This window comes from Cervus canadensis, chromosome 14 (genome assembly GCF_019320065.1).
Source record: "Cervus canadensis isolate Bull #8, Minnesota chromosome 14, ASM1932006v1, whole genome shotgun sequence".
NCBI classification, from domain to species: domain Eukaryota; kingdom Metazoa; phylum Chordata; class Mammalia; order Artiodactyla; family Cervidae; genus Cervus; species Cervus canadensis.
Window position 1 is genome coordinate 5623033 of NC_057399.1, and position 72089 is coordinate 5695121.

At 40.1% G+C, this 72089-nt stretch overlaps 2 protein-coding genes and 1 long non-coding RNA gene across 7 annotated transcripts in view; 1 reads left to right on the forward strand and 2 right to left on the reverse strand.

Moving 5' to 3' along the window:
• Window positions 1-20166: 20166 nt before the first annotated feature.
• LOC122453016 lies at window positions 20167-42444 on the reverse strand. Of its 4 annotated transcripts, none has more exons than XR_006272914.1 (4): window positions 42334-42444; window positions 40383-40487; window positions 34851-34921; window positions 20167-20395 (listed from the first exon to the last, which is right to left on the reverse strand). It is a non-coding gene; the product is annotated as an uncharacterized LOC122453016 (long non-coding RNA). The 4 variants fall into 4 exon arrangements; XR_006272912.1 differs by lacking the exon at window positions 20167-20395 and adding an exon at window positions 30853-32337; XR_006272915.1 differs by lacking the exon at window positions 34851-34921.
• SCRG1 (stimulator of chondrogenesis 1) lies at window positions 42062-53605 on the forward strand. 2 transcript variants are annotated; one of them, XM_043486815.1, is made up of 3 exons: window positions 42062-42580; window positions 50713-50968; window positions 53377-53605. In XM_043486815.1, exons 2-3 carry the CDS (start codon window positions 50727-50729, stop codon window positions 53429-53431), a joined length of 297 nt encoding a protein of 98 aa, XP_043342750.1. In that variant the 5' UTR covers window positions 42062-42580; window positions 50713-50726; the 3' UTR covers window positions 53432-53605. The 2 variants fall into 2 exon arrangements, with proteins under 2 accessions (XP_043342750.1, XP_043342751.1); XM_043486816.1 differs by lacking the exon at window positions 42062-42580 and adding an exon at window positions 44520-44654.
• A 17361-nt stretch (window positions 53606-70966) lies between these two features.
• Window positions 70967-72089, reverse strand: part of SAP30 (Sin3A associated protein 30) — a 4956-nt gene continuing 3833 nt past the window's right edge. Inside the window, exon 4 of the mRNA XM_043487108.1 lies at window positions 70967-71290. Within this exon, the coding sequence (XP_043343043.1) occupies window positions 71168-71290 (123 nt within the window). The 3' untranslated portion in view covers window positions 70967-71167. The remainder of the gene's footprint in view (window positions 71291-72089) is intronic.

A 72089-nucleotide genomic window follows, 5' to 3' on the forward strand; every position in this document is an offset into this window, starting at 1 on the left:
CATGGAGTTCTAGCCGAGGAGACATAAGTGGAAGTGGAAGAGAGTGTTCCTTCATTCTTGCTCCCTTTTTATTTTTGCTCCCTGGACTGCAGATATAATTGTTGGCACTCCAGCAGCCATATTGGGCCATGAGGTGAATTTGAAAACAGATTTCATGCATAGTGAGTAACAAGATAAGAGCAGAAGTCCTTGACACCAGGAAGCCACCAAACCATCCATGAACAGACTCCTGACCTCTTTTCATGAGAGAAAAATAAAGTATTTTCTTAAAGCCACTGCTGTTTTGGATCTTCTAGCAATCTAATCCTAACTAATACACAAACTCAATTTTCACTAAGTGTAGAGTATATTATAAATCACATTTCCTAGGAAAGGTGCCATCCTATGTCTATTTGACAGTCAAAATGTTGAAAAGTGAGGGCTACAATTAAACCATGTGCATGTCTCCATGCAACCCAAGAGCAAACCCATTTTAAACAAGTGAATTCAGTTCTATATTATGAAGAACTTACTCTTACACATGTAAATAGTATGTCTTAGCAATACTTACCTCAACCTACTTAGGAATGGCTTGTTTCAAATATTTTCTAACACTTTGAACATAGAAATTTTATCACCTTAAAAAAGACTTCTTAGTTACTTTGAAAATGTTTCATAACACTGCATGCTGCCAGCACTGCCCAATTCAGGCTGGGTCTGGCTGCCAACCTTGGCATCCTTCCTGTTGTACCCCAGTCAGCCCTGATTTTAATTTCTCGGGCCAACCCCACCAGCACCACACCCTAGGACCTTGCCTCCAGCTGACCACTGCTGCCATCAGCTGCCTTGTGCAGAAGCACGGTCCTCAATAAACCCTTCCATAGGATGTGGAGAAGGAGCAGGGCGGGGCAGTGCTAAGAGCACTTGTGTTCTAGATTCTAGCCCCAGTCCCCGGGGTCTTAGCTGTGCTGCCGTCAGGAATGCATGGGCGTTCTGTCTCCATGTCCTCACCTGACAGAGAAGGAATGATACACGGGCTTTGAGGTTTGACTGAGCAATTCATGAGGAAGAGCTCTGTAACTAGAAGGGCCCCACGTGTCACAAGCCATGAAGTTGGGATTCCTGACAGAAATCCAATGGAAAAAAGGAAACCAAGGGCCCAGCCTACTTGGCATAGATTGATTTTATAGGGGTGTCAGCCTCTATTACCAGTGACTTCCTGGGGTCTATCAACCCAAACCTACTAGAATCTTCCTTGGAGAAGGAGGATCTCAGAGGAACTATTTCCTTCTCAAACACCATGAGGAGAACTTAATGTTTTCCTGGAGTTCTTGGTCAGGACTTTAGAGAGAAGACCAGGGTTCTGACACAGAGCTGCCAACATCAAATGCAGGGGCTCCTTGATTCACTTGCCAACCTGCTCACCCCTAGTAGGTGGTTTCAGTTTACATCCCAGCTTTGCTGTTCGCTCTGGTAAAGTGTCTGCCTGCAAGGTGGAAAACCTGGGTTCGATCCCTGAGACCTGGGTTCGATCCCCGGGTCAGGAAGATCCCCTGGAGAAGGAAATGGCAACCCACTCCAGTACTCTTGCTTGGAAAATTCCACGGACAGAGGAGCCTGGTAGGCTACAGTCCATGGGGTCGCAAAGAGTTGGACACGACTGAGTGACTTCACTTTTCACTTTCACTCACATGAGCCTGGTTCCATAACCAAACTTCAGTTTCCTTATCTACAAAATGGGAATAACAAAATATACTAGATGCTTGTTACCCTCAATCCCATTCCTCCTAATTTCTAAAAAAAAAAAAAAACACACACACACACAAAAGAATATCTACAAGATCAGAGACCACTGCTTCATGTGCTGGAGACTTGGGGACTGGGCCTCACTTTCTGCACCGTCACAGGGCTGGGAAGAGATGAAAGCTGATTCAGAGGTGTGCCCTGGAGAAGCAGCTTCAAACATTGTGTCAGATGGGACCCTTGGATGACCTCAAATCAAAGAGACAGGATCGTGAAGTAGACAAAGTCTGTTTTCAGTTCCTCTGTCTCCTAATTCCAGGTCCCTTCTCCCTCCCGAGAAGGTGTCCCTTTGCTGCTCATGGAGGCACCGGGTTGTCTTCCTCTCCCTTGGAAGCCCGGTGGCCAGGGTAGGTCTCAGCCCCCACTCTCTCATCTCACCCATCCTCATAACAACTTTCTTATGCCCAAAGCCCTCAGTTCAGATGCTTCTCGAGGAAGGATGCTCAGCAGTTAAGGAGCTAGTAAGATTCTTGGACTTTCCCTGTTCAAGATAGTTTGCAGTTCCTCCTGTATGAGATTTTGAGGCTAAGGCGCCCTTTTTCTATCTTTCCTAATCCCATCTTGAACCCACATGTGAGAAGATTTTTATTTGCCAAAGAGGTGAAGTGAAAAGCAGTCACTCAGTGCTTGCCATTGGCTGAAGCCACCAGCGCGGCCTGGGCCTCACTTGAGCTCTGTTGGTGGCTTGTGAACCCATTACTAGGTTTCTGAGATTAGCCTTTAGAAATTTATAACCTTAAAAAAAAAGGATTTTGAAAATAGGCTGGTATGGTACCGTTTTTTTAAGGCCATAAACTATGTAAGGGTCCACTTAGTCTACCGACAGGAGAGGCACATCTACCGACAGGAGAGGCCCAAAGCACTGCCTCTGCATTACCTGGCCTAAGACAGGAGACACTGAGAAAGGGGGGAAGTCCTTTCAGCCTTAAAGGTTGGGAACAAATCAGTGCTGAAGTGGCAAAATAAAACCACCCATCAACAAAGCTGCCAAAGGACTCAGCTCACCTGAAAGGCCTCTCCCCCAACCCCCTGAAAACAGTGTAGCAAGAAAGCTGGCCCCCATCTGCCTGCCCAGCATGGGCACACGAGACAGCAAGCTGCCAGGTAGGAGGGGAAATCCCTGGTCACAGGACCCAGGGAAAGATGCTCAAGAGTGGAGACATTTGTGGGCCGTTGGAGCCAAGGGGCTGAGGCCAGGGTTGCTGGGTTGCTGCAGATGGAGTCCTGATGCTCTGTGACAAGCTGAGCTGAGTGCTGGGAGGCCCACACACAGACCCCACACAAGCTCTCCATGCCCCATCCCACCCCCCGCCCCATAGAAAGGCCTTATCATCTGTCACCCGGGTATTTTCAGTCACACTTGGCTACAGGGAGAAACAGTGTCCACGATATCATCCTTGACTACAAAGGACATCAGGGCCAGAACTCAGGCCCTTTGCATTTGAAGATAGCCTTGTTAGCTACTGTGGAGACCAGATCATCCATTGTCAGTAGAGCTTCTCAAGCTATTTATACCTGCGGTGACTCACACGACATCACCCCCCACCCCATGCCCCTGCTTTTAGCTGCTTCCCTGTGACACAGCAGAATGGAAGAGAGCCTGCTGGGCACAATGACACTTCCAGCATTGGCTGGATGACCACAGAAACCACAACCACTGTGGGATTGAGGCCTCACATTCTGGCAGCCTCTCCACCTCAGCCCATCTCTCTAATTCCCTGGGGAACTGAATCCATGGCACAGAACGCTATCTCATCCTTCATCCTGGAAACTCTGAAAGCCTCCCAATAGGGTAAATCACTCCGTGAGACTCCTTCAACGCCCAGGCTCGACCATGTCTGCAAGGATTCTTGAAGAACCTGCACAAGGAGGTTGTTGTAAGCATGTACAAATAGATGACACAATTCCAAGGCTTACACCCTCCGCCAAGTTAAACTGCTGTGGAGCAGCTGTGCACATGTGAAGTGATGCCTGGCACCTCCGGAGATCCATAAATCAGCCCCTGCGTACTTTCATCCAATTAGGAGAGTCTTAGAAGAAAAAATCCGCAAATTAAGATGTGTCTAAGACATGGATGACATCGCCCTCCCTCTCCAAATGCAGAAACAAATACAAATAAGTCTTCATTTTGCTGGGACTTCTTTTCAAGGGACATGAGTTTTCCAGCACCTGAATCCTGGCAGAAGACTTTGTTCTGGACAGAGTCACATTGGGCTGGTTGGTTTATCTTTCTGTATGTTGCAGGCAAAAGAGAGGAGATGATTCAACCTGAGAGGCAGTTGTGCTTTAAAAGGAGCTGACGGGTAAGCCAGAGGCCAAACCCTCCGTGAAAATTATACATTCGGGGCCATCTCTGTGCAGTCTGTCTCTTTGTTCTGACTTGTTCATCTGCAGGACAGTGATACGTGGCAGAGGTCAGATGGCCAGGCCAGCAGATGCCCCTCTCCAGCTTTGGCTGGCCTTGGGTGAATAAGCTTAGCTGGAGAAGTCAGGTCAGACTAAGATGGAGTGAAGTTGCATTATTAAGAATGCTGAAATGGTCACCCCAGTAGGAGACTGAGTTTTAGGCTATTGGGGAAAGCAGAATCATCTTTGAGTCTAAACAAGCTGATAACTCTCAGCTTTTCTTTAGCTGAGTGATGTCAACACAGACAATCCAGTCCATAGCTCAAATGACCCTGGGATGGCATAGAGGCTGCCATTAACATAAGTTAATTGAGCCTTTGCTTTGTGCTCCGTATGGCACTCTACTGAGTAGGGATAAAAAGGAAAGTGTAATTTAATTCCTCATTTTATTTTTAAAAAATACTTGTATTTATTTATTTGGCTGGGCCAGGTCTTAGCTGCAGCATGTGGGATCTAGTTCCCTGAGTAGGGATCAAACCCAGGCCGCCTGCACTGGGAACATGGAGTCTTAGCCACTGCACCACCAGGGAAGTTCGCCTTGCTTTCTTTTAATTCTACTTTGCAGAGTACAGCCAAGTAACCTAGGCTAGCTCCAAAGAGACTTGCTTTTATAAGGAGACTGGGGGCTCTTCCCGGGCTCCTCCCCTGTAGTTGGATCTATGGTCCTTCACAACAGCTTTCAAGTTCAGGGTCAACAAGCATACAGACTGTTAGCTGAAGCTGTTAGAGGAGGGAGGAGAGAGAATGCTGTATCTCTATAGAGAGAGGAGATCCGTTTCTTCTGTGGCTGACTCTTCATAGACAATTCTTCAATTCGTTGTTATTGTTGTTTAGTCCCTCAGTTGTATCCAACTCTTTGCCACCCCATGGACTGTAGCCAGCAGGCTCCTCTGTGCATGGGGTTCTCAACCCACTGGAGTGGGTTGCCATTTCCTCCTCCAGGGGATCATCCTAACCCAGGGATTGCACTCTAGTCTCCTGTATTGTAGGCAGATTCTTAACTGTCTGAGCCACAGAGGAAGTCCAGTTCTTCAATAGGAGTCCCCCAAATGTCATTTGAATAAGTTTATCACCTCCTCAGGGAACTACCAGAAAGAAACGCTTTTATTTGATTTGGGAAAGTTTCTTTATTTAAAAATCTCCCTGTCTTAGAGTCAGGCACATTAAATCCTTCTACACCACTAATAAAACGAAAACACGATGCTCTTATGGTGGCTACCACTGTTAGAAGGCAAATAAATATATGCTCTGTGGTTGGAACTGAAATTCTATCCTTCCTGATTATAGGAACAAAACATTTTTATTATAGAAAAGTTGGAAATTTTATGAAAATAAAACTTAAATCACCTAAATTATTATTATTTTATAGTTTCATCCTATTCCTTTTCTGTGCACATACATTTTCACATAGCTGGAGTCACTGCACATCCATTTCAGTGTTCTGCTTTGTACCCCTGACATTGTATTTTCATGTTTCCTGAAGTATATTTTCAAGTTTGTGGTTCTGGAGCCCTTTACACTCTTTATAAATACTGAGTACCCTGAAGAGGTTTTGTTAGTTATATCTATTGACATGAATCATATTAGAAAATAAAAGGGTGAAATTTAAAAAATATATTTACTATAGGACTTTCCTGATGGTTAGGAATCCCCGTGCCAGTGGAGGGAACACAGATTTGATCCCTGCTCCTGGAAGATTCCACATGCTGTGGGGCAACTAAGCTCATGAGCTGCAACCACTGAAGCCCACCACCCTAGAGCCTGCGCTCCGCAACAGGAGAAGCCACCAGCCCAGGAAGCCTGCACCCCACAACGAGAGAGGAGCCCCCTGGCTGCAACTAGGGAAGGCCTGTGCAGTGACAAAGACCCAGCACAGCCAAATAAAAATAAATAAATAAAATTTTAAAAATTATGTAAAAATTTACTATTCACTTTATGTTAATAATATTCCTTATGAAAAATAACATCTTAAAAAATCAGGGAGAATTGTGGCACTGTTTTAATACCTTTGCAAGTTTCCTTAGTGTCTGACTTCATGGGAGGCAGCTGGTTCTCCTATCTTCTTGGGCAATCAGTCTACTATGATATGTTGTTTGGGTGAAATATATGAAGGAAATCCATCCTCTATCAGATATATCATTGGCAAAGGGAGAAGAGTTTTAACAGCCATCTCAGATCGTTGTAGCTCTTCCTCTCTAACTCTGAACCACAACTGGGCAAGTGGTGTTTGCTTCAAGTTTACATAATGTGATTCTAAAACCCTTCAGTGGACTTTGAATTCCTTCCAAAAGCTGACATGTTTCACAGTGCAATATCCAAAAAAAAACCCACAATAATTAGTAACACCACTGACTCATCAGAAATGCCTCCAGTATTGAGAAGCTATCAAGCTCTGACAGTAGCAGACACATTTTTCAAAATTCAAATTTTCACTTGAAAGTACACTATCACTGGCAATATTCCTTGAAGGAACTGGCTCACTTGGTTCATTTTAAAGAAAAGATATGCCAAAACTCAATCTGAATAACTGTAGTCTGTCTTTTAAGTAAAAATAGTGCTTAATGAAAAAAGAGGTTCATTTAGCTTGTAATGTAGATAATGACACAAATTCTTACCCTTGTAGGACTTCACATGCAGTAGAAGTGCTTCATGTGTCATAGAATATTATTAGCATGCATGCTCAGAGTTGAGATTGAATAAAAGTCATAATTTTTACTAATTCTTCAAGAACATGCTTAATTAAAGTGGACTTTTTTGGGTTCCTGTGAATGCATGGCAATGAAGAATGCAAGTATGAACACACAGCTGGATGCCACGGCGCAGTTTCCCACTAAGGGGCCAGTTTCACCCACTGTTGCCTTGAATCGTGGGTGCAAACATCAACAGGGTGAGAAAAGCAGACTATGTCTTAGCATTATTGTGACCTCACAGGTCCCCTGAAATATGACACTTACATGGGCCACAGCCTAATCACAAAGAAAATGAATACTAATATAATCCTCACAAGCATGAAGGGGGAGCATTTTTATTCTGTATTGTCTGAGTTTTAAGAAATAATCCTGTATGATTTTACAGTTAATAAAGTGAAAAAATAATTGGCTTAGAAATACCTCCATTAAAAAAGTGGGTTTGGGGCTTCCCTGGTGGTTCAGTGGTAAAGAATCTGCTTGCCAATGCAAGAGACATGGGTTTGATCCCTGATCCAGAAGATTCCACATGCAGCAGAGCAACTAAGCCTGTGTGCCATAACTACCGAGCCTGCGCCCCTCAACAGGAAACCCACCGCAGTGAGAAGTCCACATACCGCTAGAGTAGGCCTGGCCCTCCGGGACCGGAGAAAAGCCTATTGCAGCAACAAAGACCCAGTGCAGCCAAAGGTATGTAAAACTGATTTTAAAAAGTAGGTTTGCATGATGTCTTAAGAAGTTATCATGTGGGCCCAAATATCCTTCAACGTCTCCTCAAAGAGTCTTGTGAAATGTCCCCTAAACCCCCCAGTCGATTCTGAGACCTGGCAGAGTGTTTATTTCCCGCACTGAACACAACAGAGGAATTATGAAGGAGACAAAGGATGAGATGGCTGGATGGCATCACTGACTCGATGGGCATGAGTTTGAGTAAACTCCGGGAGTTGGTGATGGACAGGGAGGCCTGGCGTGCTGTGATTCATGGGGTCGCAAAGAGTCGGACACGACTGAGCAACTGAACTGAACTGAACTGAAGACAAGAACTACATGTGATACATATTCACAAGAATTTGAATTTGAAGAGGCTGACTCTATTCTGTCCTAGTTATCAGTTACATGCTCTGTAAAAACAACTTTCTAGAAATACATCATATATGTTTGACTCAACATGGCATTTAAAAAAAATAATTTCTATAAAAAGTCAGACACTGGGTTCTCTATCAGAATTGTATTATGAATTGGGACTTCCCTGGTGGTCCAGTGGCTAAGACTCCATGCTCCCAAGGCAGGAGACCCAGGTTCGATCCCTGCTAGGGGAACTAGATCCCGCATGCCACACTAAGACCAAGCACAGACTAATAATAAATGTTAAAAAGAAATGTAATATGAAGTATATAATATTTCTTCAAAGAGAAGCCAGATTTAATTTACATCAATTTAACATCATCTTAAACATTTCAGAGGTATAGGTGTATCAATTAGTATGCTTTCTTGCAAGGAAAAAGGCTAACTGGTTTACCTGAGAAGAACATTGATTAATTCATGTAGTTTGGAGACCAAATCAGAGTGGGCTTGGGTGAAGCACGTCAGGGTCTCTCTCTCCTCTGGATTCCCTCAGCCTTGTCATCCTGCCAGTGCTGGGCCATCTTCAGCCAGGGACTTCTGGTGCAGACCTCAGGGAAAGGCTTCCCTGATTCTAACACCCCGTCCCTTGTTTTCCTGTGGACCTTGCAGTGTTGGAAGCAGCCATCATGTACAATGACTGCTGCAAGTCAGCACAGCTCTAAAAACATACTCTCTGTCCTCGAAATGCAGAAAGCAAGCTGATGGCATATCATCACACTGCGTGAATCATATAAACTGTGAGTCAAGCTTAAAGCACAGAGTCACAGACGTAGAGATCAAACATACAAGGGGGAAGGGGGTGGGGGGTGGAATGAACTGGGAGACTGGGATTGACATATACACATTACTATGTATAAAATAGATAATTAGGATGGGGAATACATGTAAATCCATGGCTGATTCATGTCAATGTATGACAAAAGCCACTACAATATTGTAAAGTAATTAGCCTCCAACTAATAAAAATAAATGAAAAAATAAATAAATAAATAAAAACACCAAAACAAACAAAACAAAAAGAACCGACTATATAACATAGAGAGCACTACTCAGGGCTCTCTGGTGACAAAAAGGGGGATATATTTTTATATACAGCTGATTCACTTTGTGATACAGTAGAAACTAACACATTATAAAGCAATTATACTCAAATAAAAATTAATTAGAAAACCAAGAAACATGAGAGTTCAGAGGAGAAAGTCATCAATAAAGGCAAGGCAGAAACATCTCCCCAGGACACAAATTCTCCTCTAGCTGTCTGGAGACGGAACACAAACCCCACTCTCTCCAGCCTCCCTGGGTCTGGGGGCTCGCTCTCCACAGACAGGTGACCAGCATCTGCAGGTCAGTCTGGACCGCCAGCACCACAGCTGTAATAGGACCATCCCCTAGTCTTCTCAGCCTTAATCATCCCAGAATGCTAGGGCTGATTCTAGATAAAAATATGGAATTTCATCCTTGTTGACCGACTTTGTTGATACAAGTCCTAGATCATTTTCCACCTGTTCTGTGGTAATTCCCTCTTGTTCTCGACTATTAGGATGCCTTCTAAGGGGTCTGAAAACCCTCTTCATAAGAGGTAAAACTAGAAGCCTCACTCCAGTCAAGAGGTTTTACATTGAAAGAGATTAGAAAATCCTCGAGCTGAATGAGAAAGGAATTTGTGGGTTCTTCTTCCTTCTCATCAAAACTACCACTTTTAGGCACTTGCTAACCTGATACTTCAAATGTGTGCTGTGAAGCACCACACATCAGGCTAAAGGATGCATACTGAAAGGATCCAAAAATATGGAGAAACAGCCTTCAAATTCCTACCACATCTGTCCTCCAGAACTCCTCAGAACACGCAGACTGAAGCTGAGGTGATGACTTCAGATTTCTCATGAGTTTCATGAGGTGAAAACTAGATGGGAAGCAGCCATAGATTAAACACAAGGAAAGGATGCCAGACTGGTTGGGGGGGGGGTGTGTGTGTGTGTGTGTGTGTTGCTCTGGGTGTCTGACATAGTAAACTGTTTAAAGATTCTTCAATAACCAGACTGCATGCTCTGGGAAGTTCAGGGAAACTTTGCTTCTTCTCTAAAGAAAAAGGGAAGAGAGCTTACAGTAGAAAGAAGATGGTGAAAGCCGGACTTCATGTTAACACAAAAGACAGTCTGTCTTTCATGTTCTCCTGGATTCCACGGAGAGGAATCTTAACCTCATTACTGAGCCATAGATGTTCCTGGTGAATTTGGGTGTGTGGGCAGAAGCGGTGGAGGGGGGAGTCAGTCACAGGTCAGGACCCTAACTAATCACAGGTTTTGGAGATGCTTAGATGAGTGAGACTGTTAAAACCAAGACACAAGATATACACACTACTATACGCTCAGCAGCAAACAATCTACTGGCCAGTGCAGGAGATGTGGGAGATGTGGGTTCAATCCCTGGGTCAGGAATATCCTCTGAAGAAGGAAATGGCAACCCACTCCAGTATTCTTGCCTGGGAAATCCCATAGACAGAGGAGCCTGGCAGGCTACAGTCCATGGGGTCACAGAGCAGGACACAGCTTAGCAACTAGACAGCAACAATGAATATACAAAAGAGATAACCAACAAGTCAATATCTTACAATAGCCTATAATGGAAAAGAATCTGAAATTTATATATATATATATATCTCAAAGTGATTCAGTTATATAATATAAATGCTATATATAATACATATTATATATATAAAAAACTGAATCACTTTGTTGTACATCTGAAACTATTAATAACACAATATTGTAAATCAACTACACTTCAATTTTTAGGAGGAAAAAAAAAAAAAACAAAACAGCCCATGAAGGCAGGCCAGAGAGAAAACCAGAGAAGAGTGATTCATGGACACGCAAGCCCAGAAGCAGCGCAGCCTCTCTGTGCAGCCCACCAGGTGTCCCGGCGCCCTGGCGCGCAGCCCGGTGCACACTGCGCACCGTTGCTGAGATGTGCGCACAGCTTCAAGCGCACCCATTACACGTGCAAATATTTCATGCACGTTTGTGGGCGGCATATACATTGAAGAAAACAAGAATGCACAGAGCAGGATTGTTTTGCTTCGGTGTGTAGGTGAACTCTGATGGAACTTGGTAGAACTCAGAGCGTTTACGAGCATGATGGACGACCCTCCGGGGGCTCGTTTCCCACCTCCCCCCACCTCCCCACCCCTCCACCCCCGGCTCCGCCTGGAGCGCAGGCCTGCGGTGATAGCACTGGCTACGGAAGGGACGAACAATGGGTCCTGTGAGTTCGCGGAGCTGGGGCTGCCCTGCCTGAGTGGGAGGTCCGAGCATCCGTCTTGAACAGCACATAATTCAGAGGGGAGTGGAGGGGTTCTAGTGGCATGTGGAAATAGCAAGGGGGTAAAATGAGAGCGAATCGTGAAAGTGCACTCCAGTCACCCAGCGTGCTGAGGATTGTTCATGTCAACAGATCCCACCGCTGAGAAGCCGCAAGTGAGCTTCCCGATCAGATCCAGGGCCCGCTCGTCCGTGCTATGCCCCCTACAACATCACCGAGGCTGGGAGGCACAGGTGACCAGCTGGCTCAGTTAGAAGATAAGTAGCCTTTTCATCCCTTTAAAAACTTGTTCGCTTGAACTTTTAAAATTCTAATACGGGTAAATCAGCAGGACGGGTTGCTTCAGCTGCAAACCCAGAACAGGGCTGCCCCCTTGCTCCACCTTCCATCCGTCTGCGACAGTCATGGAAGCGCTGCACCCAAGCCACAGGATCCCTATTTTTCTTGATCTTAACAGATCTGGCGTGCTTTCCTCTGACTGTGAGCAAAAAGTTCCTGACATCCTCAGTTTTGTGACAGGTGGCAAGGAGGTAGCAGGAAGAGCAGACACCCTTCTTCACACTTCCTTAAGAAGTGGGTCTTTGTTTGCTTCCTTGTTTTTGATACCGAGGCTGTCCTCTGCTCTATATTTCATTTCAAAGTCATAAAGCAAGAAAACTGACCCAGCTATAGGTCAATGAGATTCTTTCTTGCTGCTCACCCTGGCTATGTTCTTTCAGATGTTCATAGGCAAATCTCATATGCTGGACAGAATATTCATAAGGCCTTATTATTTTCAGAAACTATTAACAATGCAATGTCTATCATAATTTTATAGATCTTCTTAGGAATGGTATTACTGAGCCTCTCTCGGGTATCTATTTTACCGACTGCCAATACAGAGAGTATTTGGATCCAGCCTAAATTCTTCCTTCTGCAAATCAAACATATTTCCTCTTGTTCTACTCTTAATGGAGACCAGACTTCTTAAATAATCACCCTTTTTATGGTACTGAAGATCTACCCTCCCCGCCACACATTCCACTGCACTGTCTTAGTTACCCAGCCTGACAAGGATATCCTGCAGGGAACCGGGTGTCTCTCTTTATGAACCAAGTGCAATTTTCTCCTTTCTAGTTTTATTAGCAGTAAGAACTTCTCTTCAAATAATACACTGAAGTGAAAGGTGCCACAGAAAATGCACCACTTTCAAATCCCACAGGGGCTTGAAACTGTCGTTCTTGTAAATATTTTCCAAGTAATGCTGTTTGTAGGATAACTACAGTCTGAGTTTTTCTGTCATCAGAATCAAGTGACTGGTTCTTTGGTGACTTTTTTCTGCTCTAAAAATATAATGATTCTGACTGTTTCTGGCAGATTGTATAGTCCAAGGGTAAATTTTAATTCTCTCTCTGTTTTCAAAGTGAACTAAAATGGAGTGTCATCAATTCAACATCAGTCAGTCTGGATAATTAAATGCTATCTCCTCTATTCACCATCTGTCCTACATCCCTGCTCTTTCTCTACCCTAACCACATGCAGTAACATAAAGTTCTTTATTCTCAATATTTGATTCTTATGCCTAAGATTTTCTAGATATTTATACATTTTCCCCACCTAGACCTTCTATGTTTGTTATTGTTTAGTCACTAAGTCATGCCCAACTCTTTTGCGACTCCATGGACTATAGCCCACCAGGCTCCTCTGTCCATGGGATTTCCCAGGCAAGAATACTGGAGTGGGTTGCCATGCTGTCCTCCAGGGGATCTTCCTGACCCAGGGATGGAACCCATGTGTCTACTGCATTGGCAGGAGGATTCTTTAACACTCAACCACCTGGGAAGCCTGACCTTCTATATGCTGCTAAGTCACTTCAGTCGTGTCCAACTCTGTGTGATCCCATAGGCAGCAGCCCACCAGGCTCCCCCGTCCCTGGGATTCTCCAGGCAAGAACACTGGAGTGGGTTGCCATTTCCTTCTCCAATGTGTGAAAATGAAAAGTGAAAGTGAAGTTGCTCAGTTGCGTCCAACTCTTAGCAACCCCATGGACCGCAGCCTACCAGGCTCCTCCATCCATGGGATTTTCCAGGCAAGAGTACTGGACCTTCTATATAGGTGTCCATTAATCCCAGAGAATAACCATGTACTCATAAGATCATTATAAAATAAGATAAAACTGTTAATCACAACCGCAAAAGCTGCTATTTGTTAAGTATTTCTTATAATCCAGTGTTTCTGTTAGGTGCCTCCTATAAATTACCATATTCCATTCTTTCAGCAAAATGCTGTAAGTTGAACTATATTCCCCCCAAAAGATACCCTGGAGTCCAGACTCACAGTACTTCAAAGTGAGACCTTATTTGGAAATAAGGTCTTTACAGAGATAATTAAGTCAAGGTGATGTATCAGGGAGAACCCTCATCCAATATAATTCGTGTCCTTTAAAAAAAAAAAAAAGAGGAAATGTGGTCACAGAGACACACACATGAACGCCATGTGACTATAAAGACAACTGTCTACACCATCTACAAACTGAGGACAGAGGCCTGGAGCAAATGCCTCCCTCACAGCCTCAGAAGGAACCATCCCTTGGTCTCAAACTTTCAGCCTCCAGACCAGGAGGTAACATCCTTCTGTTGTTTAAACCACCAACTTTTTTACAGCAGCCCTAGAAAATGAATGCACAACCTTACAATTGCAGTCTTCTCTTTTTTAAAATGAGAACTCTGTAGCATAAGACAATTAAAGACCTTCTCCAGATCCTACAGGCAGTAGTGGTAGGGCTGCTATGCAACATAGATCTGTTCTGTTCCTAACGCTTGCTAGTCTGTCTTGCTGCCTCCAACCTAAGCTTGCACATGGACTTACTGTGCACACCTACAATTGCACAATCAAGGGATTTTTATATTGCTTACTCTCAGGAGAACTTTCTGAAGATCCATTTCCCTATGTTTTGGGAATGAGTTATCACAGGAAGCTTGAGAAGGAGGTAAAGAAAGTGACCTGGTTTGGAAAAGGCAAGGTTATAGAAACAAAAGGTGAACTTCCCTAGTGGTCCAGTGGTTAAGACTTTGACTTCTAATGCAGAGGTTGTGGGTTCGATCCCTGGTCAGGCAGCTAAGATCCCACGTACCTCTTGGCCAAAATATCAAAACATAAAACAGGAGAGATGTAACAAAATCCATAAAGACTTAAAAAATTTGTAGTTGTTGTTCAGTTGCCCGGTCATGTCTGACCCTTTGCAACCCATAGACTGCAGCACACCAGGCCTCCCTGTCCCTTCCTTTAAAAATGGTCCATATAAAAAAAAATTAAAAATAAGTAATTTTTAAACATAAGTAACTCTCATGCAATATTTGGGACATGCTTATATTAATTTTTTCCCTTGTTTAATCGAAATTAAAATTTCACTGGTATTTTTGTAATTTTATTTGTTAAATCTGGCAATTAAAATTCTACCCCAGAAGAACTTTTAGTCCGGGGCTTCAGTCCCCGAGCTGGGAGTGAGGGCATAAAAGTGGCAGCAAAGGTGGGGACACCTAGGCCTGCTCTGCATGTAAAGTTCTTGAATTGTCTGGTAAATGCTTGGGAATGTTCAATAAATACTGCCTAGTTTTATTATGGGGGCTTCCCAGGTGGGTCAGCGGTAAAGAATCCACCTGCCAATGCAGGAAATGCAGGTTTGATCCTTGGGTCAGGAATATCCTCTGGAGAAGGAAACAGCAACCTGCTCTAGTGTTCTTGCTTGGGAAATCTCATGGACAGAGAAGCCTGGGGGGTTACAGTCCACGGGGTTGCCAAAGAGTTAGACACGACTTAGCAACTAAACAACAACTCTCATTATTATAGCAATTGGGAAGTAACCCCTTAGGTCCCAGGAGAAGATGCAGGGGAAGGCAGGAGGCAAGAAGAGAAGAGCTGTTATTATTATTCCAAGGGTGGATCGGCACTGGAGGGCTTACGTAATGAGGTAAAAGAATGATAAGATATGCCGGTTTAATGTCGAAATCTGGTCTTCCCGTGCATCTCATTGGGCATTGAGCCAAAGGAATGAAAGTGCACAGAGCTCTGACCGCATAGCGGACTAAGGCCTGGAGACACAGTGGCCAAGTACTGACTCCTTAGGGGATGCAGGAGAGACTCAGTAGATGTCTGACACACATGGAAATGGATGTCTTTTAAATTAAGTGGAATGAAAGAGTATTATGGCATTGGACAACTGCCGGGAAGCCCAGCTACCAATCAAAACAACCAGAAAATTCCTTGCTGCTGAATGAAACTCAAGAAAAGCATACGGTGATCTTTTCGAACAGCTTACGCCTTCTGAGTTTCTGGCTAGACACTCCTAAGGAGTCATGAGAGATCCTTTGGAAAATGGAAAGAATGCCACAAGACCAAAAAAAAAATTAATTCAAAGTGGTGGTCATGAAATTGGAAGCTCACTGATAACCCTTTTTTTCTTTATAGTTTCTCTTTTTAAAAAAGGATTTTATTTATTTTTGGCTGTGCTGGGTCTTCGTTGCCGCACAGGCTTCTCTCCAGTTGTGGTGCACAGGCTTCTCACTGCCGAGGCTTCTCTCATCGGGGAGCACAGGCTTTCGTGTGCATGGGCTTCAGTCGTTTTGGCTCCCACACTCTAGGGCACAGCCTCAGCAGGTGTGCTGCATAGAGTTAGCTGCTCTGCTACATGTGGGATCTTCCCGGACTAGGGCCTGAACCCATGTCTTCTGCATGGGCACACAGATTCTTTACCCTTGAGCCACCAGGGAAGCTCCATCTTTTTTTTTTTTTTTTCCTTTAAAATACACTTCTACTGCTGGGTTTACTGGATGTTACAGAACTATGCAAGTATTTCCAAAGCAGCCAATTCTTGTCAGTTCAGGAATCATAAAGTACATATGTTGTTTTCTTTCTGATGACTGGCATAGGAACATGGAAAATTGGCAGAAATAGATGATGACTGACAATCTTCCATGTTCCTATGCCAATAGGAAGAGATTCAGTAGATGTGTGAGAGAATATTTATGATGAAACCTTATCAATTCAAGACACTAGGTAAAGCAAAATCTCAAATTTCTGTAACTTATTTCAAATGATTTTTGACATCAGATACTTTGAACCATTGTATAGAATCCTCCTCCTCTACAGAGGTAAACTGTTTAACAATTTAGAACTGTTGTTTTCCTCCATTATCTTTATGACAATTCTCTTACCTTTCAACCTTTTTATTTCCTAAGATGTATCCTTTGATGGTGATAAAAGGAAAGGGACAAGATTCAAATGAACACTTACACTCATGACAATTCTGGCAAACGTGTAGATGGGGAGGGGTGGGACGTGACTGGCTACAGTTAGCACCAAGTACATGTCTGTGAACAGAGAAGTCTCTCCATAAACCCTTCAATAATTAATTAATGAGGGACTCAACCAATTTCTGCCTTCTGGCCATTATCACACGTAATCAGAATTTCATTGTAACTATAAAACCATATGAAACGACCAGTGACCGCAAGTTATATTTTAAAAAATTAACGGGCATGTTAATGCCCCCTCTACTAAAGGCACATGTGCTCTAGTTTTCCAGCCTCACAAAGCGTTGGAAAACCACAGCTGTTGATAATGCTTTCTGCTAGCCAGATACTGTAACCATGCACTTGCCTTCAACACGGCATTTGTACCACATTAAAGCTTGGCAAGCTTAATCTTTGCTAACCACGGGCAAATGGGAACATGCTATAAAATATAAAAATAAATTTCAGCCAAAAGCCATTATCAAGTATATGTTTGTTTGGATTTGACTAAGAACCTCTCATTTGTTCATGCACACTTGGCGTCTTTACATTCCGTGTATCGATTACACTCGCATTGAATATATCACATGCCTAATAGTCCAGGAAGGCTCTCAGCACAGGAGAGCAGGAAAGAGAGGGGAGAGGAAGAAGTACTATTTCATTTCGGTCAGAGTGAAGACATACCTCCTCTGTAAACCTTTGGGGGGACTCTTCCTCCTCTCCTGCCCAGTGTACCACTCTGAAAGTGTTGTTGAGTAGTTGGTAGTTGATTCTTTCATATCATCAGATAGGAGAATCCAACCTTGCATTTATCTAGCAACAAGCCTCATAATAGAATAAAACTATGCTATCTGGCTATTTGCTTCTCAGGAGGCTCAGTGGTAAAGAACCCGCTTGCCAATGCAGGAGACTGAGTGGGTTTCAGTACCTGGGTCAGGAAGATCCCCTGGGGAAGGAAATGGTAACCCATTCCAGGATTCTTGCCTGAGAAATCCTATGGACAGAGGAGTCTGGTGGGCTACAGTCCATGGGGTCACAAAGAGTCACAACAACAACCCCCCTTAGTGCTCCATCCATGCCTACCTTCCAGTATCTTGAGATGGGAACCCCATTCCAGGCATCCTTTTTCAGTGCCCAGTAAATGGACATGTGGTACGAATAAACGCCAAACATGTGTACCCACATTCTGGGTTTCAGTTGGATTTTGTTCTATCGAGGAAATAAAACAAAGCAGCCCCCTCAAACAAACCAAAACAAAGACACAGATCCTTTTCTTAACAGTCATCGACTCGCTCGCTTCTTTATTCAGTCATTTTGAGCTCCCACTAAGTACTAGGTGTGACCTTTGACACCATTCACTTCAGGGAGTGGACAAGATGACCGCTTAGCACAGTGCCTGTACCTAGGTGACTATACTTAGCACAGTGCCTGGTATGTGGGAGGCAAGCCACAAAATTAGATTTCTTTCCTACTCTAATCCTTATCCTTGAGCTCATCAATCAACCAAAAGCCATCAATCGGCCAACCTGAAGAAAACGATTAGCTTCCAATCCTGTGTCATTGTCCCTTTAAGTCCCCCCACCCGCCATGCAGTCATACACTGTGAGGTTAAGCGTGTAAGTCAGGGAGAATAAAGCCACACGGGCAGAGTCACGGCTCATGATTCTTGTTTTGCCACGTTTTGTTGTAAAAGAGGAGAGGAAATGGTCAGTGAAGGGTTCCAGGATTTCTAGGCTGTATCTGAACATATACACACATACACATACACACACTTTGGGGAGGTTGTGTTGTTAATCTAGGCAAATAGCTTTGCAACTGACACTAAGCATTTACTATCCTCTCTGGTTGTTTGTCTGAATTGAACTTTTATTTACAAGCAACTTCTATAAATAGATACCTTAAAGCCAACACTTTATGCCCCATTTTGCATCCTACTTGACATTTTTTTCCTTGGCTCCCAAAACTAGGTCATAGACAGAGAAGAAAACAATCTGAGGCATCATCAGTTTGTCACTTTCAGCAGTTTTCATGATATATATCAAATGCCACCACCAGATTGATCACTGCCACAGGGCAACCCACACTAATCCCTGAGACATCCAGAGTGAACAGACCCTGACATAAAAGCAGATGTAGAAGTCTGTGGGTCCAAGATATTTAAAGAACTCATCTATGACCTCTACTGGTCAAGCTATTAAAACACAACAGCTACCATGATTTCAGAAGTGTTTTCATTCATTCATTGATCAAACACTTTTTAGCGTCTACTATGTGCCAGGCTTCCCTGGTGGTTCAGATGGTAAAAAATCAGTCTGTAATGCGAGAGGCCTGGGTTCAACCCCTGGAGAAGGGCATGGCAACCCACTCCAGTATTCTTTCCTGGAGAATCCCCAGGGACAGAGGAGCCTGGTGGGCTGCAGTCAGTGGGGTCACAAAGAGTTGGACATGACTGAGTGGCTAATGACACATATGCCAGACACTGATGAAGGAATGACAATAAACAAAACAGACCTAAAAGCTCCTTTTCTCTTAAAATTCACCTGGGCAGCATTTAAACAATATGTGTTGTAAATAAGTTGATTGTAGAGTATTTTGGAAGGTAATAAGTGCTTTTAAAAAGAGGAAAAAGTAAATCAAGGGAAAGAGACTCAAAAGCACAAAGTAGGTGGAACTGGAGAAGCAGCTTGCAGAATTAAATCAGATCCTCAGGATACGTGTCAGTGCAAGGATAGAATTAAGCAAGGAGTCCAAGGAGGCGAGAATCTTAGTAACTTAAAACGTAACACACAGGAACTTCCCTGTCAGTGGCTAAGACTTCTGCAGTCCCAATGCAGGGGGTCGGGGTTCGATTTCCTGGTCAGGGAACTAGATCCCACATGCCACAACTAAAGATTCCACATACCACAACTGAGACCCAGTGCAGCCAAATTAATTAATTAATTTTTCAAAGACAAGATTCATTTAAAAAAAGGCCTAACACATAGATTCTCAGATTAGTTAAATTAGACATCGACTGAGAGCAAGTTTCTTTTTCACAGTTTCGCAAGAGATTCTAGAGTCAGTCAGACTTGTGTTCAAGCCTGTATGGGTCAGCTTTGCTGCAGCAACAAACAACCCCAAATTCTCAATGGCTTAAAGGACAAATATTCATTTTTTTGTTTACGTCTCATAAAGGCTGGAAGCTAACTCTGAGTTGACGGTGACTAGGGGGCTCAGCCCTGCTCCACGTGTGTCCTATTTCACGGGTAGAGCTGAAGAGACAGCCACCTTCTGCGCTATGTTGTCCCCACAGAGGACAGGGCTGCACCACGGAACGTACAGCCTCTTCTCATTTGGGGTATGCATCAAGTTCATTCACATTCCATTGACCAAAGAAAGTCCCACTGGCCAAGCTCAGAGTCAGTGGGAGCAGGGAAGTGTGAATGTGGTCTAGACACAAGGGCACGGAGGGAGTGGATAATGGTGAGGAAATAATACAGCGTCACTGTGGTGAGTCACTTGGACTCTCACCTTATCTATCAGTGAAACAGGAATAGGAACAGGCTACCTGTGAAGAATAACAGATATTATAAATGTACTTAGCAAAGTAACTGGTTTATATGAAGGGATCAGTGAAAGTTAATATCCTTTTGTCGTCTTCTTCCAGAAGTTGCATCATCACTCTGGCCCAATTCCTCTGGAGGGTTGCGTGGCTGTTGGGTGGGAGGTGGGGTGGAATTCCCTGGCAGTCCAGTGGTTAAGACTGTGTTTCCTTTGCAGGGGGTGTGGGTTCAATCCCTGGTTAGGGAGTTAAGATCCCACATGCTGCAAAACCAAATAAACAAATAAGCCAAATGTACCTTTTAAAAAAGTGTTTAAAAAAAAAAAAGAGGTTATGGGGGCAAGGAGTGGATGTGTGGGAAAACTGAGAAGCCTGGGACTTAAATCTTGATCCAGTTCTTTCTCTAAATCCTGGATAAGTTACTGATCTATAAAGTGAGGCATCCATCTAAATCATCTCTAAGGTTCTTTCCTGGTGCTAAAGATTCTCAGTTTGGGATAAAACATTAACAGGGTTTTTTTCTTTTTTCTCTAGAGCCGCTGCTGCCTAGTTCTAACACCAGGTGGCGCTAGACAACAACTTAATGGAAAAAGATGAGGGCTTTTCTGTGGAGATTGGAGAGTCTAGAATTATTTTCTTATAGATTTGTTATAAAGCAGAGCTGTTGCATCTGATAGCTTTTCAGAAAGCACCACTTTGAGGAAAAACCACCCCCAAACATCAAATGCTCCCTCTAGACCTAGGACCTCATGATTTGGGAAAGGACTCTGGGAAGTTGGGAACCGCCACAGTTTCTAGGGATTTTGGAATAGGAGAGGTACTTTTTTTTTTTTTTTTGAGCAAAAGCATGAGATGATTGGAGCTGTGCTATAAGATGATACAGATAGCAGCCATGTGATGGGAACAGAGGAATCTGGCATGGGGGAGAATTATTCAGGAGACTCATATGACAGCATGGAATCCATGTTCACGGACCTGAGACAAAAGAGTGGGAGTGAGCACTGCAATGGGTGAGATGGTGCAGCAACAGACTCTAAAACTTGGCAACTATTTACATCAAGAGGCTTCAAGTAGGATAAATCAATGAAAGATGGCTACCAGATAAGCAGGAAGATGTTGGGCCACTGACAGAAAGCACATGACTTTGGGAGACAGAATGACTGTTATTCCTGCACTTCAGATGCACACCCAGAAGAAGGAAACATGATGGCTCCTGCCTCTTAGGTTCCAAGAAACCCCTGGTGCACGAGTGTGGGTCCTAAAGGGGCCAGACTTGCCAGCTGTGTAAAGCGTTGAAATGCTCCAATATGACAACTAGCCTTTTCTCAAGAAATGTTTCCTTATACATGATTTTAATGGTGGTACTTCATAATCCTTGGAGTAGGAAATGGCAACTCACTCTAGTATTCTTGTTTGGAAAATTCCATGGACAGAGGAGCTTGGCAGGTTACAGTCCATGAGGCTGCAAAGAGTTGGACATGACTAGCACGCACATGCACACACACACACACAATTTAAAATCCAGAGGCATTTCTCTGTTGATAATGGGGAAAGGGCTATATTGGATATCTCTGTATCTTTCAGTCAATTTTGCTGTGAACCTAAACTGCTCCAAAAAAAAGGAAATTTTTTTTTTTTTTTTTTTTTAATTTTGGCCAATTCTGGGAAGATGATGAAGTAGGAAGTTCTGAGAATCTGTGTCCCACCCTGGATAACAATTGAGCTGGCAGAATCTGTCTGATGTAACTACTGTGGAACTCTGGACAGTTTATTGAAGGCTTGCAATGTCCAGGAGAAGATGTGGACAGTTAATTTTGGCCAGTTTCAGCTCTCAGGACCACAGCAGCCTCGCACCCTCACCCCCATGGCAGGCAGCTATGCACGGTTCCTGGAGCAGCTTGTCCACAACTTGCAGGAGCCTGGGTGGGCAAAATGGACACCAGTGGTCTGTGCTCTGATCACTGGTCGCAGCTCGTGACCACATAGGTCCAGACAAAAACGCAGTGTCACTGTTATAGCACCTCTCCCCACTAATGCAAGTCCCTCTTCATCTGGCTTAAGTGACAGCCGGGAGATTTAAAGGGAACAGCGTCCTTTTCTTTTTTAAAACAGAGCTTGTCAGTGAGGTGCTAACAAGCAGACCAACACACACATGCTAGAGGTCCCAGAAAGAGAAGAGAGAAAAGGGCAGAGAGGATATTTGAAGAAATAATGGCTGAAAACATGCCGAACTTGATGAAAAACATGAATATAAATATCCAACAAGTTCAACAATGTTCAAGGACGGTGAGCTGAAAGCTCCCCAAAAAGAGAACATCCAGGAAGCAGCAATATAGCAGCAAATAATCACACACAAGGGATCCTTAATAGGACTATCAGTAGATTTTTCATTAGAAACTTTGGAGACCATAAGGCAGTGGGCTGATATAGTCAAAATGCTATAAGAAAAAAAAACCCGTCAACCAAGAATTCTATATCTAGCAAAACTGCTCTTGGAAAGTAAGAGAGAAATTAAGATATTAAGATAAAAGTGAGGGAGTTTGTTACTAGTGGACCTGTTGTGCAAGAAATGCTCAAGAGAGTCCTGCGAGGTGAAATGAAAGGATACTTGAAGCCATGAGAGAAACTCAAATCTCTATGGAAAAATCACAAGTGTTAGTCACTCAGTCCTGTCTGACTCTTTGTGACCCCACTGTCTGTAGCCCACCAGGATCCTCTGTCCATGGAATTCTCCAGGATTGCCATTTCCTTCTCCAGGGGATTTTCCCGATCCAGGGATGAAACCTGGGTCTCCTGCATTGCAGGCAGACTCTTTACTGACTGAGCCACCAGGGAAGCCCATCAGATGGAAAAATCAAGAAGCCCATCAGACAGAAAAACATCTTTTTCTCTTCCTCGAGAGCTCTGGACCCCTTTGTCCTCCTTGAGGGCCCTGGACCTCCTTCTCCTTGAGGGCCCTAGATTCCTTATCAACCTACCTAAGAATTAACTCTTATACAAGATGGAAAAATCAAGATCTCAATAAAGGTAAACACTTGATAATTACGAAAGCTAGTATTGTTGTAACAATGGTTTGCAACTGAACTTTTTGTTTGTACATGGCTTGCTGCTGCTGCTGCTGAGTCACTTCAGTTGTGTCCAACTCTGTGCGACCCCATAGATGGCAGCCCACCAGGCTCCCCCGTCCCTGGGATTCTCCAGGCAAGAACACTGGAGTGGGTTGCCATTTCCTTCTCCAATGCATGAAAGTGAAAAGTGAAAGTGAAGTTGCTCAGTTGTGTCTGACTCTCAGCGACCCCATGAGGCTAAGGCGCCTCCATCCATGGGATTTTCCAGACAAGAGTACTGGAGTGGGGTGCCATTGCCTTCTCCTTTGTACATGGCTTGACAGTATTGCATTTAAAAAATATAATATTTTACATTTTGGGGCATATGATGTAGACAGAGGTAATTTTATGATAACAACTGAAAGGGATGGGGGTGGAGCTGTAAAGGAGTTTGGGTCTGTTATTGAAGTTAGGCTGGCATAAACTCAAACTATACTGTTATAACTTTAGGATGTTAAAGGAAGTCCTTGTGGTAATCACAAAGAAAATAGCTACAGAAGATACACAAAAGGAAATGAGAAAGGAATTTAATATTTCACCACAAAAAATCAACTGAACACAGGGCCTTCCCTGGTGGTCCAGGGGTTAAGACTGCACTATTCCTTTGCAAGGGGACCTAAGATGCTGCAAGCCACACAACAGGCTGAAATAATAATAACTTTTAAAAATTAAATTAAAAATCAACTGAATAACACCATAAGAAACCAGGAAGTAATGCAGGAGATGAATGATTTAAAAAAAAAAAAAAGCTACAAGACATTTAGGAAACAAATAGCAAAATCACAGAAGCAAATCCTTACCAGTAATTATTTTAATTGTAAATAAACTCTTGTGTGGATCACAAGAAACTGTGGAAAATTCTGAAAGAGATGGGAAGACCAGACCACCTGACCTGCCTCTTGAGAAACCTGTATGCAGGTCAGGAAGCAACAGTTAGAACTGGACATGGAACCACAGACTGGTTCCAAAAGTACATCAAGGCTATATATTATCACCCTGTTTATTTAACTTATATGCAGAGTACATCATTAGATATGCTGGGCTGGATGAAGCACAAGCTGGAATCAAGATTGCCGGGAGAAATATCATAACCTCAGAGATGCAGATGACACCACCCTTATGGCAGAAAGTGAAGAGGAACTAAAAAGGCTCTTGATGCAAGTGAAGTTCAGTTCAGTTCTGTTGCTCAGTCATGTCCGACTCTTTGCAACCCCATGAACCACAGCACGCCAGGCCTCCCTGTCCATCACCAACTCCCGGAGTCCACCCAAACCCATGTCCATCGAGTCAGTGATGCCATCCAACCATCTCATCCTCTGTCGTCCCCTTCTCCTCCCGCCCCCAATCCCTCCCAGCATCAGGGTCTTTTCAAATGAGTCAGCTCTTCGCATGAGGTGGCCAAAGTACTAGATTTTCAGCTTCAGCATCAGTCCTTCCAATGAACACCCAGGACTGATCTCCTTTAGGATGGACTGGTTGGATCTCCTTGCAGTCCAAGGGACTCTCAAGAGTCTTCTCCAACACCACAGTTCAAAAGCATCAACTCTTCAGCGCTCAGCTTTCTTTGTAGTCCAACTCTCACATCCATACATGACCACTGGAAAAACCATTGCCTTGACTAGATGCACCTTTGTTGGCAAAGTAATGTCTCTGCTTTTGGATATGCTGTCTAGGTTGGTCATAACTTTCCTTCCAAGCAGTAAGCGTATTTTAATTTCATGGCTGCAATCACCATCTGCAGTGATTTTGGAGCCCAAAAAATAAAGTCAGCTACTGTTTCCACTGTTCCCCCATCTATTTGCCATGAAGTGATGGGAATGGATGCAATGACCTTAGTTTTCTGAATGTTGAGCTTTAAGCCAACTCTTTTACTCTCCTCTTTCACTTTCATCAAGAGGCTCTTTAGTTCTTCGCTTTCTGCCATAAGGGTGGTGTTATCTGCATATCTGAGGTTATTGATATTTCTCCCAGAAATCTTGATTCCAGCTTATGCTTCATCCAGCCCAGGGTTTCTCACGATGTACTCTGCATATAAGTTAAATAAGCAGGGTGACAATATACAGCCTTTTCCTATTTGGAACCAGTCTGTGGTCCATGTCCAGTTCTAACTGTTGCTTCCTGACCTGCATACAGGTTTCTCAAGAGGCAGGTCAGGTGGCCTGGTCTTCCCATCTCTTTCAGAATTTTCCACAGTTTATTGTGATCCACACAGTCAAAGGCTTTGGCATAGTCAATAAAACAGAAATAGATGTTTTTCTGGAACTCTCTTGCTTTTTCGATGATCCAGCGGATGTTGGCAATTTGATCTCTGGTTCCTCTGCCTTTTCTAAAACCAGCTTGAGCATCTGGAAGTTCACGGTTCACGTATTGCTGAAGCCTGGCTTGGAGAATTTTGAGCATTACTTTACTAGCGTGTGAGATGAGTGCAATTGTGTGATAGTTTGAGCATTCTTTGGCATTGCCTTTCTTTGGGATTGGAATGAAAACTGACCTTTTCCAGTCTTGTGGCCACTGCTCAGTTTTCCCAATTTGCTGGCATATTGAGTGCAGCACTTTCACAGCATCATCTTTCAGGATTTGAAATAGCGCAACTGGAATTCCATCACCTCCACTAGCTTTGTTCATAGTGATGCTTCCTAAGGCCCACTTGACTTCACATTACAGGATGTCTGGCTCTAGATGAGAGATCACACCATTGTGATTGTCTGGGTCATGAAGATCTTTTTTGTACAGTTCTTCTGTGTATTTTTGCCACCTCTTCTTAATATCTTCGGCTTCTGTTAAGTCCATACCATTTCTGTCCTTTATTGAGCCCGCCCATCTTTGCATGAAATGTTCCCTTGGTATCTCTAATTTTCTTGAAGAGATCTCTAGTCTTTCCCATTCTATTGTTTTCTTCTATTTCTTTCCATTGATTGCTGAGGAAGGCTTTCTTATCTCTCCTTGCTATTCTTTGGAACTCTGCATTCAAATGGGCATATCTTTTCTCCTTTGCTTTTTGCTTCCTTTCTTTTCACAGCTATTTGTAAGGCCTCCTCAGACAGCCATTTTACTTTTTTTAATTTCTTTTTCTTGGGGATGGTCTTGATTCCTGTCTCCTGTACAATGTCACGAACCTCCGTCCATAGTTCATCAGGCACTCTGTCTATCAGATCTAGTCCCTTAAATCTATTTCTCACTTCCACTGCATAGTCATAAGAGATTTGATTTAGGTCATACCTGAATGGTCTAGTGGTTTTCTCCACTTTCTTCAATTTCAGTCTGAATTTGGCAATAAGGAGTTCATGATCCGAGCCACAGTCAGCTCCCAGTCTTGTTTTTGCTGACTGTATAGAGCTTCTCCATCTTTGGCTGCAAAGAATATAATCAATCTGGTTTCGGTGTCGACCATCTGGTGATGTCCATGTGTAGAGTCTTCTCTTGTGTTGTTGGAAGAGGGTGTTTCCTATGACCAGTGCGTTCTCTTGGCAGAACTCTATTAGCCTTTGCCCTGCTTCATTCTGTACTCCACAGCCAAATTTGCCTGTTACTCCAGGTGTTTCTTGATTTCTTACTTTTGCATTCCAGTCCCCTATAATGAAAAGGAAATTTTCAAAATATAATGAAAGCGAAAGAAGCAAGTGAAAAAGTTGGCTTAAAGCTCAACATTCAGAAAACTAAGATCATGGCATTCGGTCCCATCACTTCATGGCAAATAGATGGGGAAACTGTAGAAACAGTGGTTGACTTTTATTTTCCTGGGCTCCAAAATCACTGCAGATGGTGACTGCAGCCATGAAATTAAAAGACACTTGCTCCTTGGAAGGAAAGTTATGACCAACCTAGACAGCATATCCAAAAGCAGAGACATTACTTTGCCAACAAAGGTGCATCTAGTCAAGGCTATGGTTTTTCCAGTGGTCATGTATGGATGTGAGAGTTGGGCTATAAAGAAAGCTGAGCACTGAAGAATTGATGCTTTTGAACTGTGGTGTTGGAGAAGACTCTTGAGAGTCCCTTGGACTGAAAGGAGATTCAACTAGTCCATCCTAAAGGAGATCAGTCCTGGGTGTTCATTGGAAGGACTGATGTTGAAGCTGAAACTCCAATACTTTGGCCACCTTATGCGAAGAACCGACTCATTGGAAAAGACCCTGATGCTGGGAAAGATTGAAGTCAGGAGGAGAAGGGGACGACAGAGGATGAGATGGTTGGATGGCATCACTGACTCAATGAACATCAGTTTGAGTAAACTCCGGGAGTTGGTGATGGACAGGGAGGCCTGGCATGCTGCAGTCCATGGGGTCGCAAAGTGTCAAACATGACTGAGCAACTGAACTGAACTGAAATAAAATCTTCAGTCTAAAGACAGAGACTGGCAGAATTGATAAAAATACATGATATGACTACATCTACAAGAGACCCATTTTAGATCCAAAGACATAAATAAAATGAAAGTAAAAGGATGGAAAAAGTTATTCCATGCAAACAGCCACCAAAAGAGAACATGAGTAGATGTATGAGGTACTAGGAGTAGTCAAATTCTTAGAGACAAAAGTAGACTGGTGGTTCCCAGGGGCTGGGAGAGAAGGGAAGGGGGAATTATTGTTTAGTATAAATACAGCTTTAGTTTTATACGATGAAAAATGTTACAGAGAAGGATGGTGGTGATGGATGCAAAATGTTATGAATGCATTTAAATACCACCAGGAGAGAGTGAAGGACAGTGCTGCAGTCCATGGAGTCACAAAGTCAGACATGACTGAGCAACTGAACAACCACTGCATCCACACCTCACTTCTCCTGTGTAAAACTGAGCAGAAGAGAGCATGTTTTTTCAGCTTTGAAGGTGCTCTACTGCCTGGATAAAGTTACTACATCTCTCTGCATCTTAATTCCACTCTTAACATAGGGGGAAATAATATCAGTCTCACAGTTTAGCCATGAGAAGTAAAGATAGGGGGGTTAAATGTAGGTTCTTGTTCCCTTTAAATACAAGGCTGTTAGGATGCCCTTGTATGAATTTATCAGACAAGCTCAGCATCAGCAGAGATAAATATAAGGCCATAGCTTTCTGTGGGCACTTTTTGCAAGAACCGTTGAGCTCTCATGATATGAGATATTCAAAAATCAAATCTATTAAGCTGGCCTATAGCTTGATACTAGGGATGTTCACTGGATCACAATAAATAAAGAGGAAGAAGGAGTTACACAATGCATCTCTGTTCTAATTACTCAATCACTACCCAACTGAAACCTTGCTTCATAAGAGATTAGCCACAGCTTCTGGGAGCAATAAACATCTTGCATTGCAAACCCCATTTTGCCATCTCACAGACCCTCCATAAATCTCAGTTGTAAGTGAAGGCATCTCTTATTTTATCTATGTAGCAACTATTTCAAGATCATTTTTACAACAGTCATCATTATTAGTCCTCTTGCCAACTCTCCCAGTCAGGGAAAGAAGACATTAATATGCAGGGTTGATATTTCTATTTTGCATTTAGGGTCTCCCTGGTGGCTCAGTGGTAAAAAGTCTGTCTGCCAATGCAGGAGATACACGTTCAGTCCCTAGGTGGGGAAGATCTCCTGGAGAAGGAAACGAAAACCCAGTCCAGTATACTTGCCTGGAGAATTTCTATGGACAGAGGAGCCTGGCAGGCTACAGTCCGTGAAGTCCCAAAGAGTTGGACATGACTTAGCCACTAAACAAATGAATAACAACCTCTGCAGAGAGTATTAGATAACCAGCAACGAATTCCCATTCCATGTCTCCCCTTTTCTAAACAAACTCAGATTATCTGTCTACCATACCTCCAGCCACATTAACCCCAGACAGGGTTTCTTCCAATGGAGCACAACACAATTCTGCTCTGTTCACATTCAATCATTTTTCTGAGTCTGTGCCTGGCTCATCCTAACCGTTCCCCATCTTCTCAGCGTGTCATTACAGGCTCTCAGAGAGAGTGGACTGTAGGGTCTCTCCCCTTATGTCCTGATTCTTATTACTTCCACAGATGGAGTGATTTTCCAGGTCCGGGAGCACTTTCGTAAGTGTGTGACAAGTTCCCGCAGCCTTCCTGGAGCAGGACGATGCCTCTCACTGTCTGGCTCAGCACCAGTTATTCTGTTCATCTGTGGCATGCCCTTGTGATGTGTTGTGTTTATTTTGCCTGCACGCATTCCTGCCTTCCTAGAGGAAGAGGTGAATAAACCACCCGGCCTTTCCCCGCAAGAAAGTAATTTTTTCACCTTAGGTGGGCCATCTGTTTCTCTGAACACAGCTCTGCTTTGACTTGACGTGAATACATCTTGTCCCAGGCGTTTTGCCAGCTGTACCAAAAAAAAAAAAAAGCTGTAGGCTCCAGGAAATGGAGCAACTAAAAGTGGTTTCCCTGTGATGTCAGGTCACTTTTTCTTTCTGAAATGCAACTTATGGAATTAACCTAAAGGAAATTGTGCATCACTCTCCACAGGGGTGGTTTGCAGAGCGGCAGGAGGCCCTGATAACAACCAACCATGAATTTCCTAAGACTTAGTCTCACTGAGGTATGTCACTAGATCCAGCACTGTGCCTACAAATGGAGAGGAAAATGGGTGCTTGCATTGGACCCCAGAGGACCCCTAAGCTGAAGGTTCTCCCCAACACCAGATGCAGACCCAGTCCACACATGGAGCTTCAGTATTCATTTCTCAGTCTCGCTCAAATGGCTGCTCCTTTCCATTTTTTTGTATTTAACTTTTTACTTTATATTGGCGTATAGCCAATTAATGATGTTGTGATAGCTTCAGGTGGACAGCAAAGGGACTCATCAAATGGCTGATTCTGGTGCCCAGGTGTGTTAAGAAAATTTTCCTTCAACCATTTGGGATTAAAGATCTCTTCTTAAGCGCCCAAGCTATTGGGGAAAAAAATATTACCCAGGGCAGAAAGAGTGTCAAAATATTCAGGCTGCACAGCAAAAGAAACACTCAAGAAAATGAAATGACATCCTACATAATCATAATGGGAAAAAAATATTTACAAATCTTAAGTCTAGTAGGGGATTGATAGCTAAAATATATAAAGAATTTATTCTAAAATCCTATAGGAAATCAACCCTGAATATTCACTGGAAGGACTGATGCTGAAGCTGAAGCTCCAATACTTTGGCCACCTGATTCAAAGGGATGACTCACTGGAAAAGACCCCAATGCTGGGAAAGACTGAGGGCAGGAGAAAGGCAACAGAGGATGAGATGGCTGGATGGCATCACCGACTCAATGGACATGAGTTTGTGCAAACTCCAGGAGACAGTGAAGGACAGGGAAGCCTGGCGTGCTGCAGTCCATGGGATCACAAAGAGCCAGACATGACTTAGTGACTGAACAACAATAAAGAATTCATATAACTCAGTAGCCAAAAAAACTCAAACAAATAATCCAATTTAAAAACAGGCCAATTCTACTTTTGGTTTATTTAAAATGGAACTACCATATGATCCAGCAGTTTTACTTCTGGGAATATAACTGAAGGAAATGAGAACACTACATTGAAGAGATATCTGCATCTCCATGTTCATAGCAGCACTGTTCACAACAGCCAGAACATGGAAACAACTGAAGTGGTCACTGATAAATAAATGGATAAAGAAGCTGTGGTCTACACACACACACACACACATACACACACACAATGGAATATTCAGCCATAAGAAAGAAGGAAATTCTGCCATTTGCAAGACGTGGATGGAACTTGAGGGCATCGTGCTAAGCGAAATGAGTCATACACAGAGAGACAAATACTGTATGACCTCACTCACACGGGGAACCTTGAAAAGAAAAACTGCATTGAAAAAGAGATCAGATGTGTGGTTACCAAAGGCAAGGGGTGAGGAGAAGACTCGGGACCCTGAGCTACTCAGAAGGGACAAGACCATGGCTAATATTCAACCTCTATACACTGGCATGGTGTTCCTCCAGGTTAACACACAGAACTATGGCCCTGAAGGTTGATTAAGAGCTGAGGTTAGACCACGAATCACTAGATGACCATCTAAGGTCACCCAGCAGGTGGCAATGGACTTGGGACGCTGGTCCATGAGCCAAGCAGCTCAAGGTTGGTAGCTGCATGGACACAGACCCCGTGGGCGCTCAGGAGGGGCCCAGGTGGGCAGGTGGCCAGCGGGGGACAGCACTGCAGGTGGGGATGGAAGCAAAGGGGCTCCAGGTACAGGCTCCATGAGCAGCACCAGCATGCAAAACACGAGGGTCAGCTGATGCAGAACACAAGGGACAGCTGCCCAGTCACCCTCCCACTACCATGAGCTCCTGGCCCCAGGGGTAATGACCACTGACTTCACATGGAAGACATCAGAAGAGCTCGTTTCCGCCCCAGAACTGTAGTTTAGAGAAGGGTAGCGCTCAGCTTCCTGAGAGTTTATCAACCACAAGCCCAACCAGTATTTTTTTTTTAAAGATTTTTTTGATGTGGACCATTTTAAAAGTCTTTACTGAATTTGTTACAATATTGTTTCTGTTTTAAGTTTTGGTTTTTTTGGCCAAGAGACATGTGGGCTCTTAGCTTCCTGACCAGTGGTCGAAACTGCACCCTCTGCTTTGAAAAGCGAAGTTTTAACCACTGGACCACCAGGGAAGTCCCCACCCAGAAATTTCTAAACATCAATAAGAGACTTAGAAATAATTAGAATGATTTGGTGATGATTTTATCTTATATCACAGAGTAAGTGGCTTCAGGATGAGTTTAGTTTAGAGAATACACAGGGAAAATTTAATGTTTTTACTTCTATAATGATTTACTAAAATACATGTGTTTATAAAATGTATTTTGCCATATAAGTGGTTAAATACTCTGCACATCAACATTAGACTGGGCAGCGGTAAGCTGGGGGATAGCGACTCAGCTGGTGGAGCCTGTAAAGGCTTCACTGAACCCCTGTTCCCCACCATCCCAGGATGACCAGACTTGGGCAGATATTGGCTTCATTTGATTGACAAGTGAAATGTCATTTTCCATCTGTGGCTGAGGACTGGGCCCACCACACCCAATCAGGAGTTCCCAGCCGCTGCTGCTCTCCTGAACCTTCCAAAGGGTCTGACCTGCTGTGCAATCACAGACTCTGCAAAAGAAATGCCAGGTTAGGTTGCTAGTGACTTTGCCAGGACAGAGGGCCAGGAGTTCTGTTTAACACACAGCTCGTGAGCATCTAAATCGGGCCAGGCAGAGTCTGGGCACTAAGGATGCACAACAACAGAAGGGACAAAACACCCTACACCCAGGGTCAGTGAGGAATTGTAGGTGGTCGTTATTCAAAGGCCGAGGATGGACAGACTGAGCCCAGGAGAAGCCTCTGACTTCAAGTCAGCACCCTCTGCTCTGCCCTCCTCAGGCTGGAGCATGAGAACACGGTGATGAATTCCACAGAACGGCGGACTGATCTACCCTGAGATGGGTCAGCATCGTAAGGGCAGGCTCCAGGAAAGAACTCCTGCTGTACACTGACCGCTCCTTTGTCACAATTTAGTGTCTAAAATTCTGCCATTCGAAAAGCATTTTCCAACAGGTGTTCCTTAGAATCTCATCCCTCAAGATTCTTAGTTAAAAATATTTTTTCAGCTGTTAAACAAATTTGGCAAACACTTGAGCTCTTGGTGAGTCACAATGAACTGGCATACTAATCTGTAGGACCTTGTTAGTTTTGGATTCAAAATTTGGGCATCTCTATTTTTCTAATTATTTGTTTAAGCCTCCATCCCTCCACATTGTAGGTAATTCAGTGTCTCTCTCTTAGGGACTCTCCATTCCCCAAATTGTTCACAACCTGGGAATTTACTTAGTCCAAAGGCAGCAGTCTTGTTTCAAAGTTCCAGAGAGAAAAAACTCTGATCTGCCCATTAGAAGTTCTGATTTTACAAAACAACGGGGAATTGGCACAAACAGACATATGGGTCAATGGAACAGAATACAGAGCCCAGAAATAAACCCATGCAACTATGTCCACTTAATCTTTGACAAAGGAGGCAAGAACACACCATAGAGAAAAGACAGCCTCTTCAGCAAGCTCTTCTGGGAGAGCACCTGATCAATGCAGTTAGGACACACTCCCACACCCTACACAGAAATAAACTCAACATGGCTTAAAGACTTAAAAGACAGGACACCATAAAATTCCTAGAAGAGAACACAGGCAAAACATTCTCTGACATAAACCATACCAATGTTTTCTTAGGACAGTCTCCCAAGGCAATAGAAATAAAAACAAAAATAAGCAAATGGGACCTAATCAAACTTACAAGTTTTTGCATGGCAAAGGAAACCATAAACAAAACAAAGAGAGAGCCTACGGACTGTAGAAAATATTTACAAACAATGTGACCAACAAGGAATTAATTTCCAAAATACACAAACAGGTCATAAAACTCAATATTAAAAAATACAAACAACCCAATCAAAAAAAATGGGCAGAAGACCTAATATAGACCCTTCTCCAAAGAAGATACATAGAGTGCCAATAGGCACATGGAAAGATGCTCAGCAACGCTAACTAGTAAAGAAATGCAAATTGAAACTACAGTGAGGTATTACCTCACACTGGTCATGTATCCCTATGCCCGATTCATGCTGATATATGGCAGAAATGAATACAATATTGTAAAGCAATTATCCTTCAATTAAAAATAAATAAATTTAAAAAGAAGTCTACAAATAGGGCTTTGCTGGTGGCTCAGTAGTAAAGAATCAGCCTGCAGTTCAGGAGACACAGATTCAATCCCTGACCTGGAAAGATCCCACATGCCTCAGAGCAACTAAGCCTGTGTGCCACGGCTATTGTTCAATAAAATACATTTAAAAAAAAAAAAGAAAGAAAACAAACTTATGGTTTCCAAGTGGGGGCATAAATTAGGGATGTGGAAGTAACAGATACAAACTACCATATATAAAATAAACAACAAGGTCCTACTGCACAGCATAGGGAACTATATTTAATATCTTGTAATAAACCATGATGGAAAAGGATACAAAACACACAGATACACACATATCTGCATCACTTTGCTGTATCACTTTGCTCACACAGCCTTGTAAATCAACTATACTTCAATTTTTAAACTAGTTCTGATTCTAATCCTTTCTACGTGGTGTCACTGTTGAGAACTGGTTCTGTCGGGCTGAAAGGCTGTCCTTTCTGCTTCAGAACTCCAGGCAGGCAGCAGAGTGCCCCTGAGGACACAGGATCCCAAGTCAACACTATTGGATTTGCACTCACACAGCCAGCCTCTGTTCCACAAACACGGCTACTTTGCCAAGGTGCCCGGGCGTAACTGGGTTTCTAACCACAGCTGCACACTGTATCTAGAACACACTATCCCCCACAAACCTCTAGGCTCTGGTCTGGAGCCCAAGCCCCTGACCAAGACTCCCTCTTTTTTCTTGGGGGAACTTTTACGTTTTCTTGCTAGCAGTGCCAGGGCCATCTCAGTTCTCAAGAAGCTGAATCTCAGAAGGGAAGAGGAGAGGGCCTTGATCCCTCTCCTGGAAGACTCTTGGTAAGTTCAATTTAGCACATGGTGGGGGATACTGAGAACAATCTTTGTAAATCTTCCTTCATTAGAAACATGAATATCAACTCACTTGTATTGGCATCATCGACAGTATTCAGGGAATAACCCAAGGAGATCCAGAGGGCCAATGTCTTGCTGCTCCTCCAGTCAAAAACAAATTAAAACAAACAAATATATATTTTTGTGAAAGAGAGATAGAAGAAGATATTTTCCCCTGCTAAAATTTTACATATTAAAGGGAAAGGGTCTCTCTATAGAAGCCCGTTGGATGGATCATAAGGTGTGTTCTGCTTCAGAATCAAGTTCCCAAGAATTCTCTCCTGAATTTCTTCCACTGAATTAAAACCCTAAGCACCTCTTCCCACCCCCCATCCCCCACCCTACCATGAGCTTCCTAGAAGCTAGTCCTCACCTCTTAGTGAGTCAAATTCCTAGTGGAGAAATCTCCAAAACTTTTAGGTCAGGGGGAAAAATTCCAGCATTTGCCAATATGGTTTGGACTCATTAATTTTCTGACCCTAAAAAGGTTGTCATTTCTATGCAGAGGAGAAATAAATGGAACTTGTATGATGGCCTTAAATCCCTCATTCTGATACTTGAACACCATTTTCTGAAATATTTTACATCGAGTAACTTAAGACACAAACTAAAACATAGCATACACTGCTAGAGCTCTCTTGATGTGGGATATTTTATACTTCAGCGCTGCTGGTCCAATCAGCACAAGTCACTTGGATTCTGTGGGAAAATTCAGTAAAGGTTGGTCACAATGTGGGGACAATTTTTGCTAATTCATTCCCAAAGGAACTCTCTTTGGAATACCAGTAATAAAGGCAAAGACTGACTTGCCATTGATAGAACACTGTGTTACAGAAAGGCTTTTGGGTAGAATTGTTATCATGTTTTAGATTAATTTTAGTGAATGTATAACTGGCTTCCCTCGTGGCTCAGACAGTAAAAAATCTGCCTGCAAGGCAGGAGACCTGAATTCGATCCCTGGGTCAGGAAGACCCCCTGAAAAAGGAAATGGCAACCCACTCCAGTATTCTTGCTTGGAGAACTCCACAGACAGAGGAGCCTGGCCGGCTATAGTCCATGGAGTCGCAAAGAGTCGGTCATAACTGAGTGATTAACACACACAGTGAACATATTTGCCTTCCACTCTAATGCATGCCCATACCCTATGAAATAGTAAGTGATGTAACTTTTTTTTTTTAACGCATAGCTTATAGATCTTAGTTCCCTGAGCAGGGATCAAACCTGGGTCCCAGAAATGAAAGCACTGCGTCCTAATCACTGGACCCCCAGGAAATTCCCAGTAAGTAATGTTTTAAAAGGATTATAATATATGTAAAACATACCATGTACTGAGAGATGAAACATCCAGGAAAAATATTTCCAAAGCTTATTATTTCTTGGCATTTCCTGTGTCCTACTTGATAAGTACATTCACAAAGGGAGCTGCTTTTAGTTATCTAAGACCCTATTGTATTTATTACTTCAACTTGCAAATGGTTTTATTTGGATTTCCAAATGTGTAAATTTCAACATGTTTTATTAGTGAGGTTACAGCAATAAAGGAACAATTTTGAGGCTCATTTAACACCTATAAATTTCTCTGTTTGCAATGTAAAAGAAATGGCCTCAGCAGACCACATGCCTGCTCATATTTCAAAGAATATGAAATCTAAATACATCTAAATTGCTCTATATTGAGAGCTCTCTTCTTCCATAAAACACTAATGGGCTCATTGTTTATACTTTTATGAAAATGATACCTGACTCTGAACAGATTTATTATATGAAAATTATTTTTTCAAATAGCTATATTTGAGAAGCCATATAAAAGTTAGTTGATTATAAATCAACAATTACAATCAACCTGAAAAATGTTAAAAAGACATTGATCAAAATATTTGAAAATGTATGTGTATACAAAGCCTGCACACAAATGTTTATAGCACTTTTATCTATAAATGCAAAACTGTAAGTGACAAAGATATTCTTCAACAGGTGAAAAGATGAACAAACTGTGGTATATCAGTATCACAGAAAATTATTTGGTGATAAAGAGAAATAAGCTAAGAAAGCTTAAGAGTACATGAATGACTCAAATACAGATTGCTAAGTGAAAGAAGCCAGTCTATACAAATTACATACTCTAGGGTTCCAATTGTATGACAGTGAGGAAAACATAAAACTATAGAAATAGTGAAAAGATCAGTAATTGTCAGGGTTCCAGGAATAATAGGTGAAATCCAGGAGAAACAGTGACAGACTTTAATTTCTTGGGCTCCAAAATCACTGCAGATGGTAACTGGAGCCATGAAATTAAAAGATGCTAGATCCTTGGAAGAAAAGCTATGACAAACCTAGACAGCATATTAAAAAGCAGAGACATTACTTTGCCGACAAAGGTCCATCTAGTCAAAGCTATGGTTTTTCAGCAGTCATGTATGGATGTGAGAGTTGGACCATAAAGTAGGCTGAGCACTAAAGAATTGATGCTTTTGAACTGTGGTGTTGGAGAAGACTCATGAGAGTCCCTTGGACTGCAAGGAGATCAAACTAGTCAATCCTAAAAGAAATCAATCCTGACTATTCATTCGGAGGGACTGATGCTGAAGCTGAAACTCCAATACTTTGGCCACCTGATGCGAAGAGCCGACTCATTGGAAAAGACCCTGATGCTGGGGAAGATTGAAGGCAAGAGAAGAAGGGGATGACAGAGGATGAGATGGTTGGATGGCATCATCTACTCAATGGACATGAGTTTGAGCAAGCTCAGGGAGATGGTGAAGGATAGGGAAGTCAGGCGTGCTGCAGTTCATAGGGTCACAAACAGTTGGATACGATTGAGTGACTGAACAACAAGGAGATATTTTAGGGCAATGAGTCTATTCTGTATTATAATGTAATAGGGGATAGTGAATACTACGTGTTTGTCAAAACCCACTGACCTTTACAGTATGAAGACTGATCCTTAATGCATGCAAGTTTAAAAAGTATATTTAAGAGGTTGGGGTATCGCAGGATGGAAAGCAGAATGTGACAGAACAAGCTAATTATATGACAAATGTACAAAGCAACCTTTCTAGAGGGTGGGATGAAGAGAAAGGTGCTGACCTGAGCAACTTTGGAAATAACCTATAAAACTGAGGGCAAAAGGCACTGCATGTAAACAATGTGCCCTAGCGGGTTGCCATTTCCAACTGCATTGTAATTTTAGACTCACTCTTATTCCACTCCTCCTCCTATCAAGGCAACAAACAGGCTAACAGCACAATTTTGTCTTCTTTCCAGCCTCAGCTCCACTGCTTACCTGCTGGGTAAACTTGGTCTCACTGCTTGACCTTTTGGAGCCCCAGTTCCCCATCTGAAAAAGTACCTCAGGAAGGAATTTTGCCTGGGTGAAATAAGCCAAGATGTCTAAGTGTTTGGCAAACTTGGCAATGTCATTTTTATCACTAAAAATGCTGATACAGGTATTGTCCTCATTACCAACTGACCAGAGGCTTGTAGAGGCTTCAGCACTCACTTGGAGTCGACAGAGAACACCCGTTGGCAACTTAACCTTTTCTTATTCTCGGTTTGATAAGTAGGTTGTGTCCAACAAACCACACAATTATTGTTGGGATCTGGGCTATGATTCCATTTACTGTCAGACCAAGGCCTCTTTTAGACTGCCAGGAAACCAAAGGGCTCATTTTCAAGTTTCCTTCTTTCTTTGGCCTCTTTCCTGCCCGGGTTTATTTTCATGTGAACATGATCATTCATTCTAAATATTCCATGGGCTCCTAAAACTGGCCAGTTCTCCTCGATTCACTTCTCTCCTGAGGTCCATTTTTCTGACTTTATTTCTATGATATTTAAAGATCAGTTTTTGTCACAAGATAAAGACTGCAGTGTCTGAGAAATGTAATTGATTATTTGCCAGCAGGTTTAGCTCCATGTATCAGGATTGACTGACCTCTTAAAATTTGTACATAATCACCAAACAATTCAAAGAAATTTCTCGGTTCTGCTTTCTTCTCACTCTTTAGGAGTCAGGTTGTTGGCCCTAGATTGCATCTGGTATTTAAAGGGACAAGCTTTACACTAGAAGATCAATATATCTAAAATAAAAACATGTGTTTGGGGATAATTTTTATTGCTGGGGGTGGAGGGGGTCAAGCTAACAAAAGCTTGTTCTTGGCATTCGATGTCTGAGCTGAAGATTATATAGAGGTAAATATCAGTAGCAGATTTCTGTTGAAATGAGTTATCTGTTCTTTTAAATCTCTAAATAGCCACCAAAGAAAAGAAAGGTTAAACCTTAATCTGTCTACTAGGCTATTTATTGTTCATAGGTGTCAATGATGCCTATAAAAAAATATTGTCTTATCATGTCAAAGTGCATTTAAGCAATGGGTGTTCTTTGATCTGAGGGCTTCCCAGGTGGCTCAGTGGTAAAGAATCCACCTGACAACACAGGAGACATGCAGAAGATGCGAGTTCAATCCCTGGGTTGGAAAGATTCCCTGGAGGAAGAAATAGCAACCCACTCCAGTATTATTGCCTGGAGAATCTTGTGGGCAGAGTAGTTCATGGGACTGCAAACAGTTGAACATAACTGAGTAACTGAGCATGCACGTGCCTTGAGCTATACTTAAAAACATAAAATACTTTAAATGGTGATTGCTGTTATACCGAACTATTTCACTATTAAAGTGTTCATTGCTTAGGCTTTTCTGACTCTTTGAGACCCCACGGACTGTAACCCACCAGGTTTCTCTGTCCATAGGATTTCCCAAGCAAGAATACTGGAGTGGGAATCCATTCCCTACTCCAGGGGATTGAACCTGGGTCTCCTGTACTGCAAGCAGATTCTTTACTGTCTGAGACACCAGGGATTATTTTGAAACAACCTGAACAGTAAGTTAGTGTATTCAAAAACTAAAAATAAAGATCAGATCCAAAAGGCTGCTCACCACCTCTACAGGTCAGGGAGCATTGCTGTGTACACCCAGGCAAAGGAGATTGTGTATTTGCTCTTCTGACGAAAAATTTCTGAGCAGGAAGATTCTCCCCTGAGCCCCACTACAGTCACAGCTGCCTGTCTGGGGTCCTAGCAGTTCCCAAGTGCATCCTAATTCCAACAGGAGGGCCTTTGGGAAGCAGGTCCCTTCCTGCAGCTACAGTGGCATAAGCTTGACATCACAGGCCACAGCCCCTCGGTGATTAATTCTGCTGTCTCCTCTGGGCCTCGTGGAGGCTCCTCAGTGGGTCAATTTTCCTGTTTCTCTGCAGTAGCAGAAAGCTAAATCTGGGTACTAGAGGTTATCTTGTTCAATCCACTTACAAAAGCCATTCTCAGCACAAACGTTCCAGGTTCAGAGGAAACTTTAAACAGTTTTCATCAAAAAGAATACTCTTATACGGAGCTCAAAAGTAATTAAGTTAATAAAACAGGTTAATTGTTTCTTTTTAACAGATGGAAGATTTTGAGGGACCATTTCAAAGGCGATTTTGTCTGTAGCTCATTATTATGTCAACAAATATACTGTGAATTAGTTTTCAATTAGCTTCATTATTGTGAAAATCCTTCTGTCAAGATACTCACCTAAAACAGGTCCTCCTTCTCTCCTGGGAGGGGACCTATGAAGGTTGAAACTTGAGGCTGCTTCTCTCTACACCTCACCCTCAGCCACTCCAGAAGGATTTAAGCCTGGAGGAAACAGGAGAAAGGGGCTGGTTAGGGAACAGCAGCATATCCTAAATCTGGGCGCAGGCATAAGCTCCCAGGTGGGAATCAGGGGAACAGTTTACGTATGTTCCCATTTTTTCCCCACAAGTTTAAGATGTCCAATGTCTGCAATTACTTATACCTAAAACATCTGCCGAGACTTTCCCTGATTGGGAGCATTTTGCTGTTACTGTTACTTGTTTTTTAGGAAATACTAATCAGCCTGCTTTTCAAATTTAATATTGATTACTTCTAACAAATGCTTAAGTTCTGTATCATGAACTGGCACTGTCATTACTTTGGGGGATTTTTCTATTTGGTGGCTTCCCTGGTGGCTCAGACAGCATAGAATCTGCCTTCAATGCGGGAGACCTAGGTTTGATCTCTGGGTTGGGAAGATCCCCTGGAGGAAGAAATGGCAACCCACTCCAGTATTCTTGCCTGGAAAAGCCCATGGATGGAGGAGCATGGCAGGCTACAGACGATGGGGTACCAAAGAGGCTGACACGACTGAGCGGCTTCACTTTCTTTCTGGTGGATCAGATGGTAGAGAATCTGACTGCAATGTGGGAGACCCAGGTTCAATCCCTGGGTCAGGAAGATCCCCTGGAGAAGTGAATGGCTACCCACTCCAGTATTCTTGCCTGGAGAATTCCATGAACTTAGAAAAGCCTGGCAGGCTGCAGTCCATGGAGTAGCAAAGAGTTGAACACAACTGAGTGACTAACACTTTCTATTTGTAATAAACTTTGATTGGACATAAAAGTGATAACATATATATATATATATATATATATATATATATATATACATACATATGCATGCAGGCATGCTAAGTCACTTCAGTCATGTCCAACTCTGTGCGACTCCATAGACATGGCAGCCCACCAGGCTCCCCTGTCCCTGGGATACTCCAGGCAAGAATACTGGAGTGGGTTGCCATTTCCTTCTCTGATATATATATATATGTGTATATATATACATATATATGTATATATATGTATATATATAAAACATACACACCCAGACATACACACTGGGTTGGCTGAAAAGTTCATTTGGGTTTTCGATACAACCAGGAATGCTTTCCCCCCTGTTCTTCATCCAGATAATCCTGCTCTATAATAATCTTTCTATCTCCTGGAACTCTGCTCAAAATTGAATTAAAACAACAATGACTAAAGGATAGTTAACAGATGCTACAATTCCACTTCACTCCAAACAGAATGAAATTCCTTTCATGCCTTTATTTTGAGGCACAGAATAGATTTCATTTTCAGTCATTTTATGTTTTGTTTTCCAGTGATGGATAACATTTGGGTGAGGACCTGGTAAGCCGGGATGGTTGTTGTTCAGTCACTAAGTCGTGTCCAGCTCTGCAACCCATATGAAAATAAGACATCTAGATGGTGAGGAAAACTTGGCAAAAACACACAAAGAAACTGTGAAAGGGAAAAGATCCTCAGCCAACCGCCTTCCTAAATCACAGTGGCCATTCCTCCTGCTCCTCTCCCCCCCACCCCCTCTGCTTTCTCTGCCCTTCTCTCTCTCTCTCTCTCTCTCTCTCTCTCACACACACACACACACACACACACACGCACACACACACACGCCCTAAGGTAAAAATCACTCTGTGCTCTCTGCCTGCCTGTCTCTCTCTCTCTCTCTCTCTCTCACACACACACACATGCCCTAAGGTAAAAATCACTCTGTGCTCTCTGTAAGTGCCTCAGGTTCTACACTTCATTGCTCTGACAGTCCGCCTCCCTGAGGTGCCTGTGCAGACCTGCTATTTCCTTCTGTCAAGAAGCTGTTAGTTCACTCCCACCTGGTTTGGAAGAGTCTAGGGGGCCGTTCTCCGTCTCGCAGCCCCGTCTCTCCCCACCGCCTTCTAGCCCGTCTTGGCTGCAGTGGCCTGGCAGGCGGGCTGGCGAGGGATGAAGCAGACAAAGGTCCACTTGTAACCTCCTTCCAGCACCTCCTCTTTTCTCCTTTTGCCCAAACTCACCCAGTGAGTTGGAGCATTTAAGGAGATTCCTCTGCCAAGAAGACCAAAGGAAAGAAGAAGAAAAAGGGTATGTACTTTTTTCCTTAAAAATCATTTTAGGTAGTTGATTCTACTGCAAACTACTGCTATAGAATAGGGCAGAAGTGTTTTTGTGTCTGAGTCAGAAGAGAAAGGGAGATGGAGAAAGCCTCAGAGGAGGTGATGTGTGCACTTTGAGAAAAATGATACTTCCCAGGTTAGAGGGAAAGAATCAGATGAAAAGAGAAGAGAAAATGTACATTTCTTAACAGGAAAGGCATTTAATTGGGGGCTTAAAAGGAGGCAGCTCCCTTACTGCTGGTCCTTATTAAAGCCCCCCATCTACTCTGAATCTGGCCCCACAATTTCACTGCTCAGGACTATGTGAGACTGATGGAAGTATATGAGCTCCTTTTCGAGGCACTAGCTGTATTCCTATATTCCTACTTTACATGAAGTATATAAACGGTGAGAAAGCAATTTTTTTTTTTTTTTTTGCTTTTGAAAATCCTGATTCCTATAAAGAAACTGGTATAAATATGTGAGACAAAGAGGGAATTCATGGAATTTATCCTGGGCACCCTCAGGATGGAATACAACAGTGTCTGTACTGCTACAATACAGGGAACCCTTTTCCCCTTTGGGACTTATGAAAATTCCTCTTTAAAGGTCCTTCACTTAGTTACACAAGCTGTGAAAAGCTCTCCCAAATGCTGCAGTGATGATGATTTCAGGGAAATAATGAGAATGATGCAAGCCGGCATATTCATAGCATCCTCTGAGATGCTCCAAGGCAGATCACCTTCAGGACGGATGTGGACTTTGTTTTTCCACTGATGAGGGTCTCTTGGAGCTGATTGTGTCTGTTTTAAAGATGCTTGGAAGGCTTATTCACCTTGTAATACCACTTCTGTTCCTTTAACCTACACTTTGAGAAGTTTCAATTCAGTGCTCAGTCATTCCAATATAAATCTCTTCTGGTACAGTTAATAAGAAAGAGAGGGAATTGTAAATAAAAAAAAAAAATCACTGATTTTCATCGGCCAGGAAAGATGAATGGAAAACATCATGGACTGGATGGCAGTTTTCTTCTCTTCCAACTGTAATTTTGATATTTTAAATGTCAAGCTCTGGGTTGGAATTTTCATTTGCTTTTGCAGCCTTCACTTCTTTCTGGCCGTGTTACAAAAGGAATCATAAAAAGGGCTGCCCTTTCTGTCTAATTCATCAATTCTGCTTCATCCCATTCTCTTAATGCCAGTTTCTAGAACGGACATCAGCTGTCTGCAGCAGCATTGCTCCCTGAAGGTCTGAACGCTTTCACGACATAACCCTGCAAGTTTTGGCCATTAAATGAGATAATTTTTCTTTTTCAGTTTCCCCTTAAGTTCAACCATTCAGAAGCTTGCTGGTGCCAAATACCCTTACACAACCAACATTTGCAATCCCCTCCCTATATGATGGTGGCAGTGATTTATTGTTTAACCGGAAACATCTTGCCTACAGCCCTATATCGTCTGCATTGATCCTTTGAAAATAAGGCCACTATTGAGGGAGTTTGAGGGAGAACAGATGCATGTACATGTACGGCTGAGTCCTTCACTGTTCACCTGAAACTCTCACCGCATTGTTAATTGGCTACACCCCAATACAAAATAAAATGCTCAAAAAAATAAATTTATCCAGGGTTATGATTAATCAGACATTTATCAGGTGATCTATATTTTTTGAGGTTTTTCATCTGAACTGTATTTGTTAATATCAATTATTAAACACATAAAATGAGATACAATATAACTTTATTGTAAAAAATAATGCCACTATCCTATTGGGATAGGAATGACATCTTACAACATTAGGAACAATGTTAATTACATAAAATTGAATAAAAAAAAAAAACCAATCTGTAACTCTCTAAAGATCTCTTGTTATTTCCTCAGATGTTCAGTTTTTAGCTTTATTTGCTGTTGTAATTTGCATGTATTCCAGGAGGAATTTAAAGGGCACGTCTTTCAACAGAATGAGGGGGAAAAAGAGAGCGATTTGCTTCAAATTGGTCAAAATAATTTCACTCTTGTTGGCACTTGAAAGTATATGGTCTTGATGGATTGCTAAGGATGAAGGTCAGTGTCTTTTAATGAAAAAACCAACCAGTGTATCATGGGAACATACTGGGTCAGACATTTCCCCACTTGCAGAATAATAGTTAAAGCTATTTACCTGTACTTAAGTAAAGGAAGAAGAGAAGACTTCAGTTCAAACAGGTAATTTATAATGTGTTTAAAAAAAAAAAAGCTTCAAGCGACTACTTGCCAGGTGTGGAACTTTCCACCCTAGTATGTGACTAAGGCAGACAGAAACACCATTCTGTGCTCTGGCCTGGACACAGCCAGAGAGGCACGCGGTGTGGCAACATACCCGCTGCCTTCTTTAGCAATTTACTTGTTCCTTCTTTCAGCGGATGCTGTGTGAGCCCATCCTGTGAGCCTGGCCTGGAAGCAGGCCTCTGAGATGAGGGAGGAGGAGAACGTGCACTCCCTGCCTCCAGGGAACGGGCTTTGCCTCCTCCAGGCCCCGCACAGAGGCTGGCCCAGGCCTCCGCCCTCCTCTCTTCTCTCCCAAGTCTGCACTCACTGCCCTGCAGTCTCACTACGACAAAGACTAGCAGTAAACATCCCCATGACCCTCAAATTCATTACCTCCAGATTTGCATTCTGCTGTCTACTCAACATCTTCATTTCACATCTGATGGGCATCTCAAATTAACTTGTCCAGAAATTTACTCTTAAATCCCCCTCTGCTCAATAAATGTCAGTACCATTCAGGTCAGAAACCTAATAGGCATCCTGGAGTCTTTCTCTCTCACCTCATCTCTTCCATCAACTTCTTTCTCCGACATACTTCCCACCCAGAACATAAATGTTAGTTTCCCAGTGTCCCTGGCCATCTCCATTTCTCCTTCTCACATCCTTGCCACTGCATGGGAGGCCCAGGTGGAGTGGATATATGCAAATGTATGGCTGATTCATTTTGTTGTACAGCAGAAATTAACACAACATTGTAAAGCAGCTATATCACAATTAAAAAAAAATTAGAAGTCCTAAGTGAGGTTAACAACTGTCCTCTCCACATTGAAATTGTAGTTGATTTTTATTCTATCTGTGCTTTTCTGTATTTTCCATGCTTACGCTAAGTATTACTATTTTTTTAGAAAAATAATTTTTCTTAAAAAAATCTAAATGGCTCTCATTAGAACCATCTAATAGAAAGAAAGCATAAGAGGTTAACAGTCATGGGATGAGCTTAAGAACCAACTACACTGAAATGTGGGAAATATAAGAAAGGTAATAGGAGCCTAAGTTGGCTAAATGAATGAGTTTGTTCAAAAGTCACAAGAAATAGACGAAATTAAGCTAGATTACCAAAAATAAGTACATGATTACATAGTCAACTAGGAAGATCAAAGCTCAAAAAGATATGAAAAATGCCAACAATCTAAAGTAACAGAAAAATTCTAACACATTAAGGCAAAAAGATTAAAAAGAGCTTACAGCTCTCCTCCCAACTCCTCGCCATACTCCCAACCTTTTGAAAGATAGGAATCAGGGGAGGGAGGTTACAGAAAAGGCAGGTGATGTTTGTTGCTGAATCGTCTCATAATTGTACACATACATAGAAATATATATATTTTTAAGTCAGGTATGGGCTAGTCATCCAGAACAAATGCTAGTTTTGACAAAAATCAAGCAAACAAACAAAAACCAGAAATTGGGATGTACATTTTAAAGTCAGACTATTTTGAAAAAGTTAAATACAATGAATTAATTTATTTAAATTAAAACAATAGTGCCTGATGACATGCAAATTTAAGGATGTGGCAGCTCACTAACCTCTTCCAGTTATAAACAGCCCTCTGCAAGTAGCTACTGAGTTTAGCAATCTGAGAGACTCATCCTTCTCTGGCTGTAAGCATCTAGAGATGAGGATGTGTTATTTATTCTTTCACTAACATGACAGGCACTGTTAAAGGTGCTTGGGATACATATCAGAAAAAAGCCTGCCTTCCTGGAGCTTCCGTTCAATTTGGGGGAGACACAATAAGAATATTTTATAATAATTTAGAGGTTTATAAATTCCATGGAAAATTAGAGCAAGAAAGGCAGATTAAGAATCTGTGAAGGAAGACAGAATTTTATTAAGAAATTTTTTCCTTGTTGTTGAAATACAGTATAGTTGATTTACAATGTTGTGTTAGTCACTCAGTTATATATTCTTTTTCAGATTCTTTTTTATTATAAGCTATTACAAGAAATTTAGTACACTTCCCTGGGCTCTAGAGCAGGACTTTGTTATTTATTTTATATGTTGTTGTCATTTAGTCAGTAAGTTGTGTCCAACTCTTTTGTGACCTCATGGACTATAACTCGCCAGGCTCCTCTGTCCATGGGATTCTCCAGGCAAGAATACTGGAGTGGGGTGCCATGCCCTCCTCCAGGGGATCTTACCCACCCAGGGATGGAACTCCATCTCTTATGTCGCCTGCATTGGCAGGTAGGTTCTTTACCACTAGCACCACCTGGGAAGCCCTTGTCACTTTAGAAATAACACCAAAAGCACATTACATTTTAAAAAACTGAGAAATTATACTTCATTAATTTTAAACTTTTCCTTCTTTTAAAATTTTAAAACATTTGCTTATTTTAAATAAGGTGAAAAGGAAAGTCATAGATGAAGTAAATGTTTGGAAATGTTTGGAAAGTATATATCTAATAAAGAACTTGTGTTCAGAATATGCAAAGAACCCTCACAACTCAAGAACACAATCCACTTTTTTTAAATGGGAAAAGATTTGGACAGGTCAACAAAGAAGATACACAGATGAAGATAACATGTGAAAGAGGTTTAATACCATTAATCATTGAGGAAATGCTACCTAAAACCACAAGACACCTATCAGAATGTAAAAATTAAAAATACTGACCATATCACGTGTTGGAGAGGACATAGACAAACTGGAACTCTTGCAGGCTGCTGGTGGGAATTTTAAATGGTACAACCACTTTGGAAAAACAATTTAGCAATTTCTTCAGAAGTAAAACATACACCCACCTATTCCACTCACAGGTATATGCTCAAGACTAATGAAAGCTATCCCCTGGAGAAGGAAAATCCCAAGGACAGAGGAGCCTGGTGGGCTACAGTCCATGGGGTAGCAAAGAGTCAGACACGACTGAGCACGCACACACATGCACACAATGAAAGCTATGATCTTGCAAAGCCTTGTACACACGTGCTCATAACAGCTTTGCAACAGCCTGAAACTTAAAAAAACTCAAATATCCATCAACAGATGGATGGATAACAATTTATAGCATACATAATGCAATAATTCTCAGCAATAAAAAGGAGTCAGCTATTGATACAGGCAATGGACAGATACATGTCTCTCAAAGTAAGTATACTGAGTGATAAAAGCCAGATAAAAAGAGAATACATACTTTATGACTCCATTTATATGAAACTGGAGAAAACGCACCTTAATCTCGGGTGAGAAAACAGGTCACTGGTTGTCTGGATGGGAGTCGGGGGCAGGGATGAGTGAGATGGAGAAATGACAAGAGGGCAGCGGAAAACTTAGGGCTGATGGATCCCCTCACCATCTTGACTATAGTGATGGTATAATGGGAACAAACATGTGCCCAAACTTACCAAGCTGTATCCTCTAATATCTGTACTTTAGTATATGTCAATTTTACCTCAATAAAGCTGTTAAAAAAAAAAAACTTTGCTTGCACAGTAGAGTTCCGTCTTAGACTTCAATATGTCTTTTAAAGCTTAATGACTGTGCTGATTCCTAGCATATATTAAATGCTCAGTTAACAAGAGTTTTAATTACCCTTCTTTGAAGAGTAATCTGAAAAAAATGTCAGGAAATGTAACTCTTTTTTTTTTTTAACGGCAATTACCTTATGGGGAAAGAAGGCCTGAATCAGAAGTAACTGAGAACTAAATACTTAATAGAATTACATTAAAAAAAATGCAACTTATGTTACAATTTGCAAAGTGTAAGGTATTATTATTGGAAGGTATTATTCTATCTATACTAGATTGTGATGTAATGCAACACTGTAGTACCTTGTTCTCTCAAATCTGAAAAAAATATAAAGTGAAATAGATCTCATTTTTTGGTCCTTCCTTTCGCTAGTATTTGGGGGTAAGAATTAAATTGAATATTTATAATTCTAAGAAAATATATAAGCAAAGCCAAAAATGACTAATTCAAATCAGAATATGAAATAAAGAAAATCTAAAACTCTGTCATAGTATGAAAGTATTTTCAGTTTCTAAACTCATAAAAAGCAGTGAGTGTCCTTCTTTAGACGATGTGATTAGATCTGTAACTACTAAAGAAATTGAATCAATAATTAATAACCTCCCAAAACAGAAATCACCAAGGCCAGATGGGCTCCCTGGTGAATTCTACCAAACATTTAAGATACTTCAGCACCTGCCAACAAGATGAAATCTGAACGGCTGTGGTGTCTGATTCTGGCTCCTCCACTATCTTGCTAGTCTCCCTTTACTACAAAAACCTCTATTCTCTTCATGTTTAATATGGAGGCCACAGAAACTAAATTCAATAGATCATGAATATTCCATGTTGTTGTCCAGTCGCCCAGTCCCAACTGTGTGAGACCTCATGGAGTGCAGCACACCAGGCCTCCCTGTCCCTCACCATCTCCCAAAGTTTGCTTAAGTTCATGTCCATTGCACTGGTGATGCCATCCAAACATCTCATCCTCTGTCGCCCCCTTCTCCTTTTGCCCTCTATCTTTCCCAGCATCAGGGTCTTTTCCAATGAGTCGTCTGTTCACACCAGATGACCAAAATACTGGAGCTTCAGCTTCAGCATTGGTCCTTCCAATGAATATTCAGGGTTGATTTCCCTTAAGATTGACAGGTTTGATCTCCTCTCTGTCCAAGGGATTTCTAGGAGTCTTCTCCAGCACCACAGTTCAAAGACATCAATTCTTTGGTACTCTGCCTTCTTTTGGAATATTCCATACAAATACTATACTTGAAGTGTTATCTACTAAAAGAGGGATTTAAACTTGCTTGGTATGACCACAAGAGTTCAAATTAGAACTGATGGGTGGAAGCCACAGAAAAATATTTTCCAGGAAGGGAAACACTAGAACTATATCAGTGGAATATGTGGATTTAGTCAACAATTGAGTTCCCCATCATGGTGGGTGTCTAAGGACAGGCTTAAGGTCTCTTATAGGGAATTCAAGCCTTTGCTTTCAACTGAGGCTCAGATGTAACCTATGTGGGAGAAGTGTTCACAAATTACTAAAAATATGCAACAAAAATCAGTCCCCTAAATAAGTCTGAAACTTTTAAAAACTTAAATGTAAATGTATCTATAGAATATAATCTGTCAGTGTCAGGACTAGTAGGCTTTTTGTTTCTGTCAGGGTGGGGTCCAGGTTATTTGACTATGTTGTTAGGATATGCAAAGTCAAGAATCACTGTACACAATGATGTGTAGAAATTTACTTCAGTTTTATCATCTTAAAAGCCGTTTTCCTCTACTGAATATACTGGGAAAAAAGTGAATTTGGGGGACTTCCCTGGCAGTCCAGCAGGTAAGACTCAAGGGGCATGGGTTCAATCCCTGGATTGAAGGAACTAAGATTTCGTATGCCTCATGGTCAAAAATGAAAAGCAAGAACAACTCCATGCCTGTGATGATAGTTACACAACTCTGTAAATATACCAAAAATCATTGCATTGTGCAAGTAAAGCAAGTGAATTGTATGGTATGAAAATTACAGCTCAACAAACAAAAAAATTTTAATGAATTTGAGTACTTGAAAATGCAAGTGGCTCTTCCCACTTTCTCCTTCTCCCTCCCTCACACAACCCTCATTCAATATTTCTTTGTAGAGCTCAGGCATGTCAGTTTAAAGAAATATAATAAGTGGTTTTTATTGTAGATAGTCATTAAACTTTGAGAAAGACATTCAAATAAAGTAGGAAAAAAATCAATTCCGACTCTTTCAATTTAAGAGTTAATGAGGATGCTACAGAACTTTACGTTCAGATGAACTCCATCCTTTTAAAAAAACCTACGAAACAAACAAACACTGACACATTTTGGGTTTTCTTCTATCTCAGAGCCAAGAGCCAAAATGAAATTTACAGTACTTGCTGTCGCCGTTGGACTAACTTTGCTGCTAGGACTCCAAGCCATGCCTGCAAACCGCCTCTCCTGCTACAGAAAAATACTAAAAGATCGCAACTGTCACAGTCTTCCAGAAGGAGTAGCTGACCTGACGAAGATTGATGTCAATGTCCAGGATCACTTCTGGGATGGGAAGGGATGTGAGATGATCTGTTACTGCAACTTCAGCGAACTGCTCTGCTGCCCAAAGTAAGGAAATGCAGTCACAAAATGTATGGTTGTAAAATGTATGCATAACAACTTTCTTAAGAAACCTTCACAAGCAGTTTGCTGAAACTTATCACCCTTTTCAATAAAATCCTATTCAGATCTCAGCTATTTTTTAGGATCATCAACATTATGTACTGAACTGGATGTTTTCATTTAAGAGACAGAGTTTGGCAGATTTTAGTAAAGCTAAATGAAAGACAAATTAAGAACACTCCAGTCTATTAAAAGGTTTTGGATAAAAGATCCCAGTGAACAGATCAAGTAACAGGATGGAAAAGTTTGGTAATAGCGACAGAAAAACTTTCTAGTTCTATATATGAGTTAACCAGAAATTAACTAAATTGAAGTTTCTACCAACTTGGAAAGTAGATGTATTTTAAGTATAATACAAAGGTAGATAAATCAATAAAGATTTTTAGCTCTTGATTTTAATGTAATCTTTTCCTGGTTATTGGGGAATCTCAAATACTATGATCTTGCCTATTTCATCTGAAATTAGCTTTTCCAAGTTACTTTCAACATATGTCATCATGTTTTTTCATTTTTCTAAGAAATCTGTGAGAGAGAAAGGGCAGATAAAACCGCTTTATCAGGGAAAGGTGCAGAGAGGTAAAACGACAAGCACCAACCACATAACTAGTTAGTATCAGCTCTGACACTAGAACCCAAGACTTCTGATTTGGACCAGGTAATTTTTCTACCAAGCCAGTTGGTTCTTAGGTGTGGTTCCCAGCACAGCAGCTCCAGTATTAGCTGAGTTCTTGTTAAAAATATAATTCAACCTTGGGCCTCAGACCAAACCAGCTGGATCAGAAACAATGGAGAGGAAGCAAAGCAATTATGGTTTAAACCCTTCAAGTGATTCTGAGGCATCATAAAATGTGAGAATCACTTGATTAGACAATGATATCAAGAACTCAAGTTAACTGACTCCATAAAATGACTTAACTTTCCCTACATAAATGAAATGCCACCTAACATTAAAATATCATACTTAAAATTTTCTTATAAGGCTTGAAACTGATTTACTGAAATGTACTTGTAGTTATTTTATAATTTTGTGATCATCCATTGTTAATGGATGAGACAGAAGTATGAATAAATGAAAGTAGTTTCTATCTGATTTTGGGTTACTGCTGTTGCAGTAGCAAAAAATAGCTAAGTATATTTCTTTTTTTTTAAACCTGTAAACACAAATTTTGTATCTTTTTTTTTTTTCAATTGCACTGAGATATAGTTAAATACAGCACTGTTCGCTTTAAGGTGTACAGCCCAATGAGTTGAAAGAAATAGATAGTTGACCCTTGAACAACACATATTTGAACTGCATGGGTACACTTACCTGCAAATTTCTTTCACTAAATACATACTATAGCATTATATCATCTATGATTGGCTGAATTCTCTGATGTTGAACTACAGGTATGGAGGACTGACTGTAAAGTCATTCACGGAGTTTTGGTTGAACAGAAGGTCAGTACCCCTTCTGCTGTGTTGTTCAAGGGTCAACTGTATTATGAAATGATTACTATAATAAGTGCAGTTAACACAAATCACCTCACATAGTCAAAAAATTGCTTTTCCTTGTGATAACTTTTAAGATATATTATCTCAGAAACTTTCAAATATATCATACACTGTGTATGTTAACTAACATACACAGTGTTAGTTATGGTTATCATGTTGTACATTGTATGCTAAGTATATTTCTACTAAGCCATAATCATAACACTACCTTGCACATACATATCATTTTATATTATTCCATGCATTTTTTCAAATGGAGTGGCATTTTATTACAAACAGCCCTCATTTTCCTAGTTAGTTGATCCATATTTTCCCACTTTAATAATTCCAAGTCCTGTGGGTCATATTTCGATTACACATAACATTAGTACAGAAGGTAGCATCACATTTTTATATATCACCTTAAGTGATTTTTCCAACAAGAGTAAAGTTGAGTAGCTCAACATTTCACCTTTCCCTATAAAACCTAGAAATGTATTTATTTGCTTCCCTAGAAAATTTTAAACTTCTGTTTCTTATCAGTAGATTTAAACATTATGGCCCATCCCCACCCATAATAGAGAAGTGAATTTTTTGGTATGATTGTAATGTTTTGAAGTCACCGAGTCTTTGCTTTTCTTTATCGATAAATGATAGCATAATGTCAATGGCAAATGGGGAAAAGTAGAAGAATTGATTACCTTCCTGATCTTTGTTGCTCCTGTGGCAAGTCTTGGCACTCATTCTCTTTGTACTTTACTCACCTAAAAAAAACAGTTATGTCTGAAATCCTGGAAATCACTATCCATTTTTAAGATATATGTTAGTCTTTGCTGGGCTAATTTCCAGCTGGATTTAATTCATGTTCTACTCTTTTTCAGAGATGTCTTCTTTGGACCGAAGATCTCTTTTGTGATTCCTTGCAACAATCACTAAACATCTTCACGTATTCCAGACAAACCACCCACAATTCCCAGCAAACCGCGCTATAATAGTGTAACTGTATTTCTGATTTCTGTGCCATGCAATAAAGCACAGATTCTACAAATTCTTACTTGTCTAAGCAAACTTGTGTTAAATAAGTAGTAATAAAAATTCAATTTAATTTTTCTTTGTGGACATTGTTTAAAATTTTTCACTAGAAAATTTTCATCTACAAGATGTTTAATATACTTGATAAAAGAATTCTGTTTTCTAGATGCAAAGCCGTAACTGTGGATCAAAGATGAAGAGTAATTTCACTTCTTCATTGACAGTTATTGACCATGTACACTTAATGGAAAGAACCAGAGATAAATTGAGGTTCTTGGAAGGGAAACTAGAAGTTTTCTATTAATAGTAAGAGGGGAAAAAGGAGCCAATTTGTGAATAAATATCATGCATGCCAAATACTTTAAGCATATTTGCATTTTGCTCTTTTAAAAACAACAAAATTGTCAAGATAAATATTCTTAAACCAATCTTTCAGATGCTAACTTGAGTTTAAGATATTTGCTAAAAAATCAAGACAGACTTTGAATAGAGTTCTAGTTCCAAAACACTCACATAGCTGTATCCTTAGAACTATGCAGCATACCCCTGACATGTCCCTTTTTCGGGGGACTAACAAAAACACATATTAAAAGAAATGGATGTTGGATGAGAATTTAAAAGTCACATGAATTTTAAAGATAAATAAAACAGATTCTTTCAAAGATACTTTCTGGTTGTTAGAGGCAGTATTGGACTATGCTCCACACCTTAGGTGTGTTCACTGACTGGTAGCCAGCAGAAGTAATTTCAGAAAGTCCTTCACGTTATAAAAATGTATTAAATACTTGCTCAGTGCCAGTTATTTGGGGATGTTACAATTTGGGGATGTAGTAATGAATAAGATGGACTTCTCTTCTTGGAACTTGTATTCTACTAAAACAATAATCATTACAAATATTTATAAATGTGAAGCCTGCTGCTCCAAAGAAGTATAGGATGCTTTATAAAGTATTGCTGTGGGGAAACATTTGAGAAGCATCACACATGTAGTAAAACTAGGAGATAACCATTTTGTGCATTAAAGTGACATTATTTCATTGAAACATCCTTTGGGGTCCCTGATCTGTTTCTGAAGACCAGATCCAGAACATTATCTGGTATCTATTCAATGCTCAATAGGTGTTACTGGGCTGAACAAAATAATTTTTTGAGGTAGTCAGAATTCAGCTCCTCTTAAAAGCTACAGAAGCATAAGTCAGACCATGTTTTCAAATAGTATGACCTGTGCAAAAATGCATGAAGTGGAATTGTTTAAAAAACTCAAATATATTGTTTTATCAACATAACATATGATTTGATTGAGCTTTTTCTCCTTTACTGAATTGACAGGTATTAAAGTCAAGCTAACTCATTAACAGAAATCTTACACTGTTCCTTTCTGGAACAGTGCATAGAATAGGTAAACAAAGAAAATTATCAGTAAACCTGTTACATTTTCTACTCAGCATAGACTGTCTCTGAGGAAGACAAAAAAATCAATTCAGCAATGGCTTTTTTAAAGTATCCCCTTAATGCTGCAATCAAACCCTGATGAGAAAAACAGTACTTGAAAAAAGGCTGAATATTTAATAAATGGAACTTTATAGATAATTATGATGATTTTCATCATATTCTTTCCTTTCTGGAAATAACTTGTAATATCCAATTATATTACATTCTTTTAGAAACAAATACACTATAGAAGCACACATTGTTTTTTATATAAATTAACAAATAAATGTAAAAACATGAATGTTCACACAACTTATGCAACAGTTTCTGACCTGGTCAACATGTTTTTAAAAGCAAACATTTCACCCAATTATTTAATGAATAGATACTTTTTTCAATAGCTTTTAGCTACAAGACGACTAAGCTTTTATTGAAAATGTACTAACACCATCTTTCAACTGAATGAGGTATGTACTACTATCATCATCCCTACTCTATGGACAAAAATGGCAAGGCTTAGAGATTAAGTGGTTTATCCAGAATTATATTATCAGAGCAGTAGAGCCAGGTTTTGAATATGGCCAGTCTTCCTCTAGAACTCAAGTCTTAACCTCTGCTTTACTTAATAGCATCATCTAACCTATTTCCTTTTCAGGAAAGCAAACTTACTTGTATGAGACATACGACTGTACATTTCACATAGTTCATATATGCTAAATGCTTACTGAATAACAATTTCTGTATTGTTGTCTTTGACTTTCTATATTTCTGTTCTTACTATAAATTCCATGGTGCTGAGCACAAAGTTGATGGTTGTGGGGAATACTTAACTAACATCTCATCTCTTCTTGATGAAATTTTTCTTTTCCTCATCATAATGTATAAGGATGACTTGCTTTTTTTGTTTGCTGGGATTAAAGATTGGAAGCAACATGGAGAAATAAAACAATGAGCAACAATTCTGAAGGAGAGAAGGACAGGTAAGAACATTCACAGATTATTCTGCAACTTTAACTTCCTTATAATTGCTCATAGATACACATGAATTCTTTCAATAATAAATTGTTTTAGCAAAGTATTATGGCAGGTGCTTCTAAAATGTAAATAATCTTGTCAGTAAACATTATGGGCTTTAAAATAATTTTCACAAAAGGAAAAAAATTATCAAATTCATATATTTCTAAATCATATTGCATTAACAGCCTATACCTGAATTTTTTTCTCAATTAAAGAGAAACTGATATTTTAAAAGTATAGTAAATTGATATTGAATTAGCTCCCTCAATTTACTTCTGTAAAATGATATCACCAAAATGTCCTCATTTTTGTATAGTGTTATAACTGGAGAGCAATGCATGGCACACATGTAGCCAATACTCTCAGAACTGTACAAATAAAGACCTATAGTAAATTTTAAATGAAAAAGGTATATGTGATCTATATTTCTAGAGTCTTAGAAGTCAAAATATAAGTCTGTTGGGTATTATGGATATAAAACTGACTTGATGCCCACTTTAAATATACATTAAAAGGGATGTACATACAATACACCTGCACATAAACATGATACCCATGTACATAAACATATGATAATCCAGCAGCAATTAGTATGATTATTATTTAGTTGACTATGTAGACTATAAATGTAACTGGGACATAACACATACAGTAAACTAAAGTTTATAGTATCAGCTTTTAGCTACAAATAAATATGAACAATTTTATGATCTCAAAAAAATGAATTCTATAATAAATAGTACACACACTTGAAGAAAATACATATACACATATAAGACATTTCTTGACACTTTTAAACTAACTTCAGATAAATGAATAAGCAATAACATGACAAAAATTTATTTTTGAACCACTGTCACTTGCCTAGATCATAATCTAAATTTTGCCATCAACACTATGCAAATCCATGTAAATAGCAGTAAAGACAGCTGATCTGGCTATACTAATATCAAATAATATAGATTTTAAGTTAAAAAAATTGTACAAGAGACATTTTGTAGTTAAAAGGGTCAAGCTACAATAAGATTTAAAAATTACAAATATATACACACCAAACAACAGAGCCAGAAAATATATGAAGGAAACTAACAGAAGTGAAAGGAGAAAAAGACAGTTCTACAATAATAGTTGGAGACCTCAATTCCTTACTTTAAATAATGGAAAGACATCTAGACAGAAAATTAAAAAAGAAATAGGGGATTTGAACAATACTCTAAACCAACTAAACCTAACAGACATATACAAAACACTTCGCCCAATGATAACAGAATACACATTCTACTCAAGTGCACATGGAAGATTCTTCAGGATAGACTGAAGCATCTTTATGTTAGCACATAAAACATTTTTCCATAAATTAAAAAAATTGAAATCATACAAACTATCTTCTCGAACTATAATGGGATGAAGCTAGAAGTCAGTAACAGAAGAAAAACAGGAAAATCAACAAATATGTGGAAATCGACAAATGCATCCTTAACAATAGTGAGTCAAAGAAGAAAAAGATAGAAAAATTAGAAAATAATTTAAGCATGAATGAAAATAAAAATAAAACATACCAAACTTAGGGGATGCAGCAAAAGAGGACCTCAGTGGAAAATTTATAGCTACAAACATATACATTAATAAAGAAGAAAGATCTCAAATCAGCAACTGAATTTTGCACTTTAACACTAGAAAAAGAAGAGCACACTTAATCCAAAACCAGTGGAAGAAAGAAAATAAAAACATTAGAGCAGATATAAATGAAATAGAAGATGGAAAACCAATAATCAACAACGTCAAATAAAAAATAAACAAAATTGATAAATCCTAGCAACACTACTGAAAAAAAGGAGAGAGAAAGCACATATAACTAAAATTACAAATAAAAGCAGGGGCGTTACACTTCTTACAGAATACCCTCTAAATCTCATTTTCTGAGAATTTCCTCTCAACCTCATTTTCTCAGAGCTCTCTCATACTCTCCTTCAAGCACAATTCCACTCACCCACCTTCTCTCAGAAACCCTTCTCAAATTCCTTCTCTCAGAAATCTTCAAAATCTCTTCCTTTCCCTCAGATTCCATCAGAAATCTCCTTCTTTTTCTCAGGATTCCCTCAGAAGTCAGATTTTTTTTAAACTTCAGAATTATCTCAGAAATCTTCTTTCCCTCAGAATTCCCTAAAGAGATCTTATTTCCATCAGAAATCTCCTGCTTTCCCACAGAATTCCTGAAGAAATGTCTATCTCTGAGAATTCCCTCAGAAATCTGTTCCTTAATCTCAGAATTATCTCAGAAATATACAGAATTTTCTGCAAAATTCCCTGAGAAAACACCTTTCCCTGACAAATATCTAACTTTCTCTCAGGTATTTCCTACTTTCTCTCAGATATCTCTGTCTTTTCCTCAGAATAACTTTAGAAATTTCCCACTTTCACATAGAAACCCCTCAGAAATAACCTCCATTCCCACAAAAAAAAGCCTCAGAAATCTCCTTCTTACCCTCAGATCACACAAAACTCCTTCATGACCTCCTTACTTAGGTCATTTTAAATCAGAACCTCTTAATTTCTCATAGATTTTACCTTAGAACCAATAGTTTGTGTCAGGTTTTTGAGAAACCTTTTTCTATCAGATTGAGTTCAGAAGTCTCTAGATTCTGTCAGATTTTACCTCAGAACCCTCTGGTTCTGTTATATATTACCTCACACCCCTCCAATTTGGGACAGAATTCACCTCAGAACATAGTATGTTCTCTCATGATTTGCCTCAGAACCCTCTACTTTCTGTCAGATTTTACTTCAGAACCCTGTAGGATCTGTCAGATTTTACCTCAGAACCCTCTAGGATCTGTCAAAATTTACCTAAGAACCCTCCAGTTTCTGTTACATTTTACCTCAGAACCCTGTGGCTTCTGATAGATTTTACCTAGAACCATATGGTTTCTGTCAGATTTTAGCACAGAACCCTCTAGTTTCTGGCAGATTTTAACTCAGAGCATCCTAGGTTCTGTCAGATTTTACCTCAGAACCCTCAAACTTCTGTAAGACTTATCTCAGAACGTCCTAGGTTCTGTCACATATTACCTGAGAAACCTGAGGTTCTGTCAGATTTTACCTCAGAACCCTCAAACTTCTGTAAGACTTATCTCAGAACGTCCTAGGTTCTGTCACATATTACCTGAGAAACCTAAGGTTCTGTCAGATTTTACCTCAGAACCCTCAAACTTCTATAAGACTTATCTCAGAACGTCCTAGGTTCTGTCACATATTACCTGAGAAACCTAAGGTTCTGTCAGATTTTACCTCAGAACCCTCTCGCTTCTGTCAGATTTTACCTCAGAAACCACTATGTTCTGTCATATTTTACCTCAGCACCCTCTAGGTTCTGTCAGAGTATACCACAGAACGTTCCAGTTTCTGTCAGTTTACCTGAGAGTGTCCTAGGTTGTTGGGGTTTACCTCAAATTCCTTTAGTTTCTGTCACAGTTTACTTCAGAACCCTTGAGGTGCTGTCAGATTTTACCTCAGAACCTTCTAGTTTCTTTAAGATTTTTACCTCAGAACCTTCTAGTTTCTTTAAGATTTTACCTCAGAACCCTCAAGTTTCTGTCAGACTTACCTAGAATGTCCTAGGTTCTGTCACATATTACCACAGAACCCTCTAGGTTCTGTCAGATTTTACCTCAGAACACTTTGGGTTTTGTCAGATTTTACCTAGAACCCTCTACTTTCTGTCAGATTTTACCTCAGAACACTTTGGATTTTGTCAGATTTTACCTAGAACCCTCTACTTTCTGTCAGATTTTAACTCAGAACCCTCTAGGTTCTGTCAGATTTTTACCTCAGCACCGTCTAGGTTCTGTCATATTTTACCTCAGAATGTCCTAGGCTCTGTCAGATTTTACCTCAGCACCCTCTAGGTTCTATCAGAGTATACCACAGAATGTTCTAGGTTCTGTCAAAGTCTACCTCAGAGTGCCCGAGGTTCTGTCAGGGTTTACCTCAAATTCCTCTAGTTTCTGTCACAGTTTACTTCAGAATCCTCCAGGCTCTGTCAGATTTTACCTGAGAGCGTTCTAAGTTCTGTCAGATTTTATCTCAAAACCCTCTAGGCTCTGTCAGTTTTTACCTCAGAACCCTTGTCTTTTCTGCCACATTTTACCTCAGAACCCTCTAGGCTTTGTCAGATTTCACCTCAGAACCCTCTAGGTTCTGTCAGATTTTATCTACAAATGTCCTAGTCTCTGTCAGATATTACCTCAGAACCCTCTTCTTGCTGTCAGATTTTACCTCAGAAGTACAAGATTCTGTCAGATTTTACTGCAAAATTCCCTAGATTCTGTAAGATTTTACCTGAGAACTGTCTACTATCTGTCATATTTTACCTCAGAACCCTCTAGGTTCTGTCAGATTTTACTGCAGAAGCCTCTAGTTTCCATCAGATTTTACCTGAGAACCCTCTATTTTCTGTCAGATTTTACCTCAGAACCCTCTGGTTTCTGACAGATTTTACCTAGAACAATCTGGTCAGATTTTAGTTCAGAACCCTCTAGGTTCTGTCGGATTTTAACTTAGAAAGCCCTAGGTTCTGTCATATTTTACCTGAGAACCCTTTTAGTTCTGTCAGACTTTACCTATCACCCTCTGGTCTCTTTCAATTTAACCTCAGGACTCTAGCTTCCATCACATTTTACCTCAGAATCCTCTAGGTTCTCTGAGATTTTACCTCAGAACCCTCCAGTTTCTGTCAGATTTTACCTCAGAATCTTCTCATTTCTGTCAGGTATTACATGAGAATGTACTAAGTTCTATTGGATTTTACTCAAAACGTCCTAGGCTTGTCAGATTCTACCTCAGAACATTCTAGGTTACTTCAGATTTTTACCTGAGAACCCTTTCAGTTCTGTCAGTTTACCTCAGAATGTCCTATGTTCTGTCAGAGTTTACCTCCTATCCCTCTAGTTTCTGTCACAGTTTATTTCAGAACCCTTTAAGTTCTGTCAGATTTTACATCAGAACCATCAGGATTTTATGTCAGAAAACTTTCAGTTCTGTTCAGTGGCTCGGTTGTGTCTGACTCTTTGCAACCCCATGGACTGCAGCATGCCAGGCCTCCCTGTCCATCACCAACTCCGGGAGTTTACTCAAACTCATATTCATTGAGTTGGTGATGCCATCCAACCATCTCATCCTCTGTCATACCCTTCTCCTCCTGCCTTCAATCTTTCCCAGCATCAGGGTCTTTTCAAATGAGTCAGCTCTTCGCATCAGGTGGCCAAAGTATTGGAGTTTCAGTTTCAGCATCAGTCCTTCCAATGAATATTCAGGACTGATATCCTTTAGGATGGACTGGTTGGATCTCCTTGCAGTCCAAGGGACTCTCAAGAGTCTTCTCCAACACCACAGTTCAAAAGCATCAATTCTTCGGTGCTCAGCTTTCTTTATAGCCCAACTCTCACATCCACACATGACTACTGGAAAAACCATAGCTTCGACTGGACCGATCTTTGATGGCTAAGTAATGTCTCTGCTTTTGAATATGCTGTCTAGGTTGGTCATAACTTTTCTTCCAAGGAGCAAGTGTCTTTTAATTTCATGGCTGCAGTCACCATGTGCAGTCATTTGGGAGCCCCCCAAAATAAAGTCTGCCACTGTTTCCCCGTCTATTTGCCATGAGGTGATGGGACCAGATGCCATGATCTTAGTTTTCTGAATGTTGAGTTTTAAGCCAACATTTTCCACTCTCCTCTTTCAACAAGAGCCTCTTTAGTTCTTCGCTTTCTGCCATAAGGGTGGTGTCATCTGCATATCTGAGGTTATTGATATTTCTCCCAGCAATCTTGATTCCAGCTTGTGCTTCATCCAGCCCTGCATTTCTCATGATGTACTCTGCATATAAGTTAAATAAGCAGGGTGACAATATACAGCCTTGACTACTCCCTTCCCGATTTAGAACCAGTCTGTTGTTCCATATCCAGTTCTAACTGTTGCTTCCTGACCTGCATACAGATTTTTCAGGAGGCAGGTCAGGTGGTCTGGTATTCCCATCTCTTTCAGAATTTTCCACAGTTTGTTGTGATCCACACAGTCAATAAAGCAGAAGTGGATGCTTTTCTGGAACTCTTTTTGTTTTTTTGATGATCCAACCTCTAGGTTCTGCCTTATTTTATCTCAAAATTCTCTAGGTTCTGTCAGATTTTCCTCAGTACTCTTTAGATTCTATCTGATTTTACCTCAGAAGCATCAAGTTTCTGTCAGATTTTACCTCAGCACCCTCTAGTTTCTGTCAGATTTTAGCTCAGAATGTCCTACATTTGTCAGGTTTTACTCAAAATGTCCTAGGCTTGTCAGATTTTACCTCACAACTCTAGGTTCTGTCAGATTTTTTCCTCTGGAGCCTCTTCTTTCTGTCAGGTTTTAGCTCAGAACATCCTAGGTTCTGTCATGGTTTACCTCTGAACCCTTTTTTCCCTTGAGAAATCTCTTTCAGTCCCTCAGAAATCTTTTTCTTTCCTGCACAATTTCCTCAGAAATCTCCTTTTCTTGAGAATTCCCTTGTTATTTCCTTCTTTCCCTCAGAAATCTGCTTATTTCCTTCAAAATTCCCTCAGAAATCTTCTTTCACTGAGAAATCTCCTTCTTTCCCTCAGAATTTCCTTAGAAAGCTTCTTTGCCTCAGCATGGGGTGGGGGTGGGGTGGGGTGGGGGGAGGAAGCAAGGGCATTATTAGCAACCTCACAGAAAGTAAAAGTAGTATAAGTGAACGGTATGAACAAATATATGAAAACAAATTGTCTAATCTAGATGAATTCCTAGAAACACACAATTACCAAAGTTCACTCAAGAACAAATAGAAAACCCCATCTACCTTATAGTAAGTAAAGGATTCTATCAATAATAAAAACTTTTCCATCAAAGAAATGTCCTGGACCAGATGGTCACCAGTGAATTCAATCAAACTTTTAAAGATCAATTGATGTCAATCCTATTTAAATTTTTCCAAAAAACAGAAGAAGCAACATTTTCTAACACATTCTATGACGCCAACATTATCCTAATAGTAAAGTGAGATAAAAACAGAAGAAACTACAGACCTATGATATCTATATTCATATCCCTTATGAATATAGATGCAAAAGTCTTCAACAAAATAGTGACAAACCAAACCCAACAACATAATAAAAGTATTATATACCAAGTGATATTTCCCCCAGGAATGATAGGGTGGTTCAACAAAAGAAAATAATTCAATGCAATACATTACATTAATAAAACAAAGGAAGAAAGCACATGATTACTTCAATATATATAGAAAACATATTTGTCAGAATTCAATACCCTTTCATGATAAAAAGAGCAAACTAAGAATAGAAGGAAACTTTGTTTATAAAAGAAAGAGCATTTATGGTATACCCACAATTAACATTATACTCATTGGTAAAAGACTGAAAACTGTCTTCATAAGGAAAAGAACAAGACACAGATGCCTACTTTCATCATTCCTATTCAATATTGTACTATAAATCCTAGCCAGAGCAATTTTGCAAGAAAAATAAATAAAAGGCATCAAATTAAAAAGAAGTAAAATTATCTCTACTTAAAGATAACATGATTCTGTAGATAGAAAATCTCATAAAATCCACTAAAATACCACTAGAGCTCATAAATGAATTCAAGACAATTGCAGGGTCAACACACACTATCAGTTTTCTATACACGAGTAAAGAATAATGCCAAAAAAAGATATTGGGAAAACATTTCCACTTCTTATTTCACCAAAAGAATAAAATATCATGAATAAATTTAACCAAGAGGGAAAAGACTTGCCCACTGGAAACTAGAAAACATTACAGAAAGAAATTAAAGAAGACCTAAAATTAATGGAAAGACATTCCATATTCGTGGATTGAAATACTTAACATTTTTAAGATCGCAATTATCAAGTGATCTACAGAGACAGTACAATCCTTATCAAAAGTCTATGGTCTTTTTTGGGGGGGCAGAAATAGAAAAACTAGTCTTCTAATTCATAAGTAACTGCAAGGGTCCCCAAGTATCCTAAACCATATTGAAAAAACTGGAGAAGGGAATGGCAAACCACTTCAATAGTCTTGCCTTGAGAAACCCAGGAGCAGTATGAATAGCCAAAAAGATGTGACACCAGAAGATGAGTCACTGGGGTCAGTAGGTGTCCAATATGCTATTGGGGAAGAGCAGAGAAAGAGCTCCAGGAAGAATGAAGAGGCTGGGCTGAAGTGAACAGTCAATTGTGGATGTGCCTGATAATGAAAGTCAAGTCTGATGCTGTAAAGATCAATATTGCACAGGAACTTGGAATGTCAGGTCCATGAATCAAGGTAAACTGGACTAGGAATTGGTGTACTAAAATGAGTGGGAACGGACAAATTCAATTCAGATGACCATTATATATACTACTGTGGGTAAGAAAGAAATGGAGTAGCTCTCATGGTCAACAAAAGAGTCCGAAATGCACTACTTTCGGTGAAATCTCAAAAACGACAGAATGATCTCGGTTCATTTCCGAGCAAACCATTCAACATCACAGTAATCCAAGTCTATGTCTCAGCCACTAATGCCAAAGAAGCTGAAGTCGAATGGTTCTATAAAGGCCTATAAAACCTTCTAGAACTAACACCAAAAAAAGATGTCCTTTTCATTATAGGGGATTGGAATGCAAAAGTAGGAAGTAAGAAATACCTAGAGTAACAGGCAAGTTTGGCCTTGGAGTACAAAATGAAGGAGGGCAAAGGCAAACAGTATTTTGCCAAGAGAATGCTCTGGTCATAGCAAACATCCTCTTCCAACAACACAAGAGAAGACTCTACACATGGATATCAACAAATGGTCAATACCAAAGTCAGATTGATTATATTCTTTGCAGCTGGAGATACTCTATACAGTCAGTTAAAACAAGACCTGGAGCAGACTGTAGCTCAGATCATGAGCTTCTTATTGGAAAATTCAGATTTAAATTGAAGGAAGGGAAACCACTAGACTATTCAGGTATAACTTAAATCAAATCTCTTATAATTATACAACAGAGGTGATGAATAGATTCAAAGGATCAGATCTGACAGACAGAGTGCCTGAAAGACTATGGACAGAGGTTCATACCACTGTACAGGAGGCGGTGACCAAAACCTTCCCCAAGAAAAAGAAATGCAAGAAGGCCAAGTGATTGTCTGAGGAGGGCTTACAAATAGCTGAAAAAGGAAGAGAAGTGAAAACCAAAGGAGAAAGGGAGAGAAATACCCAACTGAATGCAGAGTTCCAAAGAATAGAAAGGAGAGATAAGAAAGTCTTCTTAAGCGAACAATGCAAAGAAATAGAGGAAAACCACAGAATGGGAAAGACTAGATACCTCTTCAAGAAAATTGGAGATACCAAGGAAATGTCTCATGCAAAAATGGGCACAATAAAGGACAGATACAGCAAGGATCTAACAGAAGCAGAAGATATTAAGAAGAGGGGGCAAGAATACACGGAAGAACTATACGAAAAAGATCTTAATGACCCAGATAACCATGATGGTGTGGTCATTCACTTAGAACCAGACATCCTAGAGTATGAAGTCAAGTGGGCCTTAGGAAGCATTAATATGAACAAAGCTAGTGGAGGTGATGGAATTTCAGCTTAGTTATTTTAAATCCTAAAAGATGATGCTATGAAAGTGCTGTACTCAATATGCCAGCATATTTGGAAAACTCAGCAGTGGGCACAGGACTGGAAAATGTCAGTTTTCATTTCATTGCCCAAAAAAGTCAATGCCAAAAAATGTTCAAACTTCCCACAAATTGTACTCATTTCACAAGCTAGCAAAGTAATTCTCAAAATACTTTAAGCTAGGTTTCAACAGTACTTGAACTGAGAACTTTCAGAAGTACGAGCTGGATTTAGAAAAGGCAGCGGAACCAGAGATCAAATTGCCAACATGTGTTGGATCATAGAAAAAGCAAGAGAATTTCAGAAAAACATCTACTTCTGCTTCATTGACTATGCTAAAGCCTTTGATTGCGTGGATCACAACAAACCGGAACATTCTTAAAGAGATGGGAATACCAAACCACCTTACCTATCTCCTGAGAAACCTGTATGCAAGACAAGAGGAAACAGAACCAGACATCGAACAATAGACTGGTTCAAAACTGGGAAAGGAGTACATCAAGGCTATATATAGTCACCTTACTTATTTAACTGCTATTTAGAGAACATCCTGTGAAATATTGGGCTGGATGAATCAAGTCTACCGGGAGAAATACCAACAACCTCGGATATGCAGATCATACCACTCTAATGGCAGAAAGAGAAGAGGAAAGAGCCTCTTGATGAAGGTGAAAGAGGGGAGTGAAAAAGCTGGCTTAAAACTCAACATTTAAAAAACTAAGATCATGGCATCCAGTCTCATCACTTCATGGCAAATAGATGGGGAAAAAGTGCAAACTGTGTCAGATTTTATTTTCTTGGGCTCCAAAATCACTGCAGATGGTGACAGCAGCCATGAAATCAAAAGACACTTGCTCCTTGGAAGAAAAGCTATGACAAACCTAGACAGCATATTAAAAAGCAGACACGTCACTGGGCTGACAAAGGTCTGTATAGTCAAAGCTATAGTTTTTCCAGCAGTCATGTACTCATGTGAGAGGCGGATGATAAAGAATTGATCCTTTTGAATTGTGGTGCTAGAGGAGACTCTTGAGAATCTGTTGGTCTTCAAGGAGATCAAACCAGTCACTCTGAAAAGGAAATCAACCCTGAATATTCATTGGAAGGACTAATGCTGAAGCTGAAGCTCCAATGCTTTGGCCACCTGATGCAAAAAGCTAACTCATTGGAGAAGACTCTGATGCTGGGAAAGATTGAGGGCAAGAGGAGATGAGGGTGACAGAGGTTGAGATGGTCGGCTGGCATCACTGAGTCAATGGACATGAGTTTGAGCAGACTCTGGGAGATAGTGAAAGATAGAGGAGCCTGGAAAGCTGCAGTTCATGGGGTTGCAAAGAGTCAGACCAGACTTGTGACTGAATGTAGTGAAAAAAAAAGGAGGACTCACACTTCCTGATTTCAAAACTTATTACACAGTTAGAATAGTCAAAAAAATATAGTACTGGCCTAATAGAAATACAGCCTAAAATAGAACTGAAAATATAGAAATAAACCCAAATATCTATGCAAATTGATTTTCGACAAGGGTGCCAAGACCATTCAGTGGAGAAGAACGGTTTCTTCAACCAACAGTGCTGAAAAACTGGATAACCTCATTCAAAACAATGAAGCTGGAACTCTACCTCACTCCATATATACATGAAGTGACACAAAATGGGTCAACAACCTACATTTAAGAGCTAAAATTGTAAAATGCCTAGAAAAAAAAATAGGGGCTAATCTTTATAACCTTGGATTTTGCAACAGATTCTTAAGCTTGACACCAAAAGTATGAGCAAATGAAAGAAAAAAAATTAATTGTACTAAATAAAAATTTAAAACTTTTTTTGCATCAAAGAACATTATCAAAAATGTGAAAAGGCAATCTACAGAATGGGAGAAAATATTTGTAAATCATATATCACATATACAGTTAATACCTAGAATAAAGAACTCCTACAACTGAACAATAAAAACAAACAACCCAATTTAAAAATGAATAAAGGAATTGAAAAAAATACAAATCAAAACCACAATGCTATCACTTCACACCCAGTAGGATGGCTTTAATTTAAAAAAAAAAGAAAAAAGGAAATACAAGCCTTAGCAATTTCGAGAAATAGTTGTTAATACAGCCACTATGGAAAAGTTTGGAGGTTCCTCAAAATATTACAGCATTACCATGTGACTCAGCAACTCCACTCCTAGATATATACCCAAGAGAAATGAAGACATGGCCACACAGAAACTTGTACACAAATGTTTATAGTAGCATTAGTCATAACAGCCAAAGGTGGAAATCAAAATGTCTAAATGTTCATTAATGGATGACTGGAAAAACAAATTGTCACACACACATATGCACACACACTGGAATGTCATTCAGCCATAAAAAGGAGTGAAGTATTAACATATGCTGCAATTTGGATAAACCTTGAAAATGTCTTAAGAAAAATCCACACAAAAGGACATGTGTTATATGATTCCCTTTACATGATATACCATAACAGGGAAATCCATAGATACAAAAAGATTAAAGGTTATCAGGGGATGGGAAGAGGTGGAATTGGGAATAATTACTTGTGGGTGTTTCTATGGGGTGATGAAAATTTTTTAAATTAGAGCTGGTGGTTGCACAACATTGTGAATACACTTTGTTGATATTTTCAGTTGCTAAATCACGTCCCACTCTTTGCGACTCCATGGACTGCAGCACACTAGGCTTCCCTGTCCTTCACTATCTCCTGGAGTTTGCTCAAATTCACGTCCATTGTGTTGGTGATGTTATCGAACCACCTCATCCTCTGCTGCCCTCTTCTCCTTTGGCCTTCAATCTTTCCCAGCATAGGGGTCTTTTCCAATGAGTTCATTCTTTGCATCAGGTGGCCAAAGTATTAGAGCTTCAGCTTCAGCATTAGTCCTTCCAATGAATATCTAGGGTTGATTTCCTTTAGGAGTGACTGGTTTGATCTCCTTGCAGTTCAACAGACTCTCAAGAATCTTCTCCAACACCACAATTCAAAAGCACCAATTCATCAGCACTCAGCCTTCTTTATGGTCCAACTTTAACATGCATACATGGCTACTGAAAATACCATAGCTTTGACTATACCAATCTTTGTCAGCAAAGTGATGTCTTTGCTTTTTAATATGCTGTCTAGGTTTGACATACCTTTCCTTCCAAGGAGCAACATTTTGTCACAACACATCCAAGGGGATGACCCATCCATCTTGGGTGACCCTACATGGTATGGCTTATAGCTTCATTGAGTTACACAAGGTCCCTTCACCACAAGGCTGTGACCCATAAAGATGTGAACACACTAAATACTACCAAATTGTATAAAGTAATTAATTGTATATCATGTACATTTCAATTAAAAAAACCTTTAGAAATAATAGACCTTACTTTATTAAAGAAATACATTTCAGACATTAATTTTTAGCCTTTACCTAAATTATTCAGTAAAGGGTAGTTACCAAACAACTTCTTCAGCTCCTGACACACATTCTACCCCAACAGCAGTCAAATTTTGATTCTTTTCCTGATATTCTAACACTAAACATAATCCTTATCCTTTTAGAGATATGAGTTTCCATTTACTTTCTCTTGTTCAGATACAGATAAGTACAATAAAGATTTCCATAGAACTCATAATTTTTAAAACTCAGTAAGAATTAAAATTTCTATGTAAAAGTTTTACTTTGCAGCTTCTTGAGTCTCTTGTCTTTGAGGGGGAGGCTCTTAAGTTCTGTTTTTCATGTTTTAAATTGCTCTAACAAGATTTAATTTCATTGGATAAACACTCAACTCTCATTTCATTTTTTTATACAACTACATTTTATGCAAGTAATTCTATGAAATTAAGATTGAGAGGCAAAGGTTATATTCATAAACATGGATTTTAATGTCAGCAAATAGCTTGAAGCTTTTTTCATAAGAGGTAAAAATATTTAAAAGAAAACTGACAGAGAATGAAAAATAAAAGGAGGTACAACAGAAATCAAGTCAGAGCTATATATGACCAAAATTTCAAGTTTATTTCATAAAATATAAGCCTGCAGTCAAGTTTCTACTGAAAAAGAAAGTTTATAGATTTAGGAAAAAATATAAAACATAGAAGTAATACTTTTTTCAAACAAACTACCACATTTTGTAGTGTGTGGTTGGTTCATCTTCATTCAGCTAAGAAAAAACTTCTCATGGAGATTTCTGGAGTACTGGAAACAAGAGGTTTCTATATACTAATTATTACAGCCTCTGGCTCCTCAATAAAGTTGCAAGTAAATCTTTAAATGGCCTAAACACCAGGATGGTGTTACTGTTCACCATAGTTTCTAGCTGTCAGTACACTCAGAACACTTAAAAATACAGACTCACCTTCTATTGAAATAAGATGTTCTTTAAACTTATCTACATAGTGGTTCCCAAGCAGGGGTGATTTTGTCCCCCCAGAGCCATTTGACAATGTCTAGGAATATTTTTAGTTATCACCTTTGGAGCTCTACTGCATTAGTATGTGGACTCCAGTGACGCCACCAAACCTAAAATACACAGGACAGCCTCCAACAATAAAGAATTATCAGGACCAAATGTTGACTTTGAGATATCCTGAGCTGCATATGGGCTCATCCATTTCTATCCTAAAATCTGCACCACGTTTTGTTCTGATGTCACAAGCTATAAATTTGATTTGTAACTGTAAGCCCTTGGCTAAATACTACAATCTCATGAAAAGTAGAGGTAAAAATATTTAGGAGAAAACTGACAGAGAATGAAATATAAAACGAAATAAAACAGAAATTATGACCAAAATTTAAAGATCCTGATAAATTCTTGATCTCTCCAACTTAATAGTTTTAATTTGCATTGTAAACAGTATAGAACATGACTGAAAATTAAGGGGCAGTGCAGAGGTTCTTTCTATATTTGTGCCATGTAAATACTTTTTCACTAAAACAAAATTTAAAGAAATGACAAACTATTTAATTCTACATTCATATTTCAACTTTCAGCACTGCATTTACCTTTGCTGACATATTAACTCTTCTTTGGAAGGAAGTAGGCATCAAACTGTTTGTTCTTTCTGCTATTTCGAACCTGTTAGTACTAAAAAGCACTTAAAAAATACTACTATTTAGGATATCCTTAATTCCAAATCAGATTGCCCCAGAGAGAGCAAATGGGCAACATCTATTACTTTTGTTAGTTTCTCAGAACTAAAAAAAGGGAAAAAAGGTAATAAAGTGATCTTCAAATTAAAATTTCAATTAATACTGGTCCCTAAAAGTCCGTTTAAAATAAAAATCAATTTCCACAAAATAAATACACTGAAGCAACTATAATAGCAATAACCTTTATTTAAAATACCTTTAATCTAGGAAAGCTCATTTTACATGAGTTTCCAACTAATTAGAGTCAAAACAAAGAAAATAAAACCAGAGAAAATCCTCTGTAGAAAAAATACACAAGGAACATTTCTACACGTGAAAAAGCAGTAAGCGGTCTTAACATCTGAACATCCAAGTTTAATTCCATCTCTCCTAGTGAACACTACTATCAACCTTGAGATCTGACTTGTTCTTGTCATTCTTCACTGAGTAGATGAAATATGTTAAGGTGTCTTTTTCATTCACTGGAATAGACCTAAAGTGGCAACCAACTATCTATAAAGAAAAAAAATTGAGGAAATTAAATTATAGATATTAATAGATTTTATAAACCAGGTTAAAAAAAAAAAAAAAACACTGTCATCAAAAGAAAAAGTGTGGTAAGAGCTTTTTCCTTTCAAAAATAAATTGTATTTAACAAAATACCAACAGGACGAAAAGCATATAATAATAAGATGTTATGAACAAGAGATAGTGTAATTTCAAAAGACCCCTTAGCCCACTCAATTAAGTATATAGTAATCAGAATGTGTACTTCACTTTATTTTAAATTTTATAGCTGAGACCTAGATCAAGAGATAAATACTTTTACTTGTAAACTTCAAATATCAATGAAATAAAACAGAATGTAAGAGTCCACATGCATTATACAATGGTCTAGTCTCTACTTATGGAAAAAGAACAACCATTAACTTGGAAAAGTTTTGGTACGATAGAAACAAACCAAGAATTATCTTACAAATATGTTTGCTACAACTTAACATTCATTCATTCATTGGAAATATTCTTGTTAAGACTCCCTGAAATTTTTTCTGTATAAAAATTATGGATGAGAAATGAGAAGGGAAAGGATGTCCACTGAAGAATGTTTACCTGCCTTCTTGCCTTTTCATTCTGCTAATGCAACACATGCACTGCAACTACCAGTAGAAGTATATTAGACTAAACTGGGGCACTGAAATGCATATTTAGATTCCAGAAAGTAAAACTTCTTAAAGAAAAAGATAAGAGACTTACGGAGCCTGGTCACTCAACTCTGGAATTGTTTATAAATATCTGCATTTCTGACTAAGTT

Excerpts from the sequence above, each read along its gene's own strand:
- SCRG1 (XM_043486815.1), top strand. The coding sequence starts at position 50,727 with ATGAAATTTACAGTACTTGCTGTCGCCGTTGGACTAACTTTGCTGCTA. Across the intron at positions 50,969-53,376 it reads GAACTGCTCTGCTGCCCAAA|AGATGTCTTCTTTGGACCGA; the intron begins GTAAGGAAATGC and ends ACTCTTTTTCAG.